Source organism: Aphidius gifuensis, linkage group LG5 (assembly GCF_014905175.1).
Source record: "Aphidius gifuensis isolate YNYX2018 linkage group LG5, ASM1490517v1, whole genome shotgun sequence".
Classification (NCBI taxonomy): domain Eukaryota; kingdom Metazoa; phylum Arthropoda; class Insecta; order Hymenoptera; family Braconidae; genus Aphidius; species Aphidius gifuensis.
In genome coordinates this window covers 9,979,818-10,051,906 of record NC_057792.1, presented here as the reverse complement: position 1 = coordinate 10,051,906, position 72,089 = coordinate 9,979,818, and the positions used below count along the sequence as shown (strand labels likewise).

The 72,089-nt window shown below is 30.2% G+C and overlaps 3 protein-coding genes across 7 annotated transcripts; all 3 read right to left on the bottom strand.

Moving 5' to 3' along the window:
• Nucleotides 1-4,408: 4,408 nt before the first annotated feature.
• LOC122857571 (transmembrane protein 104 homolog) lies at nucleotides 4,409-7,079 on the bottom strand. 2 transcript variants are annotated; one of them, XM_044159817.1, is made up of 6 exons: nucleotides 6,819-7,033; nucleotides 6,560-6,681; nucleotides 6,353-6,437; nucleotides 6,075-6,255; nucleotides 5,694-5,987; nucleotides 4,409-5,613 (listed from the first exon to the last, which is right to left on the bottom strand). In XM_044159817.1, exons 1-6 carry the CDS (start codon nucleotides 6,855-6,857, stop codon nucleotides 4,907-4,909), a joined length of 1,428 nt encoding a protein of 475 aa, XP_044015752.1. In that variant the 5' UTR covers nucleotides 6,858-7,033; the 3' UTR covers nucleotides 4,409-4,906. The 2 variants fall into 2 exon arrangements, with proteins under 2 accessions (XP_044015752.1, XP_044015751.1); XM_044159816.1 differs by having other exon boundaries at nucleotides 5,694-6,255; nucleotides 6,819-7,079.
• Nucleotides 7,080-39,165: 32,086 nt separating this feature from the next.
• On the bottom strand, nucleotides 39,166-40,792 carry LOC122857546 (39S ribosomal protein L44, mitochondrial). The gene is made up of 5 exons (XM_044159792.1): nucleotides 40,521-40,792; nucleotides 40,086-40,452; nucleotides 39,936-40,020; nucleotides 39,554-39,857; nucleotides 39,166-39,484 (listed from the first exon to the last, which is right to left on the bottom strand). Exons 1-5 carry the CDS (start codon nucleotides 40,588-40,590, stop codon nucleotides 39,285-39,287), a joined length of 1,026 nt encoding a protein of 341 aa, XP_044015727.1. The 5' UTR covers nucleotides 40,591-40,792; the 3' UTR covers nucleotides 39,166-39,284.
• A 15,505-nt stretch (nucleotides 40,793-56,297) lies between these two features.
• Nucleotides 56,298-62,955, bottom strand: LOC122857535 (striatin). Of its 4 annotated transcripts, none has more exons than XM_044159755.1 (9): nucleotides 61,848-62,955; nucleotides 61,174-61,277; nucleotides 60,908-61,087; nucleotides 60,640-60,826; nucleotides 59,730-59,891; nucleotides 59,277-59,412; nucleotides 59,054-59,163; nucleotides 58,080-58,905; nucleotides 56,298-57,605 (listed from the first exon to the last, which is right to left on the bottom strand). In XM_044159755.1, exons 1-9 carry the CDS (start codon nucleotides 62,112-62,114, stop codon nucleotides 57,436-57,438), a joined length of 2,142 nt encoding a protein of 713 aa, XP_044015690.1. In that variant the 5' UTR covers nucleotides 62,115-62,955; the 3' UTR covers nucleotides 56,298-57,435. The 4 variants fall into 4 exon arrangements, with proteins under 4 accessions (XP_044015690.1, XP_044015691.1, XP_044015688.1 ...); XM_044159756.1 differs by having other exon boundaries at nucleotides 60,646-60,826; nucleotides 61,848-62,437; XM_044159753.1 differs by having other exon boundaries at nucleotides 59,042-59,163; nucleotides 61,848-62,435.
• Between the last annotated feature and the right edge of the window lie 9,134 nt (nucleotides 62,956-72,089).

Below are 72,089 nucleotides of genomic sequence, written 5' to 3'. Positions count from 1 at the left end.
TATTTAAGTATGAATCCATTAGTGGTTAAAAAAAAATTGTTTACTCTAAAATTTTAATTAACAATACTTTGTTATTGTTAATTATGTACAAATCTTGATTCTATCATATTGACAGGTTCACGTGCCCTATTTAAAAATGAATCTATACATTTGTTTTTTTTTGTGATTGAATTTTTTTCTATTTATAACCAGAGCCGGGAAGTTCGTCTGTTATTTCAGCTTGCCGTAATAACATGGCAACATGGTGAAATATAGTTTAAAAAAAAGACGATCTGAACCTCGTACATGGAAAAAATGGCCTAAAAAAATGGCCTTTTTTTTTTTTGGCCTCTTAAAAATGGCCTCAAAAAATGGCTAAAAGAGGCCAAAAACACAAGGCTTTTTTTTAAAGCCATTTTTAAGAAGCCAAAAAAAAAATAAGGCCATTTTTTGAGGCCATTTTTAAGAGGCCAAAAAATAAAGGCCAGTTTTTGAGGCCATTTTTTCCATGTACGAGGTTCAGATCGTCTTTTTTTTAAACTATATTCCACCATGTTGCCATGGTATTTACGGCAAGCTGAAATAACAGACGAACTTCCCGGCTCTGTTTATAACACATTAACTACTCTTTTATTTATAACAATCTAATTAAATTATAGTGAATCATTTGAAGGCTATGGGCATTAATATTTTTTGACAGATAAAATGTTGTATAAAACTTATAATCACATAATATCATATAATATCATATCATAACAAAAAAAAAAACCTAGTTTTTTTTACAAAAAGAAGCGTCAAGTATTCAAAATCGTTTAGCTATTTTATTTTTTTAATACAAAAAGATGTGGTACCAAAAAAATTCAAGAATTAAATATATTTTCAATGCATATAATTAAGTCTTAACTGTTGACAAAATTTCAAACTTGACCCCACCTGGTTCAATGTATATTATACACATATATACATATGAAATTTAAATTTATTTATTCATTTATTTATTTATTTACTTATTTATTGACAGTTTCAACAGATTACTCCATTAACAGGTTACAGCTGATAAACAATTTGTTAAAATTATACATATTAAAAATTAGTTAGATTATTTGTTGACTAATATATATTTTTTTTTTTTTGTTGCTTTTTTTTTTTTTTTTTTTTCAAAAAATACTTATAATTTAAAAACTAAAAATTAAAAAAGGTCTATAAATTACAAATTTACTTGATGATAAATTACATTGATAATCAGTCAATAACAAATTCATTAATTACAATTAAAATTGGTGAGAAAAAGTAATATGTTCAAGTGAGGTATCTAGATGTCTTTCCTGTTAATTAGATAATTGGGAAAAAAAAGTGGGGTCAAGTTTAAAATTTTGTCAACAGTTAAGACTTAATTATATGCATTATGCAATTATGTTTTGTGTTGCTTCGATTTGATTTCATTTTATAATGTTTGTCAGAATGCCCTATCTTTTGAGAGAAATTTCAGGAAAAACGCAATTTCTGGAACTGCAATAATCCCAATTATTTAACAACATATGGCGGGCGCACCATCGATGAGATATTGAATACTGTCCTGATATAAAGGTTCTTTCACACCATTCTACTATTCTTGCTCAATTTTATTTTATAATGTTGTCGAATAGCTCTGGACTTGGAAGCCATAATGCTTTGATCTGATTTGGGTTTAGAATGTTTGTCAGAGTGTGGTAAGGTTTTAAAGAAATATCAAGAAAAACGTAATTTCTGAAATTGATTTTAAACTTTAAAAAAAAAGTTTACATCTAAAAAATCTGTTTTTTTTTATTAAAAAGTTTAATATTGTTTCAATAGGATGATCAGAAGACAAAATATCTTCATCTCATCAATCATATTTTAAAATAAATTCCCAAAAAATGGGAGGGTTAGGGTTAGCTTTATGCCGTGTATATTAGGCGCGGTAGTTATCTCGTTCGTCCACTTTCTTTTTTTTTCTCATACTTGACGCGAGGCACTACCGTGCCTCTTGATACTAGTACATTAGTACACCTGATGATCAGGATTCGCGCCCATATCCCAACGACATATGGTGCGCGCACCAACGCTGCGATATTGAATACTGTAGCACGATCGATGCGACATTGAATACTGTACTGATATAAATAAAGGCTCTTTCACACCATTCTACTATTATTGCTCAATTTTATTTTATAAGGTTGTCGAATTGCTCTGAACTTGGAAGCCATAATGCTTTGATATAAAATTTCGTTCTATAAAGTTTGTCAGAGTGCCCTAACTTTTTAAAGAAATCCAAGAAAAAACGCAATTTCTGAAAATGATTTTGAAGTTTAAAAAAAAAGTATACATCTAAAAAATCTGTTTTTTTTTCTATAAAAAAGTGTGATATTGATTTAATAAAATGATTAGAAGACATAATATATTTATCTGATCAATCATATTTTAAAATAATTTCCCAAGGAATTGGAGAGTTAGGGTTAGCTTTATGCCGATAATATATAGGCACGGTAGTTAATCTCGTTTCTCCCACTTTTTTTTTTTCTCATACTTGACGCGAGGCACTACCGTGCCTCTTGATATTTAATACTACTATATTGCGCATCGCCTATGCTTTCCCATAAGTGGGCTGTTCGGATTTATTACGGTGCCGACAATCTTTCTGTCGCAGTCATAATCCATTCGATTCACACGTATGCACAATGAATTTGCGTGAGTTACCGAATGTTTTCGAGCTTCCACTCGAATAATAATTCGGACATACGCAAAAGATTTTTGTCGAGCAGTATGACTGCGACAGAGAGATTGTCTGCACCGTAATAAATCCGAACAAAATCATACCCTATATATGCGCAATATAGTAGTATTAAATATGTATGCATAATATGTCAACAAACACACATACATATGTATATGCAATTAGCGCCACCTATATGAATTTATACACCGATGCACGTGATCAATCTAAACTCCAATCAAAATGTGCACAAATTATTGCGGCAATCAAATTCAAATTTCAGGTGGCAAGTTTGAAATTCATCAAGCGCTGCCATGACACCAATGCTTTTTTTTTATATAGGAATATAGGATATACATTACAGCCGGGAAGTTTGTCTGTTATTTCAGTTTGCGGTAAACACCATGGCAACATGGTGAAATATAGTTTAAAAAAAAGACGATCTGAACCTCGTACATGAAAAAAATAGCCTCAAAAAATGGCCTTATTTTTTTGGCTTTTTTAAATAGCCTTATGTTTTTGGCCTCTTAAAAATGGCCTCATGTTTTTGGTCTCAGAAATTATTTATTTAATTACATTTATTTTAGTTTAAAAAACTAACCATTTTTGAGAGGCCAAAAATATGAGGTCATTTTAAAGGGCCATTTTTAATCGGCCAAAAAAAATAAGGCCATTTTTTGAGGCTATTTTTAAGAGGCCAAAAACATAAGGCCATTTTTAAGAGGCCATTTTAAAAGGCCATTTTCAAGAAGCCAAAAAAAATAAGGTCATTTTTTTCATGTACGAGGTTCAGATCGTCTTTTTTTTAAACTATATATTTCACCATGTTGCCATGGTGCTTACGGCAAACTGAAATAACAGACGAACTTCCCGGCTCTGTTAATAATAAATAATAACGGAGCAATAACTCGTCATGACAACTTTATGTTTCAGAATCAATCGCATTAATCTCGAAAAATCACTTTATTAAAAAAAACTTAATATTTATAAATTCACCAGGCAGAATCTGGCAGCTATAGCTTCATACAAAAAATGAGTAGAGCTCATATCAATAATTACATATATTATAACAATATTTATAATTACATCTATTTTATATTGGTTAATTATTATGTAATTTTCATTTATTTACCATGATTAATTCCTTGTTAGGAAAACACGTTGAGATCGTGCGAATTATTTTTTTGGTATCATTTTCAACCTCAAATAATCGTTTACTGTTTCAAAAAAAAAATATAGTACATGAAAAAATATAGTATATAAATTTGATATTAGATATTTAATTCCAAGAAAAGATAAATTAATTGACCGATTGGTCTAAGAAATATTGCTATTCAACAGCTGAAATTTAGTTATAATCGAGCGAAGTATGCTGTCGGTTGAACGTAGTAAAAGTCCACTTATATATCGTTCATGCATGTACAGATAAATGATATTTCGAATAGTTCTGTAGTTCAGCTAAACTTAACTAGTTTTTTCTTCGTTGGCTTTAAGGTTGATTCCCAGTCGCATCACCGAACCAATATTTATGCCACGAAGGGCCCGTATATCAATAACGCTATTTTTTATTCCCGTGTCCTAAAATTTTTTGTGGCGCCACTGATGAAAAAACTAAGTTCTTTAGTAGTATGTGTGTGCGTGGCTACACACTAGCAAGCGAAGATTACATCGTACACTGAAACCATGCTTTTGTTCATGCTGCGTGCTGCGCTTCTCGCGAAATTTTTGAATTTTAAAGTTATTTATTTTTAAAACGCAACAGACGAAATACTAAAAATTTATATCAAAAATTTATCTTTTCTAGCACTACAACCTGATAGAAATTTAACGTTTTCTGTTGCGTTTTGAAAAAGTTATTAATAAAAATATGATGTACCGCCTATACCTTGCGTGTTAAAGTTGTCAACTTCGACAGTAAATATCTCAAAAAAACCACACAAAAAAAAATTGAAAAAAATTGACAATGTAGATAATTATTTCATTTAAACATAAGATAAAAAAAAAAAAAAATCTGTTGCGATTTCAGATTTCCAGAATCAACCTTAACTGATGCACAAACAAGAAAAATTTTCAGGTACGAAGATGAATTTCTGTTAAAATTTTTACAGGACCTAACTTCAAACTTTCTGCTCCAATAACTCAGATAATATCTTTTTTCTATGATGAAGTGTTTTTAGGTGGTCTCATATTTGTTTTTCATGTATATTTTGAGTAAATCCACTGTTCATAGAGATGGAAAGAAACAAGAATCATACAAGCACAAGCCCAAATAACCACAAAACTAAGCCAGTGTTGTCCAGCGAACGGACTCATGAACTTGTTCCTAACCCCAAGACCAATAACTGAATTTGTTTTTTTTCTCGCATAATAAACTAAAAACGTAGGCAATAAATATTGAATACCAACACCGGCAAACGATCCTGTCAACCCAACCAAAACTTTAAGATTTTTTGTGGTCATTGCAATTGCATATGGTGGAAAAATCGCAAGTATTGGGAATAATATTTCACGAATAAAGTAATTGTAAGTGGAATTGTCACTGCCAAGAAATAATGATTGTAAATTGTTTTTAAGGGTTATAGCAATTACCGGAAAACTTGTTGAGAGTGTAAAAACTGGAAAAACAGCTAAATAATATTCGCTGATTAAGAGTAACGTATTATCAGTTTTTGAACAGAAACCATTTCCACGTGGACTAAAGTCAAGTGTGTATAAATCGTCTAGATGTTGAAAAGCGAATGTACCAGTAAGGGCTAAGAGAAGGTAGAATAATGCGATAAGAATATAGTCAAAAGACAAAGATCGATTGATATTCATTTTGTTAGTGATTGGTGCAACTAGTGCAGGTAATGAGTGATGACACATAAATGAATAGACGCATACTCCAAAAAGTCCAGGTATTCCTGAAAAACCAAATAATTAAATGCAATTATCATGAGGATCAAAATTTCTTGAGCGAAGTTACGAATGGTCAAGTATTTACCAACTAAAGCAACAGCAGGTGGTGAATTTCGAGGTCCCGAAACAATTAATATTCTCAATGCATAAAGGATCATAAAACTAAATGCAATCCATCTCATTCCAGATGTTATTAATTGTAAATATTTTGTTTTTTGGACATTGAAAAACACAAAAGGACCAAGAATTGTGATAAACGCCGTAAGAAACATTCTGTAAGCATCCATGCGATTGTAATATAAACCCTCCCAGCAGACTGCAGAGTCTGGTATTGTCTCGTTGCAACTTATATTTACAGGCTGATGAGTACACGCGACATCTGCCATCGATTTTCCGATTGCAGTTGCATAAATACTGAGATCGCCATACAAATATACAATAAGACATATGTAAAATAGACTCGTACCCAATTTATCAAAAAATATTGTGGCCATTTCTCCCATTTCCATTTTTTCATCAATAACGTAGTAACGACTGCTAGCAAAATCTGGGCTGCCCCTTCCAGAACGCCGGCGATTCTGTAACAACTGAGATACCAACGGTGTGTCTTCCGAGTCAGAATTTGATGGTTCATGATCAGCAGAATTCTACAACAATCAAAACGCTAGCTAGGTTAATGTAACTAAGAAATATAACTTACATATAATATTTTGTTATAGATTAATTCATAAAATTTTTATTTACTCGCTTTTGATCCTGGATTTTATTCCAATGTGTTATTGCATTCGCCGATGCCATTGCCTCGATTACAAAAGTCGCTGTTATAAAGCTATTGAAAAATTGAAAATAAATTTTATAAAACACTATATAAAAAGAAAAACATTTTTATGAATTCAAAGTACTGTGTTCATTTCGATTTTGAAGTATATTTAGTATATTTTTTTAGTTTACCTGATTAACGCAAGTATAGTAATAACAAAAATTCCAAGAAGCCATCCTGAACGTGCAAAAACAGCTGGTAAAGTGAGTGCTCCAGTTCCAACAATCAAATTGAATATGTAAACTAATCCAACCTAAAATAAAATGTTCATTTTTAAAAATTCCAATACTGTGATGATTATGATAATGGAACATGAACAATTGACAGCTGCATTGTTTATATACGCTACGTCAAGGAAAAGGTAGTTAAAATTGATTTATTGGCACTTACGCTTGTTGAGTACTGGTTTTGAGTGCGGTATTCAGGCATGCTGATAAATTTTTTAGTTGACAAATTTTAACTATAATCCTATCCCTATGTATAAGAAATAATAAATATGAGCATTCAGCAACAATCAGCAACAATCAGCAAATTCAACCATGTACGCAAGCATTATTATTATTATACCAGTGTTGGCCGTTGGGTCAGCGTTGCCAGCAGTCCGATTCACAGGGCAAATTTTTTACAATTTAGGGCTATTTTTTGCCGCTGATGGCGCTTGTAAAATTTTTTTCATATAGATTTTACATACAAAAGCTTCACAAGCGCCGCCAGTGGAGGAAAAAAGCCCTAAATTGTAATGCCCTGTGAATTGAACTGCAGCACCCGTATTCAGCAGTCCAATTCACAGGGCATTACAATTTAAGGCTTTTTTCCTCCACTGGCGGCGCTTGTACAGCTTTTGTATGTGAAATCTATATAAAAAAAATTTTACAAGCGCCATCGGTGGCAAAAAAAAGCCTTAAATTGTATAAAATTTGCCCTGTGAATAGTGAATACGGGTGCAGAGGATGTTCTCATTAGGGCGTTTTTTTTCCGATGGTGGCGTTTGTGGAGCTTTTCTATGTGAAATCTATATAAAAAAAATTTTGTCGAGCGCCATCAGCGGAAAAAAAAAGCCCTAATGAGAACAATGTTGCCCCGTGAATACGGCAGTCCAATTCACAGCAGTCCAATTCACAGAGCAAATTTTTTACAATTTAGGGCTTTTTTTTGCCGCTAATGGCACTTGTAAAGATTTTTTTTATATATATTTTACATATAAAAGCTTCACAAGCGCCGTGAGTGGTGAAAAAAAGCCCTAAATTGTAATGCCCTGTGACAATGGCAACTTTTTACAATTTAGGGTTTTTGTGCAATTTTTTTATATAGATTTCATATTATAGAAAGCGCCGCCAGTGGAGGAAAAAAGCCCTAAATTGTAAAAAATTTGCCCTGTGAATTGGACTGCCGTATTCAGCAGTCCAATTCACAGGGCATTACAATTTAGGGCTTTTTTCCTCCACTGGCGGTGCTTGTGGGGCTCTTGTATGTGAAATCTATATAAAAAAAATTTTACAAGCGCCATCACCGGCAAAAAAAAGCCCTAAATTGTAAAAAATTTGCCCTGTGAATTGGACTGCAGCACCCGTATTCAGAGGATGTTCTCATTAGGGCGTTTTTTTTTCCGATGGTGGCGTTTGTGAAGCTTTTCTATATGAAATCTATATAAAAAAAATTTTGTTTAGCGCCATCAGCGGAAAAAAAAAGCCCTAATGAGAACAATTTTGCCCCGTGAATACGGGTGCAGAGGATGTTCTTATTAAGGCTTTTTTTTCCGATGGCGGCGCTTCAAAAACTTTTTGTCAGAGTTTTGTATGAATCGTATTCTATGACAAGAGAGCTCATTTTTCATCATTTTTATGATGTCGAGCTGCAGTCCAATTCACAGGGCATTACAATTTAGAGCTTTTTTCCTCTACTGGTGGCGCTTGTAGAGCTTTTGTATGTGAAATCTATATAAAAAAAATTTGACAAGCGCCATTACCGGCAAAAAAAAGCCCTAAATTGTAAAAAATTTGCCCTGTGAATTGGACTGCTGGGGTTCACATCGATGTATATACGACATGTTTTGATGATTTTGAGCACCATAACCCTATTAAGAATGTAAACAAAGAAAGCTGTCAAATTTTCAAGTTGATTGTTGTTACTGTTGCAGACAAAAATAGAAATAGAGAAGGACGAAATGAATATTCCAGGGAGATTAAGATGAATTAATATGAGGTTAAACAATAATATTCGCAATATGTCTGATCCTATTGAATATATGAGTGAGCAACAGTTTTTTGAAAAATTTAGGTTTCTAAACAAGATATTTTTTTTATTTTAAGTGTTAAAAAAAAATAAACGTGTATTTTTATCAAATTAATTTTAAAAAAAAATTTACTTTCTTGTCATCATTGCCCTAAATAGTATATATATACATCGATGTGAACCCTAGCTCGGCAGCATGAAAATGAGCTCTCTTGTCATAGAATACGATTCATACAGAACTCTGACAAAAAGTTTTTGAAGCGCCGCCATCGGAAAAAAAAGCCCTAATGAGAACATCCTCTGAATACGGATTACGGGTGCGGGTGCTGGAGATGTCTGGAGATTTTTTACATTAATTTGTTATAACAAATCAATTTATTTAAAATACTTTTATTATTATTTTAATTACTATTATTAATAATAAGCACTATATAATAATTTATTTTGTTTAAAATATAAAAAAAAGTAGTTATAAAGATATAAAGGCATGTGGCCACTAGCATAGTTTTTCGACCAAGTTCTATGCCATAGCAGTTGTGTCACTATATCTAACTAGAAATTTACTAAAAAATGGCCGCCGAGGACTATGTTGAAAAACTGCTCCCACTGAAATATAATAAAACTGGAAGCCGAACTTAGCGTCGCCGAGAGAGAGATTCAATGAATGGGCTTTTGTCCTTGTCGGTACAGTCACGTCAACTAAAGTTCACCTTCCAGTTTTATTGTATATTTCAGTGACTGCTCCATGCAGCATTTTCAGCATAGAACCGCTAACTTCACACCAGTTTTTTTTGATACAGCCAACATTAAAAAATTACAACAACAATGGTTAGCATTGTTAAGAAATTTGTTTGTTTATATTTACACATGTATAGTACATATATATAATCCCTGGTGGAAATAATTTCTCCGTAAAACTCCGTTGTATTATTAAATTGATCTCCGCCACGAAAATCATACATGGTAACATTATGCTTTGATAATAAATTTGCATGTACGTCCAATGTACATACGTCTTTCCCACATATGTAAATAATTACATGATAAAAATATATTCATATAATATTATATTACTTGTATGAGATGACAACAAATTTACCTAAAAATAATAAATAATATAAAATATAAAAAATATTCGAGAAAACAACCTGATAAAAATATTGAGCCGATAAAAATGATGAAAGTAAACTATCAATTATATATTTATTTTATTATTAACTAGTAGGCCGGACCCGGCGTTGCCGGGTAATGCTTATCTCAATATGTTTTATTCTTTTTTTTTTTTATTATCGTTATTTTTCTTCTTAGCAACAGAAACACAAATAATTAAACGAAAAAAACATTTCATATGTGTACATGTATAAAGTATACAAATATAATATAATATACAAAGTTGTAGCGTTTAGAAAGACAAACACGAAAAAAAAACAAAAATTCTTGAGCGCTACATTTTTTCTCAATATTATTTTTTGATTAGAGCCATATTTTTTCAGGAAAATCCATAAACAAATAAAATTGGGCCGAAAAAAAAAGTGATTTTATCGAAAAATTTTTCAAATAAAAAGTGTTAGTTTTGATGTAAAAAACGTAACGGTGAAAAAAAAAATTGTAGTATTCATTCAAAAAAACTATGTTTATACCGGAAACTCCGCCATTTTGGATTTTTCGAATTTTTTTTTTTTCTATGTCCCCCTCCAAACCCTACAACTTTTACTTGAAACATTTTTTAATTTAAGCTTTATTTTTTAAAATAAATGCATTGATAAATTAAAATGGGACACTGTTTAGAATACATACAAATATTATATTGTATAATAAAATATATACAGGTAAGTTTCAAATATTAATACCGTTGGGGCTGGTTACGGTTATGGTTAGTAATATATTAATCCCATATCGATAAGGCTTTTGAAAATAAAAAAGTCAAAAATTCCTAGACAAATACAATTGCACAGTTTTTTCGAATTTTTAATGTATTTTTACCACTTAGTATAATATAAAAATATATTCAAAGACTCGTTATCACTTGGTGGTTTCAACTTTTTCTTCTATATTTTGATTTGAAAAATAAACACGTTGACCATTTTCGAGATGAACATGTAAATGTTGAATATTTGGATATCGATCATGTATTTTAAAACCTAGTATCCGCCAAACTGCCTCATTTCTACTTACATATCTTCCTGATTGATATTTATTAATTTCATTATTATTTTTATTTTCTATTGAATAAATAGCTTGATCATTCCCTTTGTGTATATATTTTAATATATACTTTACCGCAACTACTGAACTACATGACTATAATTGAAAGCTTTCATTTCGAATTTTTTTTTCATTTTAGAATGTCTTCGTTGTGTACGTTCACTTTTCTGTTTATGAATTTTATCTAACGTTAATGTTTATACATCTTCTCGTGGTTCATCATCATCTTCTCGGATTTAATCATGTGGATCTTTGAATCTTTCTAATCTTTTTCCTAATAATGTTTTTCTTCCAATATTTTTTTTTCTTTTCAGCATATTAATCACTTATTTGTAAAATGACATGTCAGTTATAAGAGATAATTTTATGCAATTCAAATGATTGTCTTTTTTTTAAAAAATACAGCTTACTTCAAATAAGAATAAAATTATTAAATCAATGAAAATTTTCAAAAAAAAATATTTTCCAATACATGTAATTATTCTAATATCCAATTCACCTTTTTTTGAACTTGGAACGTCAGGAAATATTTTTAAGTTTTCATTATCATAGATTCTGAACATCAAGAAAAAATCATTTATTATGTTCATATTTCCAAATAAACCTAAATGTACGTAACTCGAAATATAGTTGTAACCCTCACATTATAAAAATAACGTTTGTCATCGGTAATTATAAGAGAGTCAAAATATGACAATTCGATAACCTCAAATGAAATCTCAAAAATTGCGTAAAATCTGAACGTCAAGGAAAAAACATTTATTATGTTTATATTTCCAAATAGACCTAAATGTACATAACCCGAAAAATAGTTGTAACTGTCTCATTATGAAAATCTCGATTGTCATCGGTAATTATAAGAGAGATAAAATATGTCAACTTAATAACCTCCATTAAAATGTTGAAATTTTTCAAACTTTTTTGTAAATCGAAAAATATTCTACTCATCTTATCAACAGCGATCATATTTTCCAGTAAACCAAAGTATTCAGCTTCTTTTCAACACTCTTAGTACATCAGGTAATATTTTCAGTTTTTTATTATCGTAAATTCTGAACATCAACGAAAAAAAATTTATTATGTTCATATTTCCAAATAGACCTGAATGTAAGTAACTCGAAAAAAAGTTGAAACTTTCTTCTTGACTGAAATATAAAATTGTCATCGGTAATTATAAGAGAGGGCAAATATGTTGCTAACGTTAATTTTTGTTCGGGTGTTCCATTATAATTTGTTTTGAATAAATTTTAATTTCAACGTTCAATTGTTTTTTGTTTTTTTTTTCTCTTTAGATTTTTTTTGTTTTTTTTTTTAATGTCGTTGATTTTCGTTGCCAAGGAAAGTTTATAAATCAAGAAAGGTTAGGATACATAATTGACGTTTTATACACATCATGAATCGCCAAATTTTCAAAGTTTGTTTTTTATAATTTTTTTATTATTGTTTTTAACATTTATTGATAATTTTTTTCCTTTGAATTAAACATGTTGCGATATGACTTTCAATAATAGATATATTTTATTTAAATTCGATTATATATCTTTGAAAGTCATTGATAAACATTCGAACTGAATGCATTCAGTTTTAATACATAAACAGAATTGAGTTTTTTCAATAAAAAAATTATTTAAAAAAATTCTAATGTGTCTTAAATTATAAAAATATTATTTAGAAATTTTTGGACATAACGATTTATTTTTTAAATCCTTCTTACTATTTATTTCTGTGACTTAGAAATTCTTATAGTCGTGTGTCGGTTTTGTGTCGTTTTTGTATGAGATCAGCAGTCCAATTCACAGGGCAAATTTTTTACAATTTAGGGCCTTTTTTTGCCGCTGATGGCGCTTGTAAAATTTTTTTTATATAGATTTTACATACAAAAGCTCCACAAGCGCCGCCAGTGGAGGAAAAAAGCCCTAAATTGTAATGCCCTGTGAATTGGACTGCTGTGAATTGGACTGCAGTGCACAAACCGACTGTCGGATCGTTGTCGCCATTTTCGCTAGGGACTAGATAACTTTCTTTTCCTCTCGAGCATGCGGGTGGCGCTTACATATACAGAAAATGATAATAAAAATCCCTGCCAAACGACTGCGCAAAAAGAAGGGATGGGGTAAAGAAAAAAAAAAAAAAAAAAATTTTCTAGGTCATCCTTAAAATCGTAAAAAGTCTGTGAAAAATGACCACAGATTCTGTGGTCTGGAAATATTTTCAAAAGTCTGGAGATCTCCAGACATTTCTGTGGACTTGGCAACGCTGCGTTGGGTAGGTACAAGGGGTGCGTTCCGTGGCTAGTGGCTACCCAGCAGTCCAAGGGTGCATTCCTTTAATAAAAATTTTTTTTTCGCTCTGCAATTTCGCCCTGTAATACCGACCAAAATTTTATAGGAAAATGCTATTTCTTGTAGTGGCAGTACTGGCACATGACATTATTTTTTTAAGCTTCCAATTATTGGAAGAATTACCTAAATGACTGTTCAATTGTTATATCAAACTGAAATAAATAGAAAATAGACTTGTTGTACTTGCTTGTTATTGTTACATAGGTCGTACTAGACATTAGTAAAGTCTAGGATATTGCATAGAGAATTTTATCACTTTTGTCGTTGTTTCTGTTTCTAGCTACTTGTCAGTATTACAGGGCGAAATTGCAGAGCGAAAAAAAAATTTTTATTGAATGAATGCACCCCAATTCACAGCAGTCCAATTCACAGGGTAAAAGAAATTTTACACTTTAGGGCTTTTTTTTCTGATGGCGGCGCTTGAAAAACTTCTTGTCAAACCTCTATGCTGCAGTCCAATTCACAGGGCATTACAATTTAGGGCGTTTTTTTTCCGATGGTGGCGTTTGTGGAGCTTTTCTATGTGAAATCTATATCTAAACAAAAAAAGAAACACAGTTTTTTTTACAAAAAGGAGCGTCAAGTATTCGAAATCCCCACTAATTATGTGATTATAGTAATTTTATTTTATATTGATATTTATTAATTTTTTACATACAAAAAGATAAAAAAATAAGTCAAGAAGGATTTAACGTATGCATATAATTAATCTTTACTTTAAAAATTTTATACTTGACCCCGCCCGGTTCTTCCCAAATAAAATTTAAAGCCTACACACGTCTCGACAACAGAGTTAATGGTATTTTCCAATTATCCTTTATTATATATATATACCCTTCACATTTTATCTAGGCTTAGGACTGGTAGCGTACAATCTTGTTAACTTGCCGGCATAATTGAAAAAAATTTATATACTTTTTTCGTCAATCAACAATTCAATAATGAATGCGTATGACACAATATGACACGAGCGCCGAATATATATTTTACAGTGTAAAAGGTGGTGTCCACTATGCAATTTTCCCAAATATCACCAAAAAATATAGTTGAATTCAGTTACAATGCTAATAAGCTGAGGGTTTAAACTCACGATAAGCCTAGTTTCGGTTGTAAAGCCACTAGCATGTGTAACAAGTTAGAGCTTTAACTCACGACAAGCTAACGTTTGCTTGTAAAGCGCACTGAGCACGCGCAACAAGTTGGGTTGTGTCGAACTTGTAAACATGGCCGTCCTAATTCCCATAAAACTAGTAATATGTCCCCAGCCATCGTGGTTTTTCTAGTAATTTTACGTGTTGCGCATGCTTAGATCACTCAGAATTACGTCAGCCATGTTTACAAGCAAAAGTTAGCTTGTCGTGCGTTTGAGCTCTAAGACATTCATTTAATATAATTCAAATACTTTTCATAGATTTTCAAAAAAATCACACTTGTCACGCTCTATTCTTGTCTCTTGTATATAAAACTACTATAATAAAGTCGCGAGGTTGTGACTGCGCATACATTTATGTAGAACGACTACTAAATTTCAGTAGATCTGCATTGGTGTGAAAGTCTTTAAGGTACAACCAGGGAAAATTAAAAATAATGACGATTTCACGAATTTTATAGAGTAGATAATTGAAATAACGATACACCTTTTTCTTTAATCAGATTTTTTGTTATAAGATGTTTTTTTGATTAATTAACTGTTAAAGATGGTCCTTTTTTTCGAGGTTAAACATAGGCTCTTATGGAAAACGATGTTCGGTTTTACATAATACCCCATCGAAATACTTGAAAAACTAATGCCATATTCACCAAAAACTAAAGAATAAAACTAGAAAAAAAGACGAAAAAACTTCACCTAAATTTAATATCGGCTATAATACTCAATTTTAATTAATAAAGGATAATAAATTTTTGTCTTTGCTAAATACATGAGTGGGAGTGAGAAACAGTATTCCTTTTCTAATCTCTCGTTCTTGTCGCACTCATGAATCTATAGTGTTTTCAACAAACATCCGCCAGATGTCTCGAATTTTGCCCTAGTTGTACCTTAAATTTTATTTGGGAAGAACCGGGCGGGGTCAAGTATAAAATTTTGTCAAAAGATTAAGACTTAATTATATGCGTTAAATATTTCCTTCTTGACTTATTTTGGTATTATATCTTTTTGTAAGTAAAAAATTAATAAATATCAATATAAAATAAAATTACTATAATCACATAATTAGTGGGGATTTCGAATAATTGACGCTCCTTTTTGTAAAAAAAACTGTGTTTCTTTTTTTGTTTAGATATCACATCTTTTTGTAAAGTCCTTCAATCATTCGATAGAATAAACTATAATATTAAGAAGTATATAAAATTACTTGGTACCGTCCGTATTAATTTTTGTTCGTTCTAAAAAAAAAATATGTAAGCATTTTTTGCATTACTTCACCAGTTTTTGCTGGCAACGAACAAATTATCAATTTTTATCCAGCTAGTATTTTTGCGGAAATAACTGACAAAATAACTAACTTTATACGTAGAACCCAATCAGCGCCAAATTGGCAAATTTAAGAAGCTCGAGGTACAGGACGTATTTTGTCCCATTTCCAATGTACGGAGTTGACTCTTCTTCTTTCTAGTCTTCTTGGTAGAACCACAAATGTGAATTTTAGAAGTATAATAGGTATTCCTTTGATTAAGCAATTATCATTTTTACTTGACCATTTAAATTTATTGATGTAGAGTAGACTTAAAACAATGATATCATTAATTTTGAGGACTTCAATCTTTCTTAGAATTTTCGTTGATCTAAAACAACCGACACATGTACCAACCCCTTCGTGCCACAATGATAGTGATTGATCAATAAGTTTCTTGTAAAGTGAATGTGTTATTTTTATTTGGTATTAAAAGATTTATCATAAATTCGTTTGACAAGGAAACATTTGCATATGAACACGATTCACATTTTTCTATATACTTTTGTTCGTAGCTACAATTGTAGATTGCAAATGAAAAATGAATAACACCATAGAGCTGTGAAGTCGTAGAGACCGAGCGGAGACTCGATTTCCGCTTACCAGCATTCATGAAGCATAAAGCATTGCAGCCTTGCGTGTGACACACATTGAAGCCATGTAACAAAAAAAAAAATATATAATATCTTGATAAAACAATAAAAAAATATTTCAAAAATAACAAAAATAAATACACATTTAACATGGAAATATTTCAAAAACAGTTTTTTCGAAAATTAAGGTTTTCTACAATCAAATAACCAATACTTCTCTGATAGGGTGCGAACTCATGACAAGCTAAAATTTCCGCTTGTAAACATGGCGGCTATAAAAATCACCAAAAAGTAACTAAATTTACTAAATTTATCGCGAATCCGTGATTTTAGAACAAGCTTGGTGGTGTCAAGCTTGTTCTGCAGTCACGGAGAGACACCACGGATTTGCAGTTAATTCAGTAAATAGTAGTTAATTCAGTGATAATTTAGTGAATTTAATTACTTTTTGGTTATTTTTATAGCTGCCATGTTTATAAGCGGAAATTTTAGCTTGTCGTGAGTTCGCACCCTTACTTTGATTATTATTGTCAGGATCTTTAACACCTGTAACATCCATCATAGATGGACATACAGTGGTTTTGAATTTTTTAAAGTTGCAGTTGCAGATGTATTGTCTTTTGGTGTTGGAATTACCAAAACTCTGCTCTTTGTATCTTTTATTATAAAGGTGCAGCCTTTCTAGTTTTAACTCTACTCTTCCAATCCATGAAATCTGTATAAATAATCTATTTTACAATGAATAAATATAATTCATATTAGAAAATATCACACTAATTATTATTAATTAAATGAATAAATGAACAAATAACATTGTAATCACTATCATCATTAAGAAAAGCGAATTCTTCCATCTTCACTGGATAATGATGCTTGTTTCAAATGTGTTTTCTCAGTTTTAAATAAGTATACTTCTATATTCACAGATTCATCACAACCTACGAATGGACAATTTATAGTTTGATAATTTGAGACTTGATGACAATGTGAATAGTGATAATCCAAGTTTGTTTTATTTGCATATTCTTCATCACAGTATACACAAGTTTCGTTTTCAGTTATTGTCTTAACCAGCTCAATTTTATGAATTCAACTTGTATAAGCATGAAGACTTCTTTTTCCACTAAAAATTTTATTGCACTGGTTACATTTAATTCCATTCTTTTCTTCTATTGTTTTTCATTTGTAAATGTAAATGAATTGTCACCAAAATATCACACGATTGCACGCAATACAAATTTATAAAATTTACTTAATTACTATATGCATCAATCTATATTGATATTATTTATTTATTGTATTATTATAATATTAATTATACCTTGACAATTAATATCCAAATTCAAATCAAATGAATATATAATTATGAATATTTTTTATATATAATAACATAATAATAGATATATATTCCCAAAAGCACAATAAATACGAAAAGATATATAAACAAAGGGTTACGTTCATAAGGAAACATGTGTATATTGTATATATTAGCATAATTAGCATGACAGGATTTGCAGGTATGTGAAGTTAGCACATACATCATAGCACAATCAAACCGGACTATATTAGGAGTTACGTGCGAGTTATATGCGTTTTTTGTGCGGAATCCGCAATTTTTGTGCGTTTTTTCTTGTTTTTTATAGTCTGGTTTGATTGTGCTATAATGTATGTGCTAACTTTACAGACCTGCGATTCGCGCCTATATCCCAACAACATATGGCGCGCGCACCAACGATGCGATATTAAATACTATACTGACATATATAAAGTATTTTTTACACCATCTAAATATGTTAGTTTTTTTGCTCCATAGACAGATGCTTTTAGCAGCTGATTTTGATATTGAAAAATAAATCCTTTCGTAAATAATTTCGAAAATAAAAATATTTTATATTTCTATTTACATATCCTGTAAAAACAAAACTCATTAAACTTGACAGAAAGAAAAATAAACGATAACAACATGAGACTTGGGAACATAGGTTGAAGTATATCATTATTTGATTCGCGCCATCGATGCGATATTGAATACTATACTGACATATATAAAGGTTTTTTTACACCATCTAAATATGTTAGCTTTCTTGCTCTATAGACCGATGCTTCTGGCAGCTCATTTAGATAATCGAAAATAAATCCTTTCGTAAATAAAAATATTTTATATTTTTGTTTACATATGACGTAAAAAAAAAAAAACTCATTAAACTTAATGAAAAAAAAAATAAACAATAACATGTGACTTGGGAACATAGCTTAAAGTATCATTATTCAATTTGCGCCATCGATGCGATATTGGATACTGTGGTAAATATAAAGGTTTCCCACACCATCTACTACTACCTTGCACAATTTCATTTTTATAATGTTGTCAAATTGCTCTGGACTTGGAAACCATATTGCTTTGATCTGATTTGGTTTTATAATATTTGTCAGAGTGCAGTAAAGTTTTAAATAATCTTCAAGAAAAACCCAATTTCTAAAAATGAAGTTTAAAAAAAAGGTATACATCTCAAAAATCTGTTTTTATTTTTATTAAAAAGATTCAATTAATTTATAAGATGATCAGAAGACAGAATATTTTTCACATCAATCAAATAATATATTCCAAAAGGCACAAGAACCAAGGGCACGATAAAGACAAAAAAGTGTATAAACAAAAAGTTACGTTTATCAGTAAGCATGTGTATGTTGTATATTAGCACACATTAGCACTCCTGATGAGTAGGATTCGCGCCTATATCCCAACGGCATATGGCACGCGCACCATCGCTGCGATATTGAATACTGTAGCACCAACGATGCGATATTGAATACTGTATATGATATAAATAAAGGTTCTTTCACACCATACTACTATTATTGCTCAATTTTTATTTTATAAGGTTGTGAATTGCTCTGGACTTGGCAGTTGGCAGCCATAATGCTTTGATCTGATTTTGGTTTTATAATGTTTGTCAGAGCCCGGTAAGGTTTTATAAGAATTTCAAGAAAAGCGCAATTTCTGAAAATGATTTTGAAGTTTAAAAGAAAAGTATACATCTAAAAAATCTGTTTTTTTTTTTATAAAAAAGTGTGATATTGATTTAATAAAATGATCAGAAGACATAATATATTTATCTGATCAATCATATTTTAAAATAATTTCCCGAGGAATTGGAGGGTTAGGGTTAGCTTTGTGTCGATAATATATAGGCACGGTAGTTAAATCTCGTTTCTCCCACTTTTTTTTTTTTCTCATACTTGACGCGAGGCACTACCGTGCCTCTTGATAAAAAAAATTTTGTCAAACGCCATCAGCGGAAAAAAAAAGCCCTAATGAGAACAATTTTGCCCCGTGGCTTCTTTTGGCCACTGATGGCGCTTGTGAAATTTTTTTTACATAGATTTCACATACAAAAGCTCACAAGCGCTGCCAGTGGAGGAAAAAAGCCCTGAATTGTAATGCCCTGCAGTCCAATTCACAGGGCAAATTTTATACAATTTAAGGCTTTTTTTTGCCACCGATGGCGCTTGTCAAATTTTTTTTATATAGATTTCACATACAAAAGCTCTACAAGCGCCGCCAGTAGAGGAAAAAAGCCCTAAATTGTAATGCCCTGTGAATTGGACTGCTGTGAATACGGGTGCTGTGAATTGGACTGCAGCTCGACAGCATAAAAATAAGCTCTCTTGTCATATAATACGATTCATACAGAACTCTGACAAAAAGTTTTTGAAGCGCCGCCATCGGAAAAAAAGCCCTAATGAGAACATCCTCTGAATACGGGTGCAGCACCCGTATTCACGGGGCAAAATTGTTCTCATTAGGGCTTTTTTTCCCGCTGATGGCGCTTGACAAAATTTTTTTTATATAGATTTCACATAGAAAAGCTCCACAAACGCTACCATCGGAAAAAAAACGCCCTAATGAGAACATCCTCTGAATACGGGTGCAGCAGTCCAATTCACAGGGCATTACAATTTAGGGCTTTTTTCCTGTACTGGCGGCGCTTGTGAAGCTTTTGAATGTAAAATCTATATAAAAAAAATTTTACAAGCGCCATCAGCGGCAAAAAATAGCCCTAAATTGTAAAAAAATGTGCCCTGTGAATTGGACTGCAGTCCGTACGAACTTCAAAATGGCGACGAAAAAAATGAAAATCCTGATAATGTTAAAAGTTACTATGATACATCACTATAGCCAGAGAGAAGGCCAGAGATTTATAAAAATTTAAAATATTAAGTATTACTATTTTTTTCAGGTTTAAGTTGATAGAGTTTCTATTTAATTATTTCAAATCTGTCAAATAAATTAGCTAAAGTCAAAGTTGATCAGATTGTTTTCAAATGAAAAAAATTAGGTCTACCACAACAAAGGATCAAAATATTTCCAAACTCCGCCATTTTGAAGTTCGTACGGACTGGATAGCCGCGGAATTCACCCAAAGTCCCTAGAATGATTCCCAATATACAGGTCATCCGAAGTAAAACAGTTGATATCCCCTATATGGCGGAGCCTCGCAAATTCAAACTGCTACGGCGTCAAGTTATATGAATTGCATTCACAAAATGAATGAATAAAATTTTTTTTTGCATCTGTAATCATCATTAATGATCAATATAAAATAAAATAATAATAAGAATATTAATTTTTATAAAATATTATTAATAAAATAACCTATCTGAATGAAATTTTTTTTTTTTTCTTTCAAATAAAATATAAGGCTTGAGTGGGCTTGAGGCCACGGGGGCCAACTTTGAACTATCTGCAGTGTAGAATTCGAAGAAATAGAAAGTCCTTAGCGTTGTTTCCATGTGAACACTATATATATTAATTCAATATTACCTGTTTGAATTATTCATAGAATTATAGATTACACGATAATTATTTTGTAAAAAATATCTGTAGTATGAATTTCTAAAACCATATATATTTCAGAAAAACACATTTCACACATTTGATGAGAATTGTAAATAGAAAAATAGAATGATACTTGCGATTAACATATTTTGCTACAAATATAATTACACGTTTTTAAATCACGTATCAATTAAAATTTCAAATTATTTTAAATATTATTATAAAAAAAATTAATTTGTAAATTATTTAACTAATTAACAAGGTAATTGTCATAATCATTTCGATGACATTTGTTTTAATTATTATATTTGTTTGTTATAATTTATTAATACGAAGTATTATTTTAAAAATTTATACTTAAAAAATTTAATCATGAATTAATAAATTTGTTATAATTCAAGAAAATAATTTTAGCATAAGTTCCTTGTGTTAGTAAAAAATCAATAAAGTAATGTATTATTTTTTTTTCTGATTCTAGCAAAGTGTAATAATAAATAAATAAATAACAACAATGTCAGATAGAAAAGCAAAGCTGGAAAAAAAGGCTAAACTTCAAGCCATTAGAAAAAAACAATATAATAATTCAATTTTTGATTAATTTTTTAAATTACAAACGAATATTTATTTCATTACCATTTGTTTTATCAGTCTTTATTCTAAAAAAATTTATTTATTTAAAAAAAACACTTGAATAATAAAGTAACACAAACATTGCATGATTAATAATAATTATTATTTTAAAATAATGAAGCTGGTGGAAGACCTCATAACAAAGATAAATTCAAAGAAAAAAAAAAATCATTTTTACTATCATATGGTGTTCGAGAAACCTTTTTTTAAACGATAAAATCAGTTTGTTGATAATTTTTTAAATTAATTAATAATAATAATAATTCATTTAACTGTTTATATGTTAATAACATAAAACAAGTTTGTATTTGGCCTGATATGGCCCAATACAATGGCAAAAAATTAAATTAAAAAAAAATATATAACGACTCTTAATGTGGTGTTGGACTGTCAACTTCCTTTTCCGCACAAAATTATTTATTGTTTATCAAGAGATCAATAACATGTGTAAAAGATCATCTCAAATAATTTCGATAATCACTTTGTTGTTGTTGTTGGTTGTTTCAAACAAAATAACTGTAGACCTCTTAATATACAATTTAATTAAAAATTTAATTAAAAAGCTTGCTAAAAAAGTGTATCCTTTTTTAGCTATATAAAAAAAAAAAAAAGTATATATATATTTTATATTTATTTATTAATAATAACTAACTAACAATCAGGGTTTCTTTTTTTTTTTTTTGATAATGGTGTTGCTAATTTGTTATCCAATTTATGATAAACAAATGATGATGAATTTTTTATATATATATACACTTAAATATACCAACGAAGCCAAAAACAAATTAATTCAAATAATACACACCTATTAATTGTGAATTACAACAAATTAATATACATAATATGATGAAAATTTTTTGTCTTTTAGATTTGCCGGGTATTAGTGTCCCATTGCTGTACCTGTGGACAGTCAGCACCAGATATGGCAGCCCAGTACTGCTCATCTTGACTTCAGTGACCATGATGGTCATCCACCTCTACCTCATAGTCACACCGAATTATTATATTTAAAATATTTTTTAATTTTTTGATGTGTTAAATATTTTAAATAATATTCGATTATAAAAGTTATATTATAATTGTTTAAAGTGATTATATTATAAATAATAATTTATGAGAAGATGAAGATTGTGTTAATCATGTGCAAGAAATTTTTTTTTTCAAATAATAATTCAAGATGTATTAATAGTTTAACATTGCTTTTTTTTTTTTTAATTTTTTTTCTAGAGCAAAATTTACATTTAAATTTACAATATAGAATTTTATCGATTAAAACTGATGATGAGAAAATGAAACTATGGATTTGTTTGATATCAATTTTTTTTATATATTCTTGAATAAACGTCTTGTTGAACATCGGTTAAACCAACATAGATAATTGAAGTTTTTAATAATCGACTCAATAAAATTGTTACAATCACAAGTACAAGAAGAATAATACAATAAAAACTGTGGTGGAATTTCAAAAGTAGATAAATAAATTAATAAACTAATAATTAATTATAATTAATAATGATTAATAGTAATAGTAACTATGACAGAACGAAAAAAAAAAACCACTTACAATTAGTAATATTTATATACTCATGTAAAAAAAATTTTAAAAATGGATTAACTGATAAATGGTTGTTTCGTGTGCGACCCTTTCATTGACTCGTTATCTTCTTTCTATTTTTTTTTTTTTTTTTTTTTTCAAAAAATGAATTGACGCATAGAAGGACGTCGGAGTTAACTTGATGAAACTGAGAAAAAATAAGAAGCCTCGTGGTCCAGTGGTCAAGGCGTCTGCCCGGAAAGCAAAAGACCCGGGTTCGATTCCCGGCGGGGGAACTTCGTTATTTTTTCTAAGTTTTTGATTTTTTTCACGATAACGTGGTATGAAGTTTATTGAAATCCAAAAATCATCGTAGCGTTTCATTTGCTGACATCGATTTATATAATTATGTGTATTTCATTATTAGCGTTAATTTTATTTTTCAAACTATTATATAAATGTGATTTTGATTGTTTATTATTAAGTGAAGAAAAAAAAAATGTAAATTATTTGAGTTCTGCTCTAATTAAATATACATAAACGCAAGAAATTATTTTTTTCTTTTTTTTTTTGTTTCAATCATATACTTACATGATTTAAATGAAAAATATTATTTTTTTAATATATATATTTATATTATGTTCAAATTTTTTTATCAATGCAGTCTATGTAACTGAGGGTGCACTCTACTGGTGTATTTCCACACTCACAGACCACTGGGTGCATTCCTTTAATAAAAAATTTTTTTTCGCTCTGCAATTTCGCCCTGTAATACCGACTACAAACTAGAAACAGAAACAACGACAAAAGTGATAGAATCCTATATGTAATTCTCCAGACTTTGAACATTTACGTTAATATCCTGTACAACCTATGTGACAATAACAAGGAATTACAACAAGTAAATTTTCTTTTTATTTCAGTTTGACATAAATATTGAACAGTCATTTAGGTAAATTTTCCAATAATTGAAAGCCAAAAAAAATAATGTCATGTGCTAGTACTGCCACTACAAGAAACAGCTTTTTCCTATAAAATTTTGGTCGGTATTACAGGGCGAAATTGCAGAGCGAAAAAAAAATTTTTATCAAAGGAATGCACCCCATAGATGATGCACGACCGACCGATTAATTTTTTTTTTTTCGGATGAACCCTGGCGGATGCGTCGACACCTATTCGATCGGGATTTGACTCTCAAATGTAGCACTCAGTCGACAGCGATTTGACAGCCATTCGACAGCATATATAAAACGTAATTCACGAGCACCGGATACTCAAAATAAGTTGGAAAAATATGAAATAAATATAAAATTATAATGAGAATAACTTAAACTGAATGAAACCTTGACTAGTACATGTATTGAATATTAAATAAGAGATTAAATTATACAAGGTAGAGAGGTTAGATTGACATGATTCGCATATCTACTGGAGTCGGAAAGCTGTCGAGCCTCAAACCATACATCGGTAATTGACTCGGTCATTATTACCGAGATATTTTGTCACTCAATGGACCGGCTTTCGACACCGAATTGAGAGGTGTCTAATTTATTTATTTTTCATTGTTTTTGATTGTTTAAGGTTGTTTTAAAATTAAATTCCCGTAATTTAATTTTCGATTTTTTTTTTTTAATGTTTAAATGAAATAATTATCTATTTAATGGAATTTTTTTGTAATTTTCCTCTGCGTCAAAATCCAGATAATTAGTGTCAAAGTTGACAACTTTAACACGCAAGCATAGGGAGTATAGGTACGTTTGCGCTTGTAGTGATCTTCGATTTTTGCCGATGTATTGACGAGCCGATTTTAAATCGGAAAATATCGAGTACTTTTACTCGATACTTTTTTTGGGCCGATGTATCGATTCTCGATACTTTTTTTCATGAATCGGAAAAAAATACTGAGCCAAGAAATAATATGAAATCACTTGGTTAATTTTTTTATTTTCGGGTTTTTTTTTCTATTTTTATTTATTTGCAAACTATGGTTCTATATTATATTATTATATTAGAAAAAAAAAATAGTGCTTTTACCATTTTTCACTAAAGTGATGATTTCTCTACTTACCGATAAACGTATGGCCTACCGTAAGATGAAATTTTTTGAGTTTAATAAACAAATCGATTGATAATTATATAAATGAAAGAAATCCTTTTTTGAAGTGAAACTTCTTTACGGACGGTAGCGACAAAATTCGAGGCCCCGCTAGCGTCACACGCTTTCGTATACTCTCTGGTATACGCTTGGTCACACGCTCTCGTATACTCTCTGGTATACTTTCTGGTATACTCTCTGATATACGCTCGGTCACAAGCAGATAAAGTGGGGAGAATTACATAGAGAGAAGGGAAGCCGGCAAGCATTCTACATTTACTATATATAGCGTATAAACTCGGAGCGTCAGCTGCTATGTGTGCATGCGTGTGTGACTTCTTTTAATTTAAATATTATTAAACAGTATAACTGATTATTGATCATATTCGAAATATTAATATTGATAATATTATCAATATTATATCGTAATTAATATTATTATTTATAAAATTATTGTTATTATTATTATTCATACTATAAATATATATAATCGATGATAATTATAACAACAATAATTTCGATAATATTATCAATTACTCATAATAGTATTAATAATAATTATTAATATGGTTGATACCATTGTTATTATTACTAATATTATATTGATATTATTACTATCGATGATATTTTTGGAATTATTATTTTATTTATACTATGGTTATATATGAATAATATTATTATAAACAATAATAACTTCAATAATATTATGATATTAACAATAATATCAATATAATATTAGCTTGTTTCAAATGCGTTTTCTCAGTTTTAAATAAGTATACTTATATATTCACAGATTCATCACAACCTACGAATGGACAATTCATAGTTTGATAATCTGAGACTTGATGAAAATGTGAATAGTGATAATACAAGTTTGTTTTATTTGCATATTTTTCATCACAGTATACACAAGTTTCGTTTTCAGTTATTGTCTTAACCAGCTCAATTTTATGAATTCAACTTGTATAAGCATATGTTTCAATTATTTTCATTGTTATTTAGTAATAATTTAAAAAAAAAAACAACACTCTGTTCACGAATGAATTTTTAAGAAGAGATTTTTTAAACAAAAGTACAGCCACTGTTGAAGCAAAACTCATTTCTTTTAATATTTTTGTGGATGTTTAGTTCGAATATTTTTATTTTACTATTCAGTTTTTCATGGCTAGTATTTTGATAACTTAATCATTCAGTTACGAAAAGAGCAAACTATAATTATGTTTTCTTATGTCTTTTAAAAAACCCTTCTCATAATTTACCCATAATACTTTATTCATCAAAGTCTCGATCACTTTATTTTCGATTCTTTTATTTCTGTGATGCAATTCCCAATTAATTAATTAAACATTCATTTCAAAATTACTCATGTTCATAATAAAATATTTCTAAATAGAATTTTCCCGAAATCATGATTCCTATATTCAAAAAACACCTCATGGAAAAACTACAGGAAAAAATGTAAATTTTATAAATTAATATGGTTAAGCTTGTGTTTTATTTTTTTAAATTGTAAAATTCAAATTAAAAAATATAAAACACGTCTCCATTTTCATTTTATTAATAGGTAATTTTCATTTGATTTTGTCCTTAGATTCTTCTTTTCCTCCGTAAAATATTAATTATACAATTTTTATGATAAATTTTACTTTTCATTTTGTCCGTGCAGTACTTCTATCCTAAAAAATTTTAAAATCAATTTTGACTCTTTTTATATTTGCATATAACTTGTACACGAAATACGACGTTTCCTGCTTCAAGTCATGTACATAAAACATATATTTCTAAATAGAATTTTTGTGAAACTATGAATCTGAGACCAAACTCAAAATCTCAAACAATTTCATGAAATGATTATAACTCTTTATTTTATGCATATTTACCACGACTTGTAGATAAAATAAATTCAAAAGTGGCTAATATTTCGTTTTTCTTGAGCCATTTGTCAAATCATAAACTAAAGATCTGAAAAATCATGCGCCTATTCTAAAATCTTCTTTTCAATTATTTTTCATTTATGTTGATTATTAATTTTCAAAAAATCGACTTACTTATATTTTCACGAATAATATATAATTTATAAAAAATGAAATTTCCGGCAACCTTTGTCGAAAAATCCATTTTTTATAACATTTTGTGCTTACTTCAAACATTTTCCATTTTACTATTCCGTTTTCAGGGGTATGTATATTTTGATTAATTAATCATTCATTCACAGAGCGAATTATTATGTTCTTAAGTATTTTTAAAAATTCTTCTTTATAAATATGATCCTGAGTGGAAATCTGGTCAGGCTAGCCCGATTTGACTTCAAGTCTTGATTGAGACTTGATCAATGTCCCCTTAACACTGGAAATTCGATCGAAATTTGATCAAGATTCTTGATTAAGGATAACTCGATCAAGATTGGATCAAGGAACCCTTAACTTATCCTTAATAAGGCCAGCCTGATCAAGAATTGATCGAGAAAACCTTTATTTATCCTTAATAAGGCCAGCCTGATCAATTGATGAAGAAACCTTAACTTCTTTTTATTAAGGCCGCCTGATCAAAGAACTTCTTCAAAAAATTGCCTAGCTTAGATACATGAAAATCTTGTAAGACTAATAAATATTTTCCAATTTGGAATTTAGTATGACGCTCGAACTAATATCAAGACAACAACCAACATATTATTACCTTTAAAGTTTCGAATCCTCATTTTATTTGTTTCAATTTCTTTTCATTACATAATTCACCACAACTTCTAAACAAAGTGTGACATTACTCATTTTCGTGAATTATTTATAAGATGTGAAAGAAGAAATTATAAAAATAAACACCTATGCCATTAATCATATCAACATGACCAGTTCCATCAATAAATTATAACAGTCATATATTTATCAATAGTTATACTGAAATAATAATCAGTTTTGTCAAAATAGAATGATTACATTCTCAATTGTCAATAAAATTGTGAATAAAATGATTCTCTTTTTTTTTTTTTTTTGTTTCTTAATAGAATGTATGTGGATATTATATAGATACATACTTTTATTTTCTTGTACATAAGCCTATTGATTTTTCCATCATCATATTAATAAAGTTATATATAAATCAGTTCATTTATTATCAATAAAAACAGTTATTATAATTTAAAGACTATTTTTTGTTCAAGCGATCTGTCAAATCTTGATTTCAAAATATATAAACAAATAAATTTATTGATTACCTTAACGACAGGAAAAAAAAAAAAAATGTGAGTGACTGAGAAAGAAAATTTGTTTATTTATTTCATTAACAACCGACAAAGACAAAATGACAAATGACATGAGAATGACAAAGAAAACCAAATAACCAATCAAATCTTAGGAAGATCGATGACAACTGTCCTTTTTATATAAGGAACATAATAATATATATATATATATTCCCAAAAGCACAATAAAAACGGAAAGCTATATAAACAACAGGTTACGTTCATCAGCAAACATGTGTATGTTGTATATATTACCATAATTAGCATGACTGGCATGTGCTAACTTTACAGACCTGAGATTCGTGCCTATATCCCAACAACATATGGCGCGCGCACCATCGATGCGATATTGAATACTATACTGACATATACAAAGGTTTTTTCACACCATCTAAATGTTAGCTTTCTTGCTCTATAGACCGATGCTTCTGGCAGATGATTTAAAAATTCAAAAATAAATCCTTTCGTAAATAAAAATATTTTATATTTTTGTTTACATATGATGTAAAAAAAAAAACTCATTAAACTTGATAGAAAGAGAAATAAACAATAACATGTGACTTGGGAACATAGCTTAAAGTATCATTATTTAATTTGCGCCATCGATGCGATATTGGATACTGAAGTAAATATAAAGGTTTCCCACACCATCTACTATTACCTTGCACAATTTTATTTTTATGATGTTGTCAAATTGCTCTGGATTTGGAAACCATATTGCTTTCTCTGATTTGGTTTTATAATGTTTGTCAGAGTGCAGTAAGGTTTTAAATAATCTTCAAGAAAAACGCAATTTCTGAAAATGATTTTAAAGTTTTAAAAAAAAGTATACATCTTAAAAATCTGTTTTTATTTTTATTAAAAAGCCTTTGTCTTTATCGTGCCTTTGTTTCTTGTGCCTTTTGTAATATATTATTTGAATTTAGAGATGCACACGAGACGAGACGAGACGAGATTTGATCGAGTCTCGTCTCGGTCTCGAAAAATGACCAAAACAACAGTCTCGTCTCGGTATCGTCTCGCCTGAAAAAATCAGAGTCTCGTCTCGGTCTCGTCTCAAGTAAAAAAAATCAGAGTCTCGTCTAGTCTCGGCTGTATAAATATAAAGTGAACAAAAGTAAACTTTTTTTTTTTATTATCAATACAACATTTTTAAATATATACATTCTTGTAATATATGCATATAAAATATTTTTTTTTATTTTTTACTTTTTTATAACGTATGAGTACTTTATATTAGTTTTTTTTTCAATTATTAATTAACAATGAATATTGCATTTATTTTAACTCAAAAAGTATGTATCGATTGTACTGAACAACAAACAAAAAAATATATAAAATGAATATAAATTAATATTAAATAAATTAAGTTTAAATTAAAAAAAAATGCTTATTTATACTTTGATTTAACATATATAATGAAGATGTTCTTTATTTATTTCGTACGTCTAAATCAAAATATAATTTACCATTATTTTTTTAAATTAAGCTGGATTTCAATTTAATTTTTATTCATTCTATATATTTTTTTGTTTGTTTATGGTTATTATAAAGATGTATAAGAACTTGAAACTAAAAAAGGCACAACAAAAAAAAAAAAAAAAATTAAGAAAACCAAATTTGATATTATTGACGTCACGACGAGACTCTCGCGAGAGTCTCGCGAGAAGTCTCGGACTAATGCTAGTATCGTCTCGGTCTCGTCTCGCCTGAAAAATTGTCAGTCTCGTCTCGGTCTCGTCTCGAGTTCGCGAGACGAGACGAGAAAGTGCCGAGACTGGTCTCGTCTCGTGTGCATCTCTAGACAAAGGGATGTATAAATAAAAGGTTACGTTTATCAGCAAGCATGTGTATGTTGTATATTAGTACATTAGCACACCTGATGAGCAGGATTCGCGCCCATATCCCAACGGCATATGGCGCGCGCACCATCGCTGCGATATTGAATACTGTAGCACCAACGATGCGATATTGAATACTGTATATGATATAAATAAAGGTTCTTTCACACCATTCTACTATTATTGCTCAATTTTTATTTTATAAGGTTGTGAATTGCTCTGGACTTGGCAGCCATAATGCTTTGATCTGATTTTGGTTTTATAATGTTTGTCAGAGTGCGGTAAGGTTTTATAAGAATTTCTTTTAAAGCGCAATTTCTAAAAATGATTTTGAAGTTTAAAAGAAAAGTATACATCTAAAAAATCTGTTTTTTTTTTTATAAAAAAGTGTGATATTGATTTAATAAAATGATCAGAAGACATAATATATTTATCTGATCACTCATATTTTAAAATAATTTCCCGAGAAATTGGAGGGTTAGGGTTAGCTTTGTGTCGATAATATATAGGCACGGTAGTTAAATCTCGTTTCTCCCACTTTTTTTTTTTTTCTCATACTTGACGCGAGGCACTACCGTGCCTCTTGATTTATTTTATATTTTTCCAACTCATTTTGAGTATCCGGTGCTCGTGGGTGCATTCCTTTAATAAAAATTTTTTTTTCGTTTTGCAATTTCGCCCTGTAATACCGGCCAAAATTTTATAGGAAAAAGCTGTTTCTTGTAGTGGCAGTACTGACACATGACATTATTTTTTTTGGCTTCGAATTATTAGATGAATAACTGTTCAATGTTTATATCAAACTGAAATAAATAGAAAATTGACTTGTTGTGATTGTTTGTTATTGTCACATAGGTCGTACCACACATTATCGTAAACTGTAAAGTCTGGAATATGGCATAGAGATATTTATCACTTTTGTCGTTGTTTCTGTTTCTAGTTTTTAGTCGGTATTACAGGGCGAAATTGCAAATCGAAAAAAAATTTTTTATTAAAGGAATGCACCCCGTGAATTACGTTTTATATATGCTGTCGAATGGCTGTCAAATCGCTGTCGCTACATTGGAGAGTCGAGCCATCCGCTAGGGTTACCGTGATGTTTATAATAACCACAATAATTCGTCCAGAATTTTTTTTTTTTTTTAGAATTTTTTGGTAAAAATAGTCTGGCAGATTATGACAGTTTCTTAACGCTTCTTACAGATTCTGGCAGGTTATGACAGATTATGACAGATTCTGGCAGATTCTTACAGATTTAGACCGGTTTTTGGAACAACTGCCAGATTCTGCCAGTTTTTTTTCACCAGGGTATTCTTCTTCTACTGGAAATACATCAACTGACACTAATTAGAAAAGTTTATAGGAGTGTTTAAAATTTTCATATATTTGATTTGAATCACTGCCATCTTGATATACCGAACCGAACGATGTTTTGGAACGTACCCGGAGGTGCGTTCTTAAATAGAGAGTTACGACTTACGGGGTAGAGTTCATATATGTAGTACTACATATATGGTAGAGTTAGGCAGAGTTACGTTAACACCAGACTATAACCCCGGCAGTTCTTAAGGAGGTTATACGCAAATTCATTGCGGGTGTTGCGGGGAGCTTCTGACGTCACAGTCTCAAGTGAAACTTGGCTACACTGTAAAATAATAAAGTGTAAAGCGCCTGCGCCCCGTATACAATATATGGAATTGCGGGTATGAGTGTGTGTTTGAACATGCCACGTTGCCACATCTAATTTTTGTAAAGTTTATAATTAATTTCTCATTAATTGACCGATCAACATATGAAAATTTTTCGCGCAATTAATAAAACTCGGTTTCTAGTATATGTGTGATTTTTTTCAAGACTTTTTCATCATTTTTTCTATCCCAAAAAAAATGGTTGAAATCTCCATAAGAGCCAATGTTAAATATTATTTTCAATAATTAATTACAAAAAATTGAACCGATCAACATAAGAAAATAATTATACCGTTGTATTCAGAATAAAAAGATCTACATGTGTACAAAATTTCAGAACATTCTTATTATATTTTTTAAAAAAAGAGTAATTTGTGTATAACCTCCTTAAACGAATGAGGTAGAGTCAGTGGATTAAGAGTTTAAGGCTTAAACACACGTATATACGTCGTACCCACTGACTCTACTTCGTTCATTCAAGAACGACCGGGGTTATAGTCTGGTGTTAAGAGATTTGGACGATTTTTGGAATATGAGAAAGAAATGAAATTTATACAGTAGATTTTTGAAATACTAATACATTTTATGTGATTTTTTGGTAATTGTTTGGAAGCTCGTTTTTTTTTTATTAATTTTTAAAGTTGACAACTTTTAACATTGGTTCTTATAGAGAATGCGATTTTTGTCAAAAAAAAATCCATTAAAATACCAATATCTCCAATCAACAATATGACATCATGAAAAAAAAACTATCGGGTTATAAAATGAGACAAAAGAAAACGTATAGAAAAAAAATAAAAGAAGTTTGGAGCATAGTTTTTTTGCAATTAATAATTAAAGTATGAAAAAATGGATTTTTATGAGAAATTATTGAAAAATCACTAGAGACCTCTTGCGGATGACTTCTAGAAACACAATATTTCTATGAGTGCGAAAAAGACAAAAAACAGAGAAAAAATGTTGTCTCATTCTTCGTTTTAAAAAATCGTCCACATCCATGGTAGAAATATACAGCACCCGTATTCACAGGGCATTACAATTTAGGGCTTTTTTCATCCACCGGTGACGCTCGTGGAGCTTTTATATGTAAAATCTATATAAAAAAAAATTTATAAGCGCCATCAGTGGCAAAAAAAAGCTCTAAATTGTATAAAATTTGCCCTGTGAATACGGGTGCAGGTAGGTCCATGCGCATACGTTTTTTTAAGCCAATAAGAAGTGCTGACCACCGGTTGCCATATTGGCTAAAGTGGCGCGACTTTATTTAAATCATAATGATGATCTTAATAAAAGATTAAAATAATAAAAATACATAAACACATGATTAATTATATAAAAAATAAAAAATAAAATACATATTAAGCTTTGTTACATATTTTTTCAACTTATTTTTCTTTTTGTTTTTTTTTATCTTCTATAATTTGCTCATTAAAAACTCTGAGTCAAATGTACGTACAAGTATGTACCAAACATTGTATTGCATCCAGTGCAATATTTATATCGTTCTTTTTATCCAAACTTCTAGTTTGTTAACTAAATATGTAAAAATTTCTTTTATTTTTTCAAATTGTTTTTTTGTGAAAAAGTAAAAGTTCAATTTCTAATTGTTTTGCAACATCTATTAATACGTAGAATTATCAAATATTATTTTTAAAGTTTTTATTTATGATTAATGTAACTTTTAAGCATGCCATACATAAATAATTAATAGTACAATAATAATAATATGACGGACACACAGATTTACACACATGCAAACAAGATGGCCGCCAATGGTCTGCGCAGTAGATTTTTATTTTCGTCCGAGGCATGGACATACCTGTATATTTCTACCATGTCCACATCCCTTAACTGAACTCTGCCTAACTCTTCCCCGCACCCATGTTCACAGGGCATTACAATTTAGGGCTTTTTTCTTCCACTGGCGGCGCTTGTGAAGCTTTTGTATGTAAAATCTAAATAAAAAAAAATTTACAAGTATTTTTTTTTTTGTTGAAATAAGTATAATATATTACGTATGAAAAAACACAGTAATATTCAAAGTTTCAATATCGATATTATTGGGATCCAACTATTTATTATATTTCATCTGTCGATATTTATTGATTTCCAATTATTCAAGTTCTTTTAACATACTAAACGCGAAATAGTGTTTGTAAAATATAATTTGGGAACTGCACCCGTATTCAGAGGATGTTCTCATTAGGGCGTTTTTTTTTCGATGGTGGCGTTTGTAGAGCTTTTCTATGGGAAATCTATATAAAAAAAATTTTGTCGATCGCCATCAGCGGAAAAAAAAGCCCTAATGAGAACAATTTTGCCCCGTGAATACGGGTGCTGAACTATCAAGGTGCTGTAATGTATGTTACACGGCGTATGAAAGTGAAGACGTATTAATATAAAAAAAAATAAAAAAATATTAAAAAAACAAATACAAATCTATTATATTGACACTTTCAAAGGATATTAACATATCCCAGACAACATGTTTTTTTATTCAGTTTTTTTATAGAAAATTTTCTCACGATTATAGAAAAATTACGGAAAAAATTCTTACACATGCGCAAAGTGGTTAAAAATGGAGTTGAAGTATGGAAAAAACGGCTATTTATCGGCTATATATCGTATAGTTATTAAAATAACGATTAATTCTAATATTTATTGATATCAATCAATAAAGCTCGTAAGGAGAAATAAATGTTTCGATAAAATTTTAGATAATAATTCATAAATTTCAATATATATATTTTTCTTGCAAGTATAATATTGGCAGTCGATAAAACTCTTCGAATGAAAAAGAAAGTCAAAATAAAAATTTCGATGTATTAAACTTTTTTTTTTTTGTTTAAAACCACTAGATTTTTAACTGAGCCACTAGATTTTTTACTTAGCCGCTAGACTTTTCACTCAGTCTCCGTTATAGCCAAATATATTTTTAGCTTAATTTTCCCTTCAGCTAAATCTTTTCTTAGCTAAATTTTTTCCTTAGCTAGATTTTTTACTTAGTTACATTTTTTACCAATCCAATTCTTTGGAATTAAGATGTTAGGGAGCGAGCTGTCAAACAGATTTCAGAAACAAAACACAAGACCTTTAATAGCGGTAATCTATGAAAACTTACCATTAAAATCAAAAGCAAATCAATAGCAAAACAAGAGCGAAACAAGAACCAAATCAGAACGTTCCAATAGCAATTACGTGTCTGTGTGACCACACATGCAACTTCTTCTGTCAGTTTTACTCTATGTTTAAACTATGCCGACAATAATATGTCAAAATTCCTAATTTTTGCGTATATTTTTATTTATTAAAAAAAACCCACCGACAAAACTTTTTTCATATACGGCTCAAAATTTTCGTCTTTTTCCATTTTATAATATATCAGTTTTTCGAAATAGTCTCTGTATTTTTTCATATAGTTTCTAACCAGGTTTGTATGAAGTGTACTCGACTGGCCATAAGAGCCTACGTATAACCTCCTTCAAAAATGTCAACTTTATTAATTAATTAAAAAAAAACCACCGACAAAAAAATTATAAAAAAATTAGAAATTGTGTATTATTACATAAATAATGTACTGTCAAAATTTCAAAAACTTTTCTGTATTTTCGTTCCGCGTTGGACATGCCTTAAATTTAATAGCTATAATATATAAACTTTTATTAATTATTACTTTACCATGTCTAGGAAGCCTTAATATATATCATATATATTTTTCATTCTTATCTACTTTACATGCTATGGACTATATCAATGAGAGAAATTCATGATATTGCCTACAATATTATCAAATAGAAAAAAAAGTAGAAAATGTAATATTAAGATAAGCATATATATATATATTAATGTTAAAAATAAATATATATTAATATTAATGTTAAAAAAAAAAATTAATATATTTTTTTTTACATATTAATAAATATCTTTAAAAAATTAATAGGAGAAAATTTCGCACTAATAGGCACTATATATTTCTACCATGCTAATAGGTATATTCCGTGTTTTACACAATAAAAAGTTTAATAAAATGCTAGGGTTTATAATTTTTTCTAAGCCATCCAGATAAATCCAGACTTTTGCTCAGCCCCCTCCAGACTTCTCTTTTAGACTGTCTGGCAACCCTGCCCTAATCTCTTGCGCATGCAAACGTATAAATACGTATAAAAAGTTAAAAGGTGCTTTCTTTTGTGTATTTATTTTTTTTCACTTTAATGCGCATGAACATGCACATGCGCATATTATGCAAACATGAGAAGAGAACAGTGGCGTCGAACAAATAATAGGTGCTTTCTTTTGAGTGTTTATTTTTTTTCCTGTTTATTTTCGCGCATGCGCAGTTAAATGCGCAGTCGGCAAAAAGTCAGATTGCAACAGCGTAGGACATAAGGAGCTGGATCAGCCATGTTTTAATTCTCATTTTTTAAGAATTATTTGTTTCGACGCCATTAGGTGCTTTCTTTTGTGTATTTATTTTTTTTCCTGTTTTTTTTCGCGCATGCGCAATTGAATGCGCAGTCAGCAAAAAGTCAGTTGGCAACAGCGTAGGACATGAGAGGCTGGATCAGCCATGTTTCAATTTTCATTTTTTAAGAATTATTTGTTCGACGCCACTGCTTTTTCCTCATGTTTGCATAATATGCGCATGTGCATGATCATGCGCATTCAAGTGAAAAAAAATAAATACACAAAAGAAAGCACCTACTGTTCCCTTCTCAATTTTGCATGACAGACGCATGTGCATGATCATGCGCATTAAAGTGAAAAAAAATAAACACCCATAAGAAAGCACCTAATTCTTAAAAAATAAGAATTAAAACATGGCTGATCCAGCCCCTTATGTCCTACGCTGTTGCAAACTGACTTTTTGCTAACTGCGCATTCAACTGCGCATGCGTAAAAGTAAACAGGAAAAAAATAAACACCCACAAGAAAGCGCCTAAAAACGTATAAAGACAGCTCACAATTTGTTTATTAATAACTTGGTTAATTATTGGTAAAAAAACTTGGGAAAATTTGGGAAAAACTTCTTGATATATAGATGAACAATGTTGCCACTGACAAGTTTTTAAATTCTAAAATTTTCTCGACATTTTCCTCAATTTTTAATCTTAGAGTTCAAAAAACGTATTTTCCGACCGGCATTACTCAATAAATTAATAAAAAAAAACAATACAACTAAATATTATTTTTATAAATCACTTTTATAATCGCTAGACTATAACAAAACTATATGCCAAGTTTCAAGTCGATTCATTGATTATCAACAAAGTTATGACGAGTTAGACCTGGAAAAATAATGTTTTTTTCGAAAAAAAAATATTAAAATTTAATTTTTAATTCATTAAGGTTGAAAGTAAATAGAATTTCCAACTATACGATTTTCGAATTTTTGGTCCCATATAAAAGCCAGAATAATTATCTATTTTGTTAATTTTTTTTCAGAATTTTGTACCGTGGTTTTTTTTTAGATAATTAAGGTACAACTAGAGCAAAATGAGAGACATCTGGCGGATGTTTGCTAAAAACATTATATATTCATGAGTGCGAAAAGGACGAAAGATTAGAAAGAGAATACTGTTTCTCACTTCCACTCAAGTATTTAGACAAAGACAAAAATTTATTATCCTCTATTAATTAAAATTGAATATTAAAACCTATACTAAATTTGGGTGATGATTTTTCGTCTTTTTTTCTAGTTTTATCCTTTAGTTTTTGGTAAATATGGCATTATTTTTTCAAGTATTTCGATGGGGTATTATGAAAAGCCGAACATCATTTTCCATAAGAGCCTATGTTTAACCTCAAAAAAAAGGACCATCTTTAACAGTTAATTAATCAAAAAAACATCTTATAACAAAAAAACTGATTAAAGAAAAAGGTGTATCGTTATTTCAATTATCTACTCTATAAAATTCGTGAAATCGTCATTATTTTTAATTTTCCCTAGTTGTACCTTAATGTCAAAGTTGACAACTTTAACGCGTAGGTATAGGGACTGAACACATATTTTCTTCTGTAGTTAAAAAAGTTTCTATACGATTTTGCTTAATTTACTATCAGTTTGTACTTCTTACAATATTTAAGCCCTCAATGATAATTTTCCACCGTGGATTTTAAAAGATATTCAATTATCAGAATCAAAATTTTATCATTAGCGGTCATCTTTTTAAGCCCATCTATGATATTTTCCATCCGTGGATTTTAAAAGATATTCAATTATCAGAATCAAAATTTTTATCATTGCGAGCGGTCATTCTCTCTTTCTCTTTCGTCTCGTCGTTTCTTGGCTCATGTGTTGTATGTGTGTATGTATATTGTGTCTATCAGAGAGTATACATACATTACCAATAACCTAATATTACCAGTATAGTGAATAATTTTGATGATATAGGAAGAAGGGCACTAAAATATTTTTAAACCTTTTATATGTAAATGCGTAACACTGATGCGCACCCTCTCGGGCCCAAACTTCGTCCACCGATGCGATTTACTTTCAACCTTAAATAATTGTAATAAAATATAGTATCATTTTGAAATTTTCGTAAATTTAACCTAAATAACGTTACGTTTTATAGGCCTCGGCGCTCGGCATGTTATGGAATCCGCACCCTCAATTAACGAAATTAAATATTGTTTGGAGCCAGATTTATTTTTTTCGAGAATTGTTTGTTTGTTGATATCATTTAAATAATATTGATGAATTAAAAATGAAATACATAAGATAAAGAAATTATGAAAAACATTTTTTTTTTAATTTGTTTTAAATGAATAATTGTATAAATCTATAAATAATTAGTAAAATTTGTTATTTACTCTTTTTTCTTTGTGAATACAAAAATTTCAAAAATAAACAAGAGATGGACGAGGTTGCCTATCCAGCCCGAATGAAGCATACATATTTGAGTATGTGACACGTGTATCAGGACATTTTATATGAAAAAGGCGTCATCAGGACTGATCAAGACATTCATTCTCAAATCAAGACAAGTCCCGATAAGATTTTGAGTACGGTAACTGTATCTGATGTAAACATATGGAACACCAAATCCGTTTATAAATCCACAGAACTTGTTTTGTACAAATCTAGTACAAAAAAACGATCTGAACAGTTATATATTTATTAATTTTATTGAATACAAAATAAAACAGTTAAACAGATCACTTATTAAACACTTCTTTTCTCCATTAGTTTGGTGGCATTTCTTGTACACCACTCATTAAGCGGCAAGTTTTCAACAGGATTAGATGATGGATCAACAATGATGTTAGCTGCGATGGGTTTGCTCGAGGATGAAATGCCAAACATATCATAAAGTGCATTCAATGACGCTACACGCATAGCTTTTTCTACCGAAGTTTCAATACCTTCAAACGTTAAATTTTGTCGAATTAGGAATTGTGTATAAAAGATCTTATGTAAATGGATGGTCTTACCTTCAGCAAGATATTCTTTTTTTGAGTAAAGAGCAATTTGGTAAGCTGGCAGAACTGAATTGACACCGCATTGCGTGATTAATCGAGGTTCCACTGGTTCTTTTGTTTCGTTTGCAAGAATTTTATTTAGAATTTTGATAGGATTTTCCGGGCACCATAGTTCAGCGAGATCACGCTCCGTTAGAGTCATAAGAATAAAATCTCGCACAAATTTACCGGCGTGAACTTCGTTTGTGCTCTTAGAAAGAGCAGCGACAAGCGCTAGAAATGTATTGGCTAAAGTAGATTGTAACGGAGGAGATTCCTATTGAAAATGCAAAAACACTGTTACACTATAAAGGCATAGAAACAATCATGTTGACAGTATGTACATCTTAGTTACCTCAGTGAGAATAATGTCTTTTGTGCCAATCAATAAAGAACTTCTTGCCAATACTTCTTCTGTTAAGAGATGATCGTGACAGGCTCTAAAAATTAAATCATTTTGAAACGCGTTGTTTCGACAATAATGCTCATTGTTTGGTTAGCTTACTGAATACATTCTTTCGGTGCTCGAGGTAGTGCTAGACTCAAATAAATTTTAACAATTTTAGAAGTTAAAGTCGAACCCACGTTGATCAGTTCTTGGTTGTCATCTATGGTGATCTGATGATCTTCGATGCCGACCTTTCTTTCCTCATTTTCTTGCTGCACAACATATGAGCGATGAGTTAACGCACGAACCAGCAATTTACTGTCAAATTTTTCTGTGAGTCGTTGATTAAATGCATAAATCTCGGCATCATAGTTCCACTCTAGAAAGGAACTTCGAACTGGTTCTAATGGTGCACAGAGTTGTTTTTTTCGCTTCCCAATTTCCTTAAATGTGGGAGCGACGTGTCGTTTAATGTATCGTTTGCCTTTCAGAGTGGAAAAGTTTGAAAAATTAAAAATGATTATGATATATTCAATTAATGGGTTTACTTACCAAGCGAATCAATCGTCATGGGCATGTGCGCGCGAATTATTACGCGTGGACATAAACAGAATGCATTCATATTATTATCGTGAGATAACTAATGTAATTAAGTATTGTATTAACACCAGCTTTTAAAGCTGTCACTGCAGATTGAGTGGTATACAATTATTAAAATCAAGAATTCGCAGACTTCATGGACTAATGGAGAAATGCTTGTGAGTTGTGAGTATGGCACTTATGGTCACTGCACCCGCAGTGTAATTCACAGGGTATTACAATTTAGAGCTTTTTTCCTCCACTAGCGGCGCTTGTGAAGCTTTTGTATGTAAAATCTATATAAAAAAAATGTTCCAAGCTCCATCACCGGCAAAAAAAAAGCCCTAAATTGTAAAAAATTTGCCCTGTGAATTGGACTGCTACGGATGCCGGGTAGGGACATTGAGTGCTTACGTGCAATCGTACGATTGCACTGGGGAGCGTTCGATATTGGGCATTCGATGGCTAGGGGCCTGACTGGCGGCCTGAAAGCGGAACTTAAAAAAGCCATCAAAAATAAATTCAAAAATCTCACTAGAGCCAACGGAAAGATCAACTTGTAAATCCCGCAGGAGAGTGCCGCGACAGTTTTCATGTAAACGATGAACAAACATATAATTTAGCTAAAACTGTCGCGGCACTCTTCTGCTGGATTCACTTTATTTGAAATTATAATGTAGCAGTGCTGACACTACGAACATATAAAATAAACCATGATAAAAAATTGGCCGGATTTTTGGCCTCGGCCAGCTATCGAACGCTGCCCTAGGCGCCTTCTTTTGTGTATTTATTTTTTTTCACTTTTATGCGCATGACTATGCACATGCGCCTGTCATGCAAACTTAAAAAGTGCTTTCTTTTGGGGGACGTTCCAAAAATCACTCGGAAACCCGGACCGGCGCAGTAGATGAAAAAATATAGAGATAAAATAAACTTAAAAGTAACTAGAGGTTACTGTAGATATTGTAAGCAACAAAAACAGCCATATTGCATATGCCATTTACTTTTGTTACTTATTACAGTTGTAAAAAGTATTTTTTATAATTATTATTAATAATTAAACAATAATAATTTAGTGTTTTGTGCCTATAAAAATACATGAACAAAAAATCATGTCTACCACAACAAAATATCAAAAATTTTCTATGATCACAATCTTGACCTTCCGAGTTTCCGAGTGATTTTTGGAACGTCCCCTTAGGTGTTTATTTTTTTTCCTGTTTATTTTCACGCATGCGCATTCAAATGCGCAGTCGGGAAAGATTGATTGACATGCTGGACCAGCCATGTTTTAATTCTTATTTTTTAAGAATTATTTGTTTCGACGCCACTGTTCTCTTCTCATGTTTGCATAACATGCGCATGTGCATGATCATGCGTATTAAAGTGAAAAAAAATAAATAATAAAGCAGCATTAGTATGTAGATGAGGATAATGCTTTTTCCGATGGTGGCGCTTGTGAAGCTTTTCTATGTGTAAAATCTATATAAAAAGTTCACAAGCGCCGCCATCGGAAAAAAAGCCCTAATGAGAACATCCTCTGAATACGGGTGCTGATGAGAGAACAGTGGCGTCGAACAAATAATTCTTAAAAAATAAGAATTAAAATATGGCTGATCCAGCCCCTTATGTCCTACGCTGTTGCAAACTGACTTTTTGCTGACTGCGCATTCAATTGCGCATGCATGAAAATAAGCAAAAAAAAAAAAAAAAAGCTAAATACACAAGGTGCTTTCTTTTGTGTATTTTTTTTTTTTCACTTTAATGCGCATGATCATGCACATGCGTATGTCATGCAAAGTTGAGGAGAGAGTAGTGGCGTCGAAACAAATAATTCTTAAAAAATAAGAATTAAAACATGGCTGATCCAGCTCCTTATGTCCTACGCTGTTGCAATCTGACTTGTTGCTGACTGCGCATTCAACTGCGCCTGCACGAAAATAAATAGGAAAAAAAATAAATACACAAAAGAAAGCACCTACTTACGCACGCAAGATAAAAATAAAAATCGGCGCGCGCATGCATTATTCGCCATATTATATTTAATATTGTTATTATTATTAATAAACAAATCAAAACAAACGGTTTGTGTATGGTCTGTCATATTCAGTTCATCGAATTATTTTGTTTAAATTAATAAGACGGTGACATTATATTAGATGGTATACAATATTTATACCTAATAATTCACGATTGACGGAAATTATCATAATAAATGTATGTGCTTGGGATATTGTTAAGACGCTGTCAACAGCTGTGTCCATGCATAATTGATAATCTTATAGCATTTCAACATCTGAACTTCTTTAGGTAGACAGTTCAACACAAAACTATTTAAAAATGAGGAGTGATTTAATCCAATATTTCAAATACTATTGCAAAACTATCATTTATTCATTATTTACTATTCATTTTTTATTATTGTTTTTAGAAAGATGAAAGCTATTTGTGGCCACAACCAATACAAATTGACATTATCTTCAAAGAAGTTAACAGCCATCTAAAATTGAGTGATTTTCTAAATGTAATTTTGAATCCAACTGGTCTTTCATATTAAAAAAAAGATGGTGAAGATATTAGGTGCTTTCTTTTGGGTGGTTATTTTTTTTCCTGTTTATTTTCGCGCATTAATTGAATCAAAATAAAAGTAACGTGAGTAAGAATAAACATTGAATTTTAACTTATATTAAATTATTTTTCAGTACCATGAGTTACATCTCTATAGTTGTAAATACGGTATTGGTATCGAGAATTTCAATGATACCGTATTTTTACATACAAATTATTGATACGGTATTGAACGGTAAATTAGCGTATCAATACCGTATTTTGTACCGCAGTTCAATTCACAGCACCTGTATTCACAGGGCATTACAATTTAGGGCTTTTTTACTCTACTGGCAGCGCTTGTTAAGCTTTTATACCTTTTATATGTGAAATCTAGATAAAAAAAATTTTTACAAGCGCCATCAGCGGCAAAAAAAAGCCCTAAATTGTAAAAAATTTGCCCCGTGAATTAGACTGCTGTATATGAAAACTCTATCGCTATGTGATCGCCGCATAATTGAGAGGTAGCACCCTGGTAGTACGCTGGTAGTACCCTGGTAACGTGCGCGACTTGTATCGCTTTTTTTACAATGCGCATAATACAAACATACTTTGGGAAACACTAAATAGAACATTATACAGCTTTCAGGAATTTTATAAAAATTACTACCCGAGGAACGAAATTTATATATATCTTTACATACCTTTATATATTCACATATAACTTTATAAAATTTTATAAAATTTTATATAATTTTATATAATTATATAAAAAATTTAAAGAATTTTCAAACTCTCTATATATAATTATATACAACTTTATAAAGTTACATACAGCTATATATAATTTTATAAAGTTATATATAAAATATTAACTATTACAAACGTGTACAAAATAAATAGTAAAAAGCCCGTTGTATTTTATAAAATTATTCGTATATTGATACATATTTTACAATAAAATTATGTAAAAATAGCCATTGACTATATACACTACTAAGCCATATTTACAATTTTTATTGTAATTTCTGTTTAAAAATACTAAATTCACGATACAAGTAAAATCTAGCATAGAATTTACCACTAGTTTTAAATTTACTAAATTTTATTACAAATTTTATTTAAAAGTTACATTTTTTGTGTTAAGTTATTTCTAATTCACGGAAATAGCAATCAATTCACAACATTTTTCGTTTATCAAAACTCAAAACTAATTGTTAAATAGAAAAAAGTTATTCTATAAATTGTTTAGAAATAAATAACCAACAATAAACCTGCTTAATACCTAGCTTCAACAGATAAGGCTGTAGAAATGCTTGAAATTACATACATTAATCATTTTGTTCACTCACCATCTTTATGTTATGAAAACAGAATTTTTACAATATATAGTAAAAAATATTTAAGTCTATTAACTTCTATATGTCTACATGATAATTTATATATATATAAGAATATTTATAAATTGTACAGTTTTTTATAATAATAATAATTTTATTCTGTTCACAAAACATTGTATGTATTTTAATTAACTCATAACTCATTATCTAAGACATTAATCAAAGTAATTCTTTATAAATTGTTTAAAAATTGAATTCTCAATAGTCATCTCTCAAATGTCTATCTATAGATAACGATATACTTATAACTAACAATTTTGACATTTTACATTTTTACATAATTTTATGTAGAATTCCGACAAGTAAATTAAAACAAAATTAGTATATATAATTTATCCAACCATATTTTAATGTTAAATTTCTATGTATATATAAATGTGTACAAACTTGTGAACGATTTGTGTATAAGTATATATAATTATATAAAGCTATATATTTCTATATGTAGCTGTATAAAGTTTCATATAGTTTTATAAAAGTATATAAACTTGTATATGAATATACGAAGATATTTTTACCCAAAGAACGATTGTTATAAAGGTATATAAAGTTATATAGTTACATACAATTGTATGAAGCTATATATAATTGTATATAACTACATATAACTTTATATACCTTTATAAGGTTATATATAGCTTTATATAGCAGTATAAATAAGTTTTCTACATGTACAGTTTTATATAATTATATTAACCTTCATAGAACATAACATTTATAAATTAGTGAACTAAAGTTACAAATAATAATATAGAGCGAGTTCTACGGGTTAATTCATTTATAACAAAGATTCTTTATTATTCATTGAAATGTAAGTCACATTACACAATAAGTATTATTTTAATAAAAAATGTATCACATATTCTTTCTAATGAAACGTGGTATTTTACAGACATAGTCACCGACCCGTATGACAAGTCTTATGTTCTGTATCATACTGAATTTGATCAACATATATTCGCTGGCTTCTTTAATTGGAATAACCCTGGTGAAAATAATTTGGTGGATTATGTCATAATATGGCATAATATGACATAATCTGACATAATATGACAAAATATGCCATATTCCGACAAAATTCATTTGTCAGAAAATGGCATATTCTGGCATCCAAAAATCATGTAAGAATATGTCAGAATATGGCATATTCTGACAAATTCATTCGCCAGAAAATGCCATATTCTGACATCTAAAAAGTTTGTAATGGCAAAATCATTTTGATAATAGTTTTTTTACTAAATAATATTTTTTTCTCGGTCACGTCGTTGTTTTAATTATTTGACTTTGTTATTAAATTATTATGCAAGAAATTTTTTGAGTGATACCATTTTTTTTACATTTCTTCTTGTACATTGCTTTTTGAAGTTTCTCGCATGTGGTCATCTCACAACTAGTTCTTATATATACGATATGGATCCATCATATTCATATCCAAAAAATATGACGATATAATAATACAAAAATTTAAATAATCAATGTTTCCCGTAATTGTTTGAAAGAAGTAAAAATGAATAATACGTAAATAGTTATGTTTAATAAATATGAGAAATTCGCCAGATGCCATAAAAAGTTGCGGCGTATTATGCCATATTATGACATAATGTGCCATAAATGGCTATAAAAAGTTGGCGGATTATGTCATATTATGGCATAATATGCCATAAAAAGTTGGTAAATTATGTCATATTATGACAAAAAATACCATAAATTGACGTTAAAAAATGGCGCATTATGTCATAATATGTCATAATATGACATAATATGGCATAATCCCCAAAAAAAAATCTTGTAAGAATTTGTCGGAATTTGTCGGAAGTCCAAATAACCTTAGAAATTCCGGCATTTTCCGACAAATTCTGAAAAGTAATAATGACAGAAGATGTCAGATTATGTCATATTATGCCATAATATGTCATAATATGCCATAATTTTCCTGTCATTTTATGGCATATTATGGCATATTATGACATAATCCGCCATATCATTTTCACCAGGGAATGTGTTCTATTCGGATTCCAACAGCATCATGAACGAAAAATGATAGGCTACTATCGAACAAAAGGTCAATAAGTATAATATGTTAAGTATGTAAGCAAAGAAGGTATATAATAAGGTAAATAGAGTTTACACGGAAAAAAAATTTCATCAAATTTTACTATGCCACATTACCAAAGAACTATCTTTTGACTGTTAAAAAATTTACTATCATTTTAACGAAAAAAAACAATTGTAGTCTTGAAAACTTAAAATGTACCATAGCAATTTTCTTACGTTTTTTTTTTGCTATTTCCCGATGAAAAAATTACAACGCATAAAGAAATTTTTACAGAAATCAAATTTAAAATTTAAAATAATCCAGCCTAAAAATTACATTGCAGCATAGCAAAAAATATATTTTTTTTTTTTTCCTTTGTATATTTATAAAATTTACTCTGCTGTTGTGGACAAAATTAAAATGATCCTCTGAAAATTTACAATGTAGCATAGTAATTTTAATAACTTTCTTGGCAATCCAGTAGGTGTCACTAACAAATACAAAGCAACATATTTAAAATTACAATGGGGCATAGCAAAATTGATGACGGACTCAGAAATGTCAACTGCCCCCACTTTTTAGTCGACTGCGCAGGCGTGACTTTTGCTTGTTGATGTAAAAGAAATAAATCTTTATTTTCACATGCGTTATCGTGGCGCATCGGATACTGCGTAGGGTTGGTAACCGAAAGGTATGGGGTTCAAGTCCTGAGCCTGGACAGTTTTTTATGTCTACGTATTTAAGGTTGTATGTAAACAGAATTTCCCTCTATACGATTTTTGATTTTTCGAGTTCATATTAAGGTTGATTCCGAATATCTGAATTTCTGATAGACTTTCGATTTTTTCGGCTTATTTTCTAAATGAAATAATTATCTATATTGTGAATTTTTTTGAATTTTTTCTTGTTTGCTTTTTTCGAGATATTTACTGTCAAAGTTGACAACTTTAACACACAAGGTATACGCGTTACCTCATGTTTTTACGAATAACTTTTTTTTGTGTTGATTCAAAACTGTACATTTACTATCAGATTGTAGCCCTGGACAAGACGAAATTTTGATAATTATTTCAATTTTTTCTTCTTTTTCTTTTAATAAATATTCAACTTTTAAACTTCGAAATTTTGCTAGATGCGCGGCACACAGACATGAACACAAGCATGGTTTTGGCCATGGTAGAAATATACAGGTATATGCCTCGGACGAAAATAAAAATCTTCTGCGCAGACCATTGGCGGCCATCTTGTTTGCATGTGTGTAAATCTGTGTGTCCGTCATATTATTATTGTTGTACTATTAATTATTTATGTATGGCATGCTTAAAAGTTACATTAATCATAAATAAAAACTTTAAAAATATTATTTGATAATTCTACGTATTAATAGATGTTGCAAAACAATTAGAAATTGAACTTTTACCTTTTCACAAAAAAACAATTTGGAAAAATAAAAGAAATTTTTACATATTTAGTTAACAAACTAGAAGTTTGGATAAAAAGAACAATATAAATATTGCACTGGATGCAATACAATGTTTGGTACATACTTGTACGTACATTTGACTCAGAGTTTTTAATAAGTAAATTATAGAAGATAAAAAAAAAAAAAAAAAGCAAAATAAGTTAAAAAAAATATGTAACAAAACTTAATATGTATTTTATTTTTTATTTTTTATATAATTAATCATGTGTTTATGTATTTTTATTATTTTAATCTTCTATTGAAATCATCTTTAATATGTATTTTAATTTATGATTTAAATAAAGTCGCGCCACTTTAGCCAATATGGCAACCGGTGGTCAGCACTTCTTATTGGCTTAAAAAAACGTATGCGCATGGACCTACCTGTATATTTCTACCATGGTTTTGGCGTACGACGTAAACTTTGTTTGCTAGTGTGTTGCCGCGCACACACATACTACTAAAGAACTTGGTTTTTTCATCAGTGGCGCCACAAAAATTTCAGGATACGGGGAATAAAAAATAGCGTTATTAATATACGGGCCCTTTGTGGCATAAATATTGGTACGGCGATGGGACTTGGAATCAACCTTAAAGCCAGAATAATTATCTATCTTGTTGATTTTTTTGGAAATTTTCGTGTGTTGTTTTTTTTAGATAATTGATGTCAAAGTTGACAACTTTAACACGTAGGTATAGGGACTGAACACATATTTTTTCCTGTAGCTCAAAAAGTTTCTATACGATTTTCCTTAATTTACGATCAGCTTGTAGTTTATTATAATACGGATTTTTTAAGCCCTTAACGATCAATTTCGTCTGTTGACTTTAAAAGATATTACATTGTCAAAATCAAAATTTTCTATCATTAGCGGTCATTCTCTCTCTTTTATTCGTCGTGCTGTCTCATGTTTCTTGGCTATGGTAGTATGTGTGTGCCTATCCAGATGGAATACAGATACACATACTACCAACAACGTGCCAGTATAGTAAACAGAAATTGGATATGGGGGAACTACAAATATTTTGTATAACCGTACATACATGCGCACCCTCTCGGGCCCAAACTTTGTCCACCGATGGGATTTACATACAACCTTAATGTAGAAAAAAAAAAAAAAAAAGAAAAACATTTCTTTATAATATTTTTTTTGAGCGTTTATCAACAAAGCAAATTTTGCGTTTGACCATTTTAAAATACAGTTATATATACATTTATACAATTTTATATACCTTTATACACTTGTATAAAATTTTATAAAAAGTAAGTTGATCTTTATATAAAACTTTATACAATTATATGAAGTTTTATATAGTTATATAAAGTTTTATACAACATGTTATATATAGCTTTATAAATAAAGTGGCAATATAAAACCATATATAACTTTATACAACTTTATAAAATTTTATACAATTATATAAAGTTATATATAAATTTCGTTCCTCGGGTCCCCATATTTATCGTTTTTTCTTTATATTCCCTGATTTTTCTTTGATATTTTTCAATTTTTTTCTACAGTTTTCTTTACATTTACTGATATTTTCCCATATGTATCGTATTTTTCTTCATATTCAGTGATTTTTCCTATATATTTACTTGTATTTCCCATATTTATCCTATTTTTCTTTGTATTGAGTAAGTTTTCATTGATATTTACTAATATTTCCCTGATATTTTCCCATAATTATCGGAGTTTTCTTTATATTTAGCGCTTTCTTCTTTATATTTACTGATATTTTCTCATATTTATCGTTTTTTTCTTTATATTCAGTGATTTTTCTATATTTTCCCTCATATTTAATGATGTTCCCCATATTTATCGTATTTAGATTAAGAGACTTAGAAAATTTTCGGGGGGGTGGGGGGCAAAAACAATAGGAAATTAAAATTCCCTAAAAAAAAAAAAATCTGTTGCGATTTCAGATTTCCAGAATCAACCTTAAACGCTTAGTTATACTGTTTTTTTTTGTTTTTTACATGCAATTGTTATTAACAATTAATTTAAAAACTATAAACAAAAAAAAATTTTTTTGTTTAAATTTTTACAAGGTTTTTTATATAATAAAAATGCAAATCTATCATTAATAAAGTCCATTATAATGTTTAAACAATTTAAAACAATGAAAAATATATAAATTAGACAACTCTCAATTTGGTGTCGAAAGCCTGTCGATATAGTGACAAAATATCTTGGTAATAATGACCGAGTCAATTACCGATGAATGGTCTGAGGCTCGACAGCTTTCTGACTCCAGTATAGATATGCGGATCATGTCAATCTAACCTCTCTACCTTGTATAATTCAAACTCTTATTTAATATTAAATACATGTACTATAGTCAAGGTTTTATTCAGTTTAAGTTATTGTCATTATAATCTTATATTTATTTCATATTTTTCCAACTCATTTTGAGTATCCGGTGCTCGTGAATTACGTTGTATATATGCTCTCGAATGGCTCTCAAATCGCTGTCGACTGAATGCTACATTGGAAAGTCGAGCCATCCGCTAGGGATATGTAAAAAGATTTATTTTTGAATATCAAAATCAGCTGCCAGAAGCATCTGTCTATACTGCAAAAAAGCTAACATATTTTTAAATACTATTTTTGACTTGTTCATCTTTTTGTGATGATTGATGCACAACTATTCTGTAAGTTTGAGTAATAAATATTAATAATAATGAAATGTCAGCTAAAGTGAATAATATATTTTAAACAAGACATCCAGGGGTATAGTACTACGTATATTTCGGTAGGGGCTTATTTTTTGTAACCAGTGGACCGTACATCAACGCAGAAGACCAATTTTTGTCGTAGAAAGGGACAGAGAATGAGACAGACAGACAAATGGAACGAGACGATATATACTTTCTACAAGACCAACTTTTCAATAACTATTTTACCTACATTTCATTTATCGGCATTTTTTGAACTTATGAAAATTAATTGAATTTTCTATGCTTCTAATAATTTATAAAAACAAACAAAAAATTATAAAAAAAATGGAAACTAAAAAAAGGATGTTGTTTACATATTAATTTATAAAAGATTAATTTTGCCAAAGAAATAAACAAGTACGCAAAATGCATTTCTTAGCTACTATTTTTCCCATAGCTTTTTATTTATTTAAATGAATAAAAAGCTATAGGAAAAATGGTAGCTAAGGAAAGGATGTTGTCACATGTTAATTTATACGAAATTAATTTTGCCAAAAAAATTAACATGCAGGCAACATCCTTTCCTTAGCTAATATTTTTGCGATAGCTTTTAATTTATTCATATAAATAAAAAGCTATAGGAAAAATGGTAGCTAAGGAAAGGATGTTGTCACATGTTAATTTCACGAAATTAATTTTGCCAAAGAAATAAATATATATATTTTCCTTGGACATTTTTATTTTTTTCAAATAAAAATACATGTATTTTATCTATTTAATAAATTAAAATGTCCAAGGAAAAGCAGTAGCTAAGGAAAAGATGTAGCTAAGGAATTAATGTTGCCAAAAAATATATATTTCAAGCAAATATATTTCTTTAAAACATAATTCTTTGGCAACATTAATTCCTTAGCTGCATCTTTTCCTTAGCTACTGCTTTTCCTTGGACATTTTTATTTTTTTTCAATAAAAATACATGTATTTTATCTATTTAATAAATTAAAATGTCCAAGGAAAAGCAGTAGCTAAGGAAAAGATGTAGCTAAGGAATTAATGTGACTAAGGAATTATTTCCTTGAAACATAATTTTTTGGCAACATTAATTCCTTAGTCACATTAATTCCTTAGCTACATCTTTTCCTTAGCTACTGCTTTTCCTTGGACATTTGTATTTTTTTAAAATAAATTTACATGTATTTTATTTATAAAATAAATAAAAAATGTCCAAGGAAAAGCAGTAGCTAAGGAATTAATGTGACTAAGGAATTATTTCCTTGAAACACAATTTTTTGGCAACATTAATTCCTTAGTCACATTAATTCCTTAGCTACATCTTTTCCTTAGCTACTGCTTTTCCTTGGACATTTGTATTTTTAAAAAATAAATTTACACGTATTTTATTTATAAAATAAATAAAAATGTCCAAGAAAAAGCAGTAGCTAAGGAAAAGATGTAGCTAAGGAATTAATGTTGCCAAAAAATATATATTTCAAGCAAATATATTTCTTTAAAACATAATTCTTCGCCTGCATGTTAATTTCTTTGGCAAAATTAATTTCGTATAAATTAACATGTGACAACATCCTTTCCTTATCTACCATTTTTCCTATAGCTTTTTAATTATTCAAATAAATAAAAAGCTATGGGAAAAATATTAGCAACATTTTTTTTTCAGCAATTTGTCAATATTTTTTTATTTATTTAATTTCAAAATTTTAAATTCTGAAATTTTATGACAAGTTTGTGATTGAAATTGGATTGAAATAAAAATATAAATTATGCTTTTTTTAATATTATTTCAATTTTTTTGACGAAATCTGCTTTTGAGCTGGTAATGTAGAATTGAGACCGATATTGTAGAAAATAAATGGGATTATCATTTGATATTAAAATAACTAGACCTTGTCTGGTGAATCGGGAGGAACTAGACTGCCAAATAAGCCCCTACCGAAATACACGTAGTGCTATACCCCTGAGACATCATTATCAACGAATTTCTCGATAGTATAATTGATCTATCACATGTTAATTTTGATGACAATGGAAGATGGTTGCTGTCAGTGAGTGACAAAATATCATCAAATGTCGAAGATCTTCAACATGGTAAAGAAAAGATTTATCAGTAAGTTCACTTAAGGAGGTTATGCACAAATTAATTGCGGGTGTTGCGGGGCGCTTCTGACGTCACAGACAAAACTGAAATCTGGCTACATTGTGAAAAAATAAAGTGAAAAGCGCCTGCGCCCCGTATACATATGGGATTGCGGGTATGTGTGTGTGTTTGAACATTCCATACGTTGCCACATCTAATTTTTGTAAAGTTTATAATTAATTTCTCATTAATTGACCGATCAACATATGAAAATTTTTCGCGCAATTAATAAAACTCGGTTTCTAGTATATGTGTGATTTTTTTCAAGACTTTTTCATCATTTTTTCTATCCGAAAAAAATGGTTGAAATCTCCATAAGAGCCAATGTTAAATATTATTTTCAATAATTAATTACAAAAAATTTAACAGATCAACATAAGAAAATAATTATACCGTTGTATTCAGAATAAAAAGATCTACATGTGTACAAAATTTCAGAACATTCTCATTATATTTAAAAAAAAAAAGAGTAATTTCTGCATAACCTCCTTAATGATTTGTCAAATGATACAACAAAAACAATTGATAAAAGAACTTTTACGAGACCGAAAAAAAAAAAATGGAAGAATGAGTTCGGAATTAATAGTGAATATAACATTACCTACAAGTAATGATGTTTAGAAATTAAATTATCAACAAGAATCATCAACAAAAATAAATAATGAAAATGATAATAAAAATCAAAAATACAAAGAACATGTGTCAGCAATGTTGAGACCATCAGTGTCAGGCACGTTATTTATATCATTGTCATTATCAACTGGTCTAGATAAGTCTTGATGCGTTTTTAAATATGTCACAATCAAATGGTATCAATTCGTTCATCAATTGAACGTCTAATTTTAAGGATGCAACAATTATGAACACATCAAGACCATTTTTTTTTAGAAACATCAACAACAGTTATTGATAAAATTAATTAAGTAATGATAAAAATACGAAATTTAGATTTTCCAGATGTTACATCAATAAATCGTTAACATTCCCTGGTGGAAATATTTCTCCGAATTTTTCCGAGTTTCTTCGTGATTACTCCGAATTCCTCCGCGGTTACTCCGAATTTATCCGCGATTACTCCGAATTTCTCCCAAATTGACCCATGCGGAAAAATGAGTGGAAAAATTTTTCTCCTCCTCGTTGATTTCGGAAGGATTTTTCTGCGGTGAAATTATTTTTTCCACATGTTTCTCCGCGTGTGTTTTTTCCGCGGAGAAATATTTCCGAAGGTTCCCTTACCCAAGTTGATTCGGAGAAACGGCGAAAAAATTTCTCCTCATCGTTGATTTTAGAAAAAATTTGTCAGCAGTAAAATTCTTTTTTCACACGGTTGGAGAAATGGCGGACAAATCTCTCCACCCTTTCTCTAACTTTCTCCACCATTTGTTTAATTTTTTTCTAACTTTTTTAATTTTCAATTTTGCCAAAAAAAAATGACTATTTATTAATTGTTACATAACGCAAAGCATAATGATGTTTATTTTTTTTGAAAAAAATAAAAATTCGAAGACACTTTTTTCCAAAAAAGTTGATATACCTGAGGTACTTGGTCTACAAAACTCCCGTGATCGTTTCATCAAATTAATAAATGTGGGGAAATGGGTGGAAAAATTTCTCCTCGTCGCTGATTTCGGAAGAATTTCTCTGTGGTAAAACTTTTTTTTACACGTTTCTCGGCGTTTTTTTGTCAATAGTTAAGACTTAATTATATGCATTGAAAATATATTTAATTCTCGACTTTTTTTGGTACCACATCTTTTTGTATTAAAAAAATAAAACAGCTAAACGATTTCGTATACTTGACGCTTCTTTTTGTAAAAAAAACTAGGTTTTTTTTTTTGTTATGATTTTTTTTATATAGATTTCATATAGAAAAGCTTCACAAACGCCACCATCGGAAAAAAACGCCCTAATGAGAACGTCCTTTTCTGATACACTGTTTCTCGGCGTTTTTTATCAATTTAGGGCTTTTTTGCCACATGGCGCTTGTAAATTTTTTTTATATAGATTTTACATTGCTTCCAAGCGCCACCAGTGGATAAAAAGCCCTAAAATTGTAATGCCCTGTGAATTGTCGTACTCAGAGCTCAGAGGTGTGCCTTCATTAGGTTTTTTGATGATGTTAGTAACTTTTTATAGATTTTCTTCAAGATCTAGAAGGAGGCAACCGCATTGAAATGGGACAAAATATTAGCTAAGTTTTGAATCCGGGTAGACATATTTTGTCCCATTTCTATCCCCATACAGGATTGATTTATAGCTTCACAAGCGCCACCATCGGAAAAAAAACGCCCTAATGAGAACATCCTCTGAATACGGGTGCGGGGCAAACATAAGAGGTGTGTTCGTTCACTTTTCACACCGAGCGTATGCACGGAGCGTATGCAAGGAAGCGCTAGCGTTTTGCGGTCATTTGAAGAAACTGTAGTAACTAAAATTTACTATTTATTTATTGCTATTCGTTTTTTCCAGTTCTTTCGCTCTCTTTCATTATTATTAATTGGTAATTTGTTCTTGCGTCTGAGAAAAAATTATTAAATTAACTAAATAAACACAATGACTGAAAATAACGAATATTTTAGTAAATTTTAGTTACTAAAGTTTCTTCAAATGACCGCAAAACTCTAGCGCTTCCTTGCATACGCTCCGTGCATACGCTCGGTGTGAATAGTGAACGAACACACCTAAGTACACATTTATCGGAGCGTTTTCTTGAACACAACTTGGCCGTGATTGGCTGGAATTTGTACAGTATCAGGCAAAAATTTCGGGCTCCGATATAGACTTTTTATTGCTATTAACACTACGCTTTTTCCTAATGTAAGCTTTCTATTTCGATTATCGCAGAGGTACTCCTTCAAGAATTTTTTCTTTGGTAGGGATTTTTTTTTTATATTTGAAATACATTTTAAAAAAATAACCTAGCTCGCCTACTATTTTTAACGTATCTTACAATTTGTATTTTTTTCAATTTTCAAAAATTAATATGTTCGTCAGTTACCAATTAATTTAATAGGGATTTTAAAATTAAATTAATATAATAAAATTAAAAGTATTAAACAAAAAATTAAGTAATTATGAGCTGTCTGAATTATCGGATTTTCACCTGGCTTACCAGTTACCTGTGGACGGTTACCAATCAAAACGGTAGGGAGTAGGTGCAACGTGTTTTTGAACTCAAGGACTACCACTGAACAAATAGTTGTGTCTAGTTTTTTTGCCATCAGCTCACGGACTATCATACATACTTGACTCGAGGCACTACTGGGCACTACCGTGCCTCTTCACTCTTGATTTACTTACGTTCGAACCAAGTGCGCTCAACCAAAAAGCGTATTGTGAAGTTTAGAGCTTAATTAGACTATGGAGTCAAAACAAATTTTGCATTGCTAAAAAAATTTTTCTAACTTATATTTTACAAAAATCATAAAAATTAATTTTTCTTAAATTTGTGGACCAACCCTATTAATAATTTAAATACGATATTCAACTTCATCAGATTACAATAGTATTTTTTTTTCTCCTCTATTGTATCATTATTTTTTATTACAATATATTACAGCAAGACACACGTTTATAATTCATTGTAATTAATTGTAGCAGTTAAGTATTTTTTTTTTTTAATGTATAGTTATTTTATTACGATTTATTTATTATTAGTTTTATTTATTATTGTATTCATCATAGATACTATATAAGACTGTTTTATTTCAGGTATAATGCATGAATAGTGTAATAGTAGAATATTAATTTCTTTTTTTGTGAAAGCTTCAGGATATGCATAGTTTTATGAAAGAGTATTATCAATTCCGAAATTATTATTCATTCAAACGTTTTAAAAAAAAACTCAAATAGCTATGCAACAGCACTGCAATAGATATTACGTTACTGCGGCAGTGTTTTTAAAACTTTTACATCAGAGGGAGTGACCTTTTTTTATATATTGAATTATTACTGTATAGTTTTTATTATTCATTTCTATTCATTGATAATTAGTTTTTATCGTAAATTTTCGATTTCAATTATCCAAATTCACTTTACAGTTTCAAAGAACTATACCTATACACATTGCATTTATCAGGGTCTGGAAAGGGCCCTACGCGCTCTTTATCAGAATTTAATTCTATTCTTCAACTCTACTCACTGAATTGAGTCTAATAAGATTATTGATGTCTCAGTATCGGATAAAATTAATACTTGAATAAAGCTTATCCAATTTTTTTCTGTCGATTTTGATACTACAAGTTAGGATTTATATTTTCCTATAAGTTTTTATTTGTCTTAATATTAATATGTAATATAATAATTTAAATATCCGTCAAAAACTTTTTTTTAGATAGACAGTTTCAAAACAATGACTATAATTCAATGTTTTTCCTCAAGTTATTTCTATATTGAATTTTTGTCTATATTTCTTTTTGAAATTTCATGACTTGGGAGAATAATTCAACGAAATATTGGAAAATGTATTATGGAAAGACAGAACATGTACAAGCTAAGTTACAAAACAAAAAATTAAACATCAGTACAAAATCCACTTTACATGATTCATTTTCATATAATATCAACGACGTTTATCCATTGGATTTTTTATTTTACTTTTCATGGGTGTTGCTTTTTCATTTTATGTCATTTACACGAAAACTTTGGCTAGAGCATCAGCTCCTGCACTGGCAATGAATGGTAGCGACGGATGAAATGCTACATCTAGAATACTTTCATCAAACTTTTTGCGGTGAGCAGTGATCTCCTGTACGCAAGTCTTGTTATCCATATTCCATAATCTTATGCTGCAGTCATGACCTTCGAAAAAACATATAAGTTACTGTTAGTCTTAACACGTTAGCTAATTTTTCGTGTTAATTCGAGACTTATTGTCCCACTTGATGTTTTGTGTGTCATAGATTAATAATACCGCCATGAGTTGAAGTACAAGTATTGCAATACTGTTTTGATATTTATAATCCAGGATCCGAAAAACTATATGAAATTATTCAATAAGACAATGATTAAATCTCAAATAAATCGAAAAAATTGCGCCAATGTATCAACTATGTAATAAAACAAGTTTTTATCGACAAAATCCATTTTTTGGTGGTTTCGACTTTTCAAAAAACGAATTTTTATATAAATTCAATTAAATTAATTAAAATTTTTCTTTGTATATTAGTCAACAGAAGAAAAAATTACAGAAAACAATTTGAACTACGCGTTGTCATAACAATAAATAAAGACCGAATTATTTTGCAATAAATAATAATTAATAATGAAACTTACTGCCAGATAACAAGTAAAGTCCATGAGGATCAACAGCGAGACTAGTAACGGCATCTAAATGGGCAACCATGGCATGAGCGAGTGTAGCCGAGCGATGGTCATAAAATCTAATATGTCGATCTTCATAAGCAGCTATAATAAGTGGCTGAATTGGATGAGCAACAACTCGGTTAACACCTTTTGTCCCGTGACCCTCCAACCGAGAGACAATTGAGCCAGTTTCCGCATCAAAAACGACACATGCCCCTTCGTATGCAACTACAAGTTTATGGCACTCATCTCTAACAAAATCAACAGATGTTGGAATACCATCCTGCTCAGATGCATATGTATTCAAAAGTGGCACTTTACTTTGAGAGTTCCAAAGTTTGACTGTACCATCTGCACTAACTGACAGTAACTGTGATTTTGGATGGTACATACTAAGTCCCCAAACAGCATCCGTGTGCCCAGACAATGATTGGCCTAAAATTCCAGGCTCATAAGAGTCATATGGATCAATATTGCCGGAAGGAACCGACCAGCAATGAATCTTGCCGTCAATTCCTCCACTATAACAACGACTTCCGGTGTTGCACATGGCTAGACATAAGACTGGTCCAGTGTGAGATCTAAACGTGTATAACGGTTCGACGTCCAGTGATGCGGATTTTTTTGCTGGCACGGTTTTTTGTAAATTCCAAAGTTTTAATGTGTGATCATCACTTGCAGTTATTAACACTGGATCTGTTGGATGGAAGACAAGAGATCTAACACAGTCAAAGTGGGAGCGCAACGTATACTTTGCATTCCAAGTCTTCCTAAATGTCTCTTTTGTCGCTGCCATCTGTAATATCAATATTAAATTGTTCAAAATTTCTTCTAAAAAACGGAAAAAATATCTGCTTTGATGATAATAAAAATTGCTATTAATAATAATATAGTCATTCTACTTTTAATCCATTGGCTCAAAATTGGCTTACATCGTAGGTTACCTCGGCATCATTGTTAACAGTTAATTGAGCTAGCTCTCCAAGACCCAATGCTGAGTCGCCTTCTTCTCCAGAGCGTTGAGTATCTGGTTGCATTGATCTGCGCATTGCGTCTAAACAAAAAAAAAAAATAAATAAACGAATTATATTCGGGTAGTAGTTACATAAATTGAACTAAGCTTGTAAGTCAGAAAGCAAACTTATCAATTGTATAAAAAAAACTCACTATTCCACTTATTTGAATCAACATCAACATGAATTATAGATCCAGGTAAAGATTCCTCAGCTTCCGTAAGAAGATTCAACTCGTTTAAAACTTCTTCAGCTTCTGCATCAACATCCTCACCCAATATCATAGACGTCTTGAAAATAATTCAATTATAAAACATGAAACTTCTTCGTTTATAAAAAAAATATAAAAAATTAAGAACTAAGGTAGACTCAAAATAATGCCTTTGCTTATACACAGTTACTTTTTGCATTGCCAACCTAGACACACTGAAGATTCGAAATTTTTATGGTTAGTTTTTGAATCAATAATTGATACAATCAATTTTTTATTAATTCAGAAAAAATTCTGAATTAATAAAAAATTGATTCTCCGCTATTGTTTGAACTTCTCATTATTTTTCAAATTTCTATATATGTGCGTTAATATGAAAAGTCGTTCGCTTTATACCTTGTTTGATTTGATATCTCCATCAGTTTCATAGAGTGCCTCCTCCACTTCAACTTCTTCTTCTTCCATATCAATGTCTGTGTGAGCAAGAAACTCAAAATTCGCCATAACCGACGCTTCCGTATCAAGTATCATTGCCTCAGCAATAGAGGTAGGTTGTTGCTGTAAATAACAAGTTATAAAAATTACGTCAATATCTACGGGTTAATTAATGAATATTATGGCTATTTACGAAAGATTGATCATTTACGACCGTAACAAAGAAAAGCTGCAACAGAAAAAAATGTCAATAAAATTATCTAACGTCAGTTTATTATTTATAAAAAAATAATGTGAATCTCGTTAAATGTTTAGGCTATTTGAAATAGCCTAAACAATATTGGTCGTGAATAAATAAAAGTATCAAAAATTTTTATTTTTTCAAAAGACAGCTTCTATAATCATTTTTTATCATATACCTTGTTAAATTTTTTTTTCACGAAAGATTAATCAAATTTATAACTTTTTAAGCCTAGCATCCAATGAATGTAAGTTTTTCTTGGTGGAACTCTACAACTAAGAAATATGTTTAAAAACGTATAAATTTAATCAGCGTTTACATCAGCGTCTCATGATGTAATTTTTAATAATGTCAAGTTCTAAAGCAACACTAATAAACATTTTCATCTTTTGTAGTAAATGACCTACCTAGCAGTAGCTGTCATAATTTTGTTAATAAGTTTTTATGAGTTCTTATAACTAAATAATAATCAAAAATTTCCAACTACATTTAGTACATTAAATCATATTTAAGTATAGTCATAGGCAACACGATTTTTTATTAAAGTAATACTATGAAATGAATTAAAACTAGTTAAACAATGAGTGAATTTTACAAATAAAATAATATAAACATGCTGATTCGATTTACCTCTACCTTTTTACTTGTTCGACGGCCTTGATTTTCCCATGAACGTTTATTCGAGGTTTCATTGCCATTTGAAGCTGGCGTATTTATGTCTTCTGAATTTGTGATATTATTTAATCCAAGCAATGATCTAACTCTATTTGACCTAACATCAATAATAGTGTCAGTATACCCGATCTCTTGAAGATACCTATAAACGATATTAGTCTTTTTTTTTATCAAAATCTTTATTTTTGTTTATGGTAATTATTATTTTTGAGATTCATATTACTCTCTTAAAAGCTGCCGCCCTTCTTTCCATGTAATGTTGCTTACTGACGTGAAAGGAGCTTCACCATCGCCAACATCACCTTCTGAACCTCCAACTGTGCCACTTTCTTCATAAAGTGGTTGTTTCACATCATCTTGAATAACCAAATCTGTTCCATACTTGAGTATATGACATTTCGCTCTTAAAACAAAAATTATATTATGAAAGTTCATCATCAATCTATCAAATATTTATATGTTCATGAGTCACTTTTCAATAGATCTCACCTCTCTTGTTTTAAAGCATACTCGAGCATTTTGATTCGTCTCACTAAATCATTTTTCAAATTTTCTTGAGCTTTTCTTTCGCCTTGAAGAAAAGCTATTCTAGCCTATAATTTGAATTAATCAAAATTAGTATGAAACGATTAACTTATTGTTTTCATAAACTATGATATTAATATGAACAATAGAAGATGTTTCTATTTCAAATAGAAATGAAAAAAAAAAAAAACTGATTTGATGTAGTCAAATAATGACCAAATAGACGGAACTTAGTTGTTTATATACATGATAGCCATATCTCTCGACGTAGCCGACTTGTAATTGAAAAAAACCGAGAAAGAAATTAACAAAGCAGTAATTTGAAACTCGATTTGATTGAAGCTTATCTAACGTGGCTTCAGCAGGACATAGCCAACGCTACATTTTATTCAAGATATCAAAAACAACTAAGAATCTTTCCGTGTCACACCTAAAACAAGTTAAATGGAGCGAACCGACTCATTTGTTCATTCAAAAAAATATTCGAGACAGTAGAAAATACTCGAACTATGACTCGTACTAACGAATTCCATAAATTGAAAATAGGCCGTCTAAATAATGATGTATATATCGAATCGTATCTACGTTTTTCAAAAGTATTAATAGTATAAATAGTATTGAATGATGACACAACAAACCTGAAATTCAGCCCTATCAAGTTCCCACTGTGATCTATCAAGTTCGAAGCGAGCCCACTCATGTTGGATAAAGTGAAGGATACCAGGCATTGAGTATTGTGATTTTTGGTCCTTACCACCGTTTCCACTTGAGTTGTCACTGTTTTGATGTTTATCATTGGCCACTGATACATTAACACCGCTTGACAAGGGCCCGTTGTGGTTTTGAGAAACTGAGCTAGAATTTTCTTCCATTATAGGATCGCAAAACTGGCTAGGTACCTTCATTTCATGATACGACGGCCATTACAGAAACTGTGCCTTCTGCCCCGCAAACGTCGGTTTTTTTTTCAATTGTCAGCTTTGACCAACACCACACGAACGTTTTTAGAACAGCATTTAATGAATTGACCAAAAAACTACGTTCTCATATAAGTTCGTACGTTCTACAATCACACGGAGATACTAAATAAAATATTTACAAAATCTTCAAAGAAATTCAATAATCCCGTCTTTCTCAGGTGAATACGGTATTAGTATTATATCTAGTATTATTCTCTAAATTACAAAGAAATTTCTCATAGACAGAATTGCCAACTTGCCAAATGATCAGCATTCAGCACCCATGTTCACAGGGCACAGTGATGGGTAATTCGACGATTTTCGGGGTATCATACAATCATACGTATGATACGTATCATACTACATAAAGTGTATGATAGTTGAAAGTGCCCTCTTTTTTTATAAAATGAACTAAATGATTTATCAAACTCTCACTCACACCACTGTACACAGCTGTCAAACTTTTTTTTTTATTACACGATAAATAATAAATAAATTCATCAACAGCTGTGTTCGATGGTCGTCTCGGCTCAGTTCCGTCTCACTTACGACTCACTTATGGCGCTAGCGACGTACGGTTGTTTGAAGAACTACAAAGGCACAAAATCTCAATACAGGTGCCTATCTATATCATCACTGTATCAATGCCCCAATAAATATTGTTGATTGACGAAATGACGATTGTTGTTGTTGTTCGTTGTCGTTTCAAAATTTATTGTTATTTATTAAAACTTTAATTTTGTAATAACAAAATGAGTTCATAATATTATTTTGATTGTTTTCATCTATTTCCTATGTATGAAAGATAAAAAATTATTGTTCAATAGCACAGATAATAATTCCATCTCCAAAATTTGTATTTTCATTTTTATTTCTTTCATTCACTATTTGCTCTCACCTGAATTATATTTTCTATATTCATTTTGATTATATATTTATCAACTCATTGTAATAGATTATTATGATGACACTGTTTGCATAAAGTAAATAAACAATATTTATTGAAGCATTGATACAGTGATGATATAGATAAGCACCTGTATTGAGATTTTGTGCCTTTGTAGTTCTTCAAACAACCGTACGTCGCTAGCGCCATAAGTGAGCCGTAAGTGAGACGGAACTGAGCCGAGACGACCATCGAACACAGCTAACGTGTATAAAAAGTTTTATTAGAATTAAAACATTATACGAGAAAATGATTCAACAGTTATTATTATGACTTCTTTAAAAAATTGACTCATGAGTTCGCCTGGAATATATTCAAGTATGCTAATATGATGAAAGAGGTCAACTTGGCAAATAGGTCTCCCAGATTAATATAATACGTTTCTCATGAAGAACGACAGGGAAAATATATTTGTGATATTAAGTGATTATTGAGTTGAATTATCTGTGTGATTATAATCTCATAATTACTGTATTTATTATTTTTTTTTTGCAAGCTAATGAAACTATCTTTTTTCTTGGCATTTCATGATGTTCCTTAGAACTTGTCAAAACCCTCCTTGCCCACATATCATGGCTATTATCTCATTTTTTTATTGTAATTTTTGAGATTATTCAAGTAAAATACACACAATCATTTTTCGTTAGTTGATTTATTAATGAATATTAATAAATTCTTGAGATTACATATTATGTTGGATGTTAACATATTGTTTTTGGGCGCCAAATATGTGTATAATGCATATATGTAGTATTACATATATGGTATAATGGCGGATAGGCAAAATGGCGTCAGTAAAATAGTTTAAAAAGTGAAATGTAGAGGCGCTCTTAATGTATGATACATGGCGTATGTTAATGGAGATGTATCATACTGTATGATACAGTGTATGATACTGCTGTATGATACACCGGTATCATACCTACCCAACACTGTCAGGGCATTACAATTTAGGGCTTTTTTCCTCCACTGGCGGAGCTTGTGAAGCTTTTGTATGTAAAATCTATATAGAAAAAAAAAATTTGACAAGTGCCATCAGTCGCAAAAAAAAGCCCTAAATTGTATAAAATTTGCCCTGGGAATACGGGTGCAGGTTTCTTGTAGTGGCACTACTGGCACATGACATTATTCTTTTTTTGGTTTCAATTCACTGAAATATAATAAAACTGGAAGCCGAACTTAGCGTCGCCGAGAGAGAGATTCAATGGATGGGCTTTTGTCCTTGTCGGTACAGTCACGTCAACTAAAGTTGGTTAAGACTGTACTGAAATATAATGTAACTTTTATATCGTGTAGTACTAGTTTGTTTTGACGTTGACTGTACAAGATTTAATGTGCGCATGCGTGAGTGAGAGGGAAAGCCATCCAATATATTGCTATCTCTAGCGACAATCCGTGCATTGGCTAAGCATAGGAGTTCACCTTCCAGTTTTATTATATTTCAGTGTTTCAATTATTGGAAGAATAACCTTAATGACAGTTCAATGTTTATTTCAAACTCAAATAAATAGAAAATAGACTTGTTGTACTTGCTTGTTATTGTCACATAGGTCGTACTAGACATTAGTAAAGTCTGGGATATTACATAGAGAATTTTATCACTTTTGTCATTGTTTCTGTTTCTAGCTATTTGTCGGTATTACAAAGCGAAATTGCAGAGTGAAAAAAAATTTTTTATCAAAGGAATGCACCCTATATAAAAAAAATTTTATAAGCGCCATCAGTGGCAAAAGTTTTAGGGCAGGTTCTTACCTAGTGACAAATTGTGAGTTTGCACTGAATTTTGTCTTCACGATAACAATTTTACATAAGTGACTGTGCCATATCAATGGTATAATGTCGAATATGTCTTCAAGCGTATTAAGTCCAATAACTTAATTGTGTTTTTTGACAGATTAGCTTGTCGGCCATCACTGAGATGTACACTCATTTTAGTCATGGACGACAAACTAGTCTGCCAAAAAAACAATAATTAAAATTATTTAGACTTATTACATCACTTGGAGACATAATTTCCGACACGTGTGCCATTTTTTTGAACATTTTGATATATTTTTTTTAAGTTATTCAATTAAAAATAAAATTGTTATCGTGGGACAAAAATTCGAGGTGCAAACCTAGTCACAATTTTGTCACTAGAAGTTAAGCACCTGGCCTTAAATCAGTGATGGGTAAATGGTCGATTTTTGAGGTTTCATACACTTACAGTAAGATACTGTAAGATACTGTAAGAAACTGTAAGATACCTCTGACGCCATTTTGAAGATTCTTATTGACTGTCGACTCGACAACTAGTTCTTATTGCTCGATATATATTGGTACATGTAATTTATTTGTTATATAAATATATATAATATCAAGAAAAACCAGTTTTAAGGAATTATAAATATTTATACATTCTACTCCATTTAGCTACTGCTTTTCCTCGACATTTTCATTTATTAAATAAATAATATACATGTCATTTCCATTTTAAAAGATGGAAATGTCCAAGAAATTGTATACTATATTTTTCCTTGGAATTTTATTTATTTTAAAAATAAATGCATGTAATTTTTATTTATCAAATAAAATTAAAAATGTCTGAAAGCAGTAGCTATGAAAAGATGTGGAAGCATAAATTAATGTTGCAAAAAATTATGTTTTAAGGAATTAATGTTGCTTTTAATTTTAAATAACTAATTTTTAAATAAAAATCCCAAAATAGTACTAAGTGAAAAGATGGAGCTAAGGAATTACAGTTGCCAAAAGAAATTCTTTTTAAGCAACATTAATCCTTAGCTACATCTTTTCCTAGCTACTGCTTGTTTTTGAATTTCATTTATTTAATAAATGAATTACATGTATTTATCGAATGAAAAAAATTAGAAAATGAAGGTTCCAATTTTTATTCGTAGGAGGCACTGGGAACACAAATGCAAGATACCTCGATGTATGAACTGATGATGTAAGATACAATCTTACATTTTGTATTCCTTAATACGTAAGATACCAAGGTATCTTACCTACCCAACACTGCCTTAAATTGTATAAAATTTCCCCTTGATACGGGTGCAGGGCAAAATAAATTTTACACTTTAGGGCCTTTTTTTCCGATGAGGGCGCTTAAAAAACTTTTTGTCAAACCTCTATGCTGAATGTAATTCATGACTAGAGAGCTCATTTTTTCTCTGTTACGTTGGAGATCACATCGATCATATATGATTTGGGGTGCATTCCTTTAATAAAAAATTTTTTTTCGTTTTGCAATTTCACCCTGTAATACCGACTAAAAACTAGAAACAATAACAAAAGTGATAAATTTCTCTATGCAATATTCCAGGCTTTACAGTTTACGATAATGTGTGGTACGAGCTATGTGACAATAACAAACAATCACAACAAGTCAATTTTCTATTTATTTCAGTTTGATATAAACATTGAACAGTTATCCATCTAATAATTGGAAGCCAAAAAAAATAATGTCATGTGCCAGTACTGCCACTACAAGAGACAGCTTTTTTCTATAAAATTTTGGCCGGTATTACAGGGAAAAATTGCAAAACGAAGAAAAATTTTTTATTAAAGGAATGCACCCTATGACTTTATAAGTTATGACATATGTATGTTTATTGTAAATAATTGGAGCGATTAGAGCTATACTGACCCAAGCTCGAAAATAAGATTTGAAAAAATGATAAAATAGTATAAGAGAAAGCAATATTAATATGAAGAACTTCGAAAAAAAAATTGTTTTGGTAACCTATTATTATTAATATATTTATCAAGTTTTTTCTTTTATGGAAAGACAATTTATAATTTGTTTCATTACATTATTTTAAAAATTGTAAGTTCCCTAAAATAATTTATGAAAAGTTCTGTCATCTAACGTATCAAATGGATTGGATACTTTACTAATCATATTATTTCTTCTCATATTATAAATACGTAATATTCTATGTTTATCTTCTTCTTCTTCTTCATGTTTCAAGTGGGCTCCAACAATAGCAAACACATGATAATCAAGTGCAATGACAGATTAAGCACGCCTTTGTTGTTTGTAAATGGTTGTGTATAGTGGATATGATCGATGTGAAAGCGGTGTCTCCACAGTCCACGTTATAGAAATGCTTGCAAGATCTTGCAGCAAGATCTATCATCACTAAATACTTACTAGAATTCCGGTGGAAATTAGCCTTGCAAGACTCTCACAGCCAATGAACATGTTCCATTTTTTCGTGCAAGATCTTGCTGCAAGAACTTGCATGAGATTTCTAGAGTGAAACCGGCAGAAGAAGATCATGAAAAACCATATATGCACATGCGCGAATATGGAAGTACACAAAGGCAAATTGTATATCTGTGTGAACAGCTTTATTCCCCCACTCACAATTCTTGTACACACAGACATACAATTTGTCTCTGTGTGCGTCAATATTCGCGCATGCGCATAACATACCTCGTGAACTTCTTCTGCCGGTTTCACTCTATAGCGTGGAGACACCGCCTAACTCTAACGTCTCTAACGTAACACAGAAAAAATGAGCTATATAGTTATGAATTACATTCAGCATAGAGGTTTGACAAGAAGTTTTTCAAGCTTCACCATCGGAAAAAAAGGCCCTAAAGTGTAAAATTTATTTTGCCCTGTGAATTGGACTTCAAAAATTCGACAAATTCGACATTTTTTCATTCATTTTGGCTAATGGCTGAGAAATTAATTTTAGGAACAATTGCCATAATTAATTTATTCATGGAGGTGAATAAGGAGTGTAAGCTTTGCTTTTTTACTGTGTTAAAGCATAGGCTGTCACTGAAGCCTCAATTTCGGAGTAAGTCAGTTCGAAAAACTACCAGCTGCAGCGCTGACATCAAAGCAGCCCTTGACCAAAAAAAAAGACAGAACACAATATTCTTATTCACTCTAGCCTGTACAACTATGTTTAAAGATAAAAATTACACGTGATACTGTCGTTCGAGTCCGATCCCAGCAGTCCAATTCACAGGGCATTACAATTTAGGGCTTTTTTTCACCACTCACGGCGCTTGTGAAGCTTTTGTATGTAAAATCTATATAAAAAAAATTTTTACAAGCGCCATCAGCGGCAAAAAAAAGCCCTAAATTGTAAAAAATTTGCCCTGTGAATTGGACTGCAGCGCCCTCATTTACTCCGAAATGTCGGCTTCAGTACAAAAGCAAAGCTTACACTCCTTATTCACCTCCATGAATTTATTAAAAAGCTATTAGCAAATGTTGCTGAGGAAAGGATGTAGCCAAATAAAATATTTTGTAATTTAAATTAGTTCCTCAGCCATTTGCCACAATTATTTGAATTTTTTATAGCAAGAATAGCTGAGGAATTAATAAAGATTAATAATTAATTCATTTGGCTACGTCTTTTTGGCATTTGCCGATAGCTTTTTGATTTATTGTGGCAAAAGTAACTAAGGAAAGGATGTAACTAAATTTTTTTAACTAAGTTTAATAATTTGGGTTTTTAATAAGGCTGCGTAAAAGCGTTATTACGGTAAAGTAATTTCAAAATGCAAGGTAAATTTATAAACATTTTTACATTTTAGCACGTCTTGCTGTAATATCTGGAGACCATGGCAGTAATTATTTTCTTTAATTAATTGAAGAACTATCAAGATGTAATGAAAAAAAATCTGACGATTCAAAAAAAGTGAAAAACATTTACAATTACAGGTAAATAATTTATATATATACAGACTGTCCCATTTTAATTGGATAATGGATTTTTCTTGAAAAATATAGCTCAAATTAAAAAATGATTCAAGTAAAAATTGTAGGGTTTGGCGGGGGACCCAGAAAAAAAAACAAAAAAAATTCAAAATGGCGGAGTTTTAGGTATGAACATAGTTTTTTTTAATGGATACTGTATTTTTTTTTTGCACCAAAATGTTTCTTACATCAATACTAACACTTTTTATTCGAAAAGTTTTTCGATAATATCACTTTTTTTTTCGGCCCAATTTTGTCTGTTGATGGATTTTCCTCAAAAAATATGGCTCAAATTTGATAATGATATTTAGAAAAGTTGTAGCGTTCAGGAAAACAAACACGATATATATATTATATATAACTAATTTTTATTATTTGGTGGAGTTGCTACATTACCACTTAAAAATTAAAACAATGAATATATACTAATTTGCCGTTCACCTGATGATCACAACAACAATCGACTGAAGGAGCTACATAAAATATTAAGAAAAATATAATGAAATAATATATGAGTTATCAGGAGACCCGGTAGGGTCTCGCCTCAATTTTAGAACGAAAAAAATATATAGAACGAACGCGAACTCTCTACCGGGTATAAGTATTTTAAGTTTGTGCTCTGTGACGTCATAATTTCTAATTTATCAATTTGCAGTCTAACTATTGGCCGAAAAAAAAAAAATAAAAATAGTTTTATCATATATATCGATGACCCTCTTTCTAATAAGCCTACTTTCGATTTTTTCCAATAACTAATAAAAAAGATATCAACATCAGTAAAAGCCGAAAACAAAAACTTATTAAAAAATAAATTTCTCAGCTAAATGTCCTCGTTGCCCCCACTCTCGAGACGTTTCATGTCGTACATACGGATATGTGCATGTATGCATTAGGGTGTTTTTTTTTTTCGATATTTTTTTTTCTCTTCACCCATCTTCATACAAGTTTATACAGCTCTAAATCATGCCCAGAAAAAATTTGAACTCAATTGAAAAATATTTAGAGGTGGTTCAGGGGTCATTTGTTTTTTCCATTTGATTAACATGGGTTTAATACACTTCATTCACCATTTTGATCATGGAGGCTTTAATTTTTGACCGTTCAAGTTCGCGTTGGTCTTATTTTATAGAGTATTGAATTTTATAGCATATATAAGCTGTGTCCGATGGTCGTCTCGGCTCAGTTCCGTCTCACTTACGGCTCACTTATGGCGCTAGCGACGTACGGTTGTTTGAAGAAGTACAAAGGCACAAAATCTCAATACAGGTGCCTATCTATATCATCCCTAAAATTTTTATTTTTATTTCTATTTCTTTCATTTACTGTTTGCTCTTACCTGAATTATATTATCTATATTCATGTTGATTATATATTTATTAATTTATTGTAATAGATTATTATGATGACACTGTTTGCATAAAGTAAATAAACAATATTTATTGGGGCATTAATACAGTGATGATATAGATAAGCACCTGTATTGAGATTTTGTGCCTTTGTAGTTCTTCAAACAACCGTACGTCGCTAGCGCCATAAGTGAGCCGTAAGTGAGACGGAACTGAGCCGAGACGACCATCGAACACAGCTAATATTCATAGTTTTGATCATTTACAATTTTGTTTTTCAGAAAAATTGTAAATACTACCTTTTTGAAGCATTATTTCACTATTTTTTTTAATTGTAAATGATCAAAACTATGAATATTATATGCTATAGAATTTAATACTCTATCAAATGAGACTAACGTGAACTTGAACGGTCGAAAATTAAAGCCTCCATGATCAAAATAGTGAATGAAGTGTATTAACCCCATGTTAATCAAATGGAAAAAACAAATGACTCCTGAACCACCTCTAAATATTTTTCAATTGAGTTCAAATTTTTTCTGGGCATGATTTAGAGTTGTATGAACTTGTATAAAGATGGGTGAAGAGAAAAAAAAATATCGAAAAAAAAAAAAACACCCTAGTATGCATAGTTATCGATTTTTTTCTTGTCCGTGTGTGTGCTTGTTCTTTTTTTTTTTAATTCTCCCTTAGCTAAATATAAGTATATATATGGGGCATTCTTAGTCAAATCACAGGGTCATCTGCCTGACCCCTTACGATTTTGAAAATATGAGCTATTTTTGGTTGATTTTACGATGAAATTAAGCCTCTAATTTTTTAAGATTTTTTTATTAATTTTTCTAGACTCCATCATCTTGAATATTACTATTTTTGCAATTTCTCAAAAAGGACCATTTTTTTTTTTCTGAATTTTTTTTCACAGAATCAGGTACACAATACACGCATTTTAAGCACAGCAAAAATCTGGGTCCAGAAATATAAATATTTTTTATTTATTTTTGAAAATTTTATTTTTCAGCAAAAAAATTTTTTGTTTCCAGAAAAAAAATTTTTTTTTTCCAAAATGAATATAAGTTTATAATATATAAGTTTTTGATTTCAAAAAAATAAAATAAAACTAGATTTTCCCTTGGTAAATTTTCTGTTTCGGCACTTTTAGAAACTTTTTTTGCTGAAAATAAAAATTTCAAAAATAAAAAAAAAATATTTATATTTCTGGACCCAGATTTTTGCTGTGCTCAAAATATTCAAGAGTCCAGAAATCTAAAAAAATTAAAGGCTTAATTTCAGCGTAAAATCAACCAAAAATAGCTCATATTTTCAAAATCGTAAGGGGTCAGGCAGATGACCCCGTGATTTGACTAAGAATGCCCCATATATATGCATGTTTCAATTTTCGATTTATTTATATGCAAGAAGATTTGTTATTTCTTATATATAATTAATATCGTTATTATTTCATCATTCACGGTTAAATGAAAATATGTAGAAGAATTATACAGGTGCGTGAACCTGGCCTGCATAAGTCCTAGAAAAATTATCTAGAATATACTCATTAGAAGCGTCTTAATTTGTACCATTTTGCACCGCAATTGTTTTGATTTGTACCTTAAAAGTAAAGAGTGGAGAAAGGGTTAAAACCGATTTTTTTTCTAGATGACTCAGGGGAAAAAAAAATTGCTACAGACGCAGAATAATTTGTACTAAAGCCCTGAATTTGTACCTCAAAAATAACAACAAAAAAAAAAATTATTTATTCCAAAACGTTAATTAACAATTGAATATCTGCTTTAATTATTGAGGTACACATTCCATTCTAGCTCACGTTCTACTCTTTAAAATAAAAAATAAATTATTTAAAAATATTTTTGAGGCACCATGCGATCGTTAATGAAAATTTTTAA

Bases quoted from the DNA above. Each gene is read 5' to 3' on its own strand.
- LOC122857535 (XM_044159753.1), bottom strand. From the start codon at position 62,114: ATGAAGGTACCTAGCCAGTTTTGCGATCCTATAATGGAAGAAAATTCT. The intron at 61,088-61,173 runs GTGAGATCTATT...TTTTGTTTTAAG, and splicing joins TATGCTTTAAAACAAGAGAG to AGCGAAATGTCATATACTCA. The intron at 59,892-60,639 runs GTAAATCGAATC...TGTTATTTACAG, and splicing joins GAACAAGTAAAAAGGTAGAG to CAACAACCTACCTCTATTGC.
- LOC122857546 (XM_044159792.1), bottom strand. From the start codon at position 40,590: ATGAATGCATTCTGTTTATGTCCACGCGTAATAATTCGCGCGCACATG. The intron at 40,021-40,085 runs GTAAGCTAACCA...TTTAATTTTTAG, and splicing joins GCACCGAAAGAATGTATTCA to AGCCTGTCACGATCATCTCT. The intron at 39,485-39,553 runs GTAAGACCATCC...TAACGTTTGAAG, and splicing joins AAAAGAATATCTTGCTGAAG to GTATTGAAACTTCGGTAGAA.
- LOC122857571 (XM_044159816.1), bottom strand. From the start codon at position 6,857: ATGCCTGAATACCGCACTCAAAACCAGTACTCAACAAGC. The intron at 6,682-6,818 runs GTAAGTGCCAAT...ATTTTATTTTAG, and splicing joins AAAACCAGTACTCAACAAGC to GTTGGATTAGTTTACATATT. The intron at 5,614-5,693 runs GTAAATACTTGA...TTGGTTTTTCAG, and splicing joins ACCTGCTGTTGCTTTAGTTG to GAATACCTGGACTTTTTGGA.